Raw genomic sequence first — 68,492 nt, forward strand, 5'->3', positions numbered from 1 at the left:
TTTTATTCGCTCTTCGTGTTTCTCTCTCCATCTCTTGTGCCACTTTATTTTTGACGATGTATATACAACATGGAGTGGTAACCCGTTCGCTGTAACTGATTTACTATTTAGAGCAATAATTGTTATTAGTATTGCGTCATTATACAAATGTAATTATACGTGATTATTATCAGCGATAACAATTTCATGGTTGATAGTTCAGTGAGTTGCGTGTGCTAATGTGTGTGTGTGTGTGTGTTTATGAATATAAATTTTTGACGGGGTGGCTTTGGATGAACGGATACCGCCTTCGCCGACGACAACAACAACGACGGCCACGACGACGAACATCTCTAATGGCACAATTAATATGAGAATCATGCAAGTGTGTAATGTACGCACGATGTGTAATAATGTGAACAGTGCATACTGTAAAATGTAAATATCATATAAAATACATAAGTTTAACACGTGAAATTATCAGTCTGTAAATTGTTTTATTATTTTAAAAAGAAATGAGCAAAAATCGGTTGGCCCATGTTGTCTGCGATGCTGTTTGTTATTTTATTTGTTGCGCACTTGAGATAGGTGAATGCATCATACGCTCCCATAAATTTACCATTTAAACGGACAGAAAAATTATGTCGCATTCACATAAATGAAAATAAAAAAAGCAAAATACACGTATTAAGCTTGGGTACAGCTTCCGTGCGGACGTGTACGCGCATGATGATCGTTTCACGTTTACCGTATGGTGCACAGCCATAAATATTCATTTTATCAGTTTCTGGTTACGACAACATTCACACGACGTGAATCGAGCAACATTTGTTTCACTTTTTCCATGAAGAAAATGCCATAATTTCTCTTATTAAAAAATCTTTAACGACATTTGTTTAGCGGTTAGGTGTGTTTGTATTTTGTTGGAAAATTTTGTCGGAGGCGTCACAACGAGAGGAAAAAAGGGACAAAGAGACAAAGAGAGAGAGGAAAGGGCAGGATGTCATATGCGTAGATTGTTCAAAATTGACATATTTAATTTTTCATGATTAACGATAATTACGGACAATATACGTATTGTATGTCGAATGCCTCCGTGAACGATACTTAATCCCTTTTTATTTTCCAAAAGAAAATCTTAGCTCCTTTCACCGCCTGTGATTAATGTATGTGTATTATATTAGAAGGTTCAATTTTTGGAATACGAAACAGTGAACGGTAATTAGATTCTCATCTGTTTAGCGTGCATTGCCAAAAAAATGGCGTGTGTGTATGGCATTGAATGTTAGCAAGAGAGATTGCAAAAGAGAAAATATATAAGACAAATTCAAGCTCATTAAGTTATGAGCAATTTGGTTTTTTTTCGTAAATGCCATCTTCCTCTTGCTCCTTTTTTCTATGCTTATGCTGTATATTGAAAATTGTCCATACAAACTAACCAAGTAAGAGCTATATGAAACGATTGCGGCCAAGCGGACCATGTTTGAAACGCGAAGTACCGCGTAAAAATAAAATTATCATTAATAAATTAAAATAGAGCGCCCATTTATGAGTGGCTATGAAAATTCGCAGAGAAAAAATGCCAACTTCGCATTAAAGTATTGAGAGATAGAATGAGGGGGACAATAAATATATGGAAAGCGAAAAAAAAAAATTTAATGGCAATGAAAATGATACTTTTGTTTTATTTCGTCTGCATACGAAGCGTAATGTTGTACGGTCACATACACAGAGAGAAGCCGAAATTACGAGCTCGCGAGAACAGAATGTAGCGGATAAAACTAGAAGAGACTGAATTTAAGGCGAGGCCCTCATTGCAAGACGAATGTGAAATAAAACGATGCCAACAAAATAAACGGCTAAAAAGTGAAAACTGGCAAAATGAAAATTTATTGCATGACCGTATGTGAATTTGTAGCGTACAGGCCAGCAAATGAATGAAATCGCTTGCTTTCGTTCTCACACGTAGACGCAAAAGCATGTTTGGTAATCATGCTTTGTGTTTATGTGTGCATCATGCTAGTATCAACTTCCATACATATTCTTACACAATACTTACGGATTTGTGCAATTGTTCTGAGGCTTACTAATTTTTTCATGCCACTCGCTCTCTCTCACACACACACACACTGACTGCGTGTTTTGGCCATCTCAACAATGGAAATATTCACGGGAGTTGAATTGAAATTCACGAAAAGGAGAAAAACCAAGCGGTCGATGCGCCACGAATATTAAAGAAAATGCTGCCAGTCGGAAAAATTGAACAACACCAAAAAGAAAAAAATGAAACACAGAAGAGAGAAAAAAGAGAGTAAGAGAGCATCACACAGACACATATGAACCAAACGAGAAAGCGGACTCAATACAGTACAAAAGGATAGTGTAAAAAAAAGCGCAACATAGAAAATAAATAAATAAAAAAACGTGAATAACTACAAAACACGATAGAGTCAGAGAATAGAAAGAGAACATAACGGCAACACCAGCATGAGTTTGTTGTATTCGCCAGCAAGCAATCTATCGAGCAGACACATGTATTTTTGTCGTCTGCATACGCGCTCGTATTTGATACTTTGTATTTAACACTATCACCTTGGTCGATGTTGCCGTCGCAGATACCACCATCGACACTGCCACACATCGGGTTTGCATTCAAGCGAAATATACAACAGCATGTATCGCTATTCACGTCACTTACATTTTTTGAGTCGCTTGTATAACATTCAGAGCGGACTAGATGCGGGCGAGAGAAAAAAAATGTGTGCGCGAGACCTCTCCCATTGTGTACGATATATGAGATTGTAATTTCAATATTTTTTCTCCCATTTATTTGAATGTCTAAAATAAGCGCTCGACACACACGCCAAGCCAAGTGAAATATACAAACACACTAACCGAACGAAAGGACAGACCGGAAAAAAAAAACACACACACACACATTGCTAGCAACAACATAAATCTATTTTAACCGAATATACACAATTATATCCATTTTAACCATAAAATGTTGAGATTTTATGAGAGCTTTTCGTTTTGTTTCCCTCGTCTTTTGTCTCTTTTTCGTCCATGGTTTGGCTCATTCTCTCTTTCTATCTCATTTTTTCTCTTCTGTTGTGTGGCGAAAATATATTCTTAATATTTTCGTGATTTCGTCAGAGAGTGCCATTTTTTGTGTTATAATTTTTTCTCTCGCTATTTGAGTCTTTATTGTTGTTTAGTACTACTGCACATACATTGACGACGATTATATTCTAGATTTTGGTTTTGTGCTTCACGCAACGACTTTATTTCGAAATAATAAAAACACAAAATATTAACGACAATAGCAAAATCAGAGAGAAAGAGCACACACAAAAGATGAATAAAATAAATACAAATTGGAGAGCTTTTCAAGCAACAGCACACACACACACACACACAATAGCTGCGATACGAGAAAAAAGAAGAGCACAGCCACCACCAACAGGAACAAAAACAAATCAAATGTGCTCAATGTAACGTTGAATTGAACATTTGCTGAACTCCTTAAACCTACAAGCCCTTCGCTCTTTCTGTATGCTTGCGAACAAGCACCAGAGCTCAATTTCTGCATTCGCCATACAAATTCGTTTATGCCCGAAAGAACAATAGCAACACTGACTGCCACGAAAAATGCCTTACACTTAAGCCTACGTTTGGTATTATTTTCTAGTTACAATAAGTTTCAGTATGTGGTTTCTTTTATTTTTTTTTCTTTCTTCAATCGAACTTTTTTTTTCCACTTTTTGCTCTGTTCATATTATTGTTAAAGAGATTTTCTTATATCTATGTCATACGATTACTGTTTTTGTTCGAACTATTTCTTCATTTTTCTTTTTTTGTTAAATTTTAGTCAAGTTTATCCTATACAGTATACACACACAATATTATCATCATCTTTATTATTAATTCTTATACTTATAATAATAATATTCAGCAAAACTAATTGTAGCTTTAGGATTTAATTTTTGTTAAAAGAGTCTGTATTTTATTTGGGAATTGGTTTTCTGTTCAGGTCTTTCACGTATTTACAAATTTGTGTGTGATTTCTTTTCTTTCTTTATGTGTATTGGAGCGAAAATTCATTGATGCGCTTTGGATTATAATTCGGTCATCCCATAAGAAATGTCATTATTACTTCTTCATTTTGTTTTCGCTCCTTCTGCACTATTCAACATTATTTTCGATCATTTAATCAACTGCAATTCAATTTGGTGATCAATTTCGTATGTTGTTTTTTTTTTGTTTTTTTTTTTTTTTTTTTTTTTTTGTAATTTTCTCGGTATTCAAATATTTATCTGTTGGTATATGTGTGGTTTCTATTGTTTGGATTTATTTTGTATGTGTTTTACCTTTTGCAATCTCCGGTATCGACGTCGATGATATTGTGTTGGCTTGGTTGCTGTTGTTGTTTTCTTCATCGAATGGTGATTGTGGCGGTGGAATAGTATATGGTTGTGCACAGTTTGGTCGTTTTGAAATCATCATGTGGCTTGATTTGACTGCAATCCATTCGTTGCGCGATGCATCAAACCACGTTAGGCCCAAATTGTATCGACCATTTAAATTAGCATGTTGACAATGCGAAAACCACCAGCCACCTTCGTAATTACCTAGGACAAATTAAAAATCGGTATAAAATTTCGAAAAATCGTGATACAAAAAGGAAGAGTACAAAATTCATCATGAAAATTACCTGCACAATGCGTGTTCGAAATGTCTCGGTCAACATCGATTGCCGAAAATTGCATGTCATTTTGGTATTGGAATGCATCCGATGCGTTGCCACTGTAACCTGATATACTCAAACGGTATCCATCTTCACGTGTGGCCACATAAAATGTACTGTAAACTGCTTCCCAGGTATTATCATAAATATCTTGCATAATTATTTTTAACGTGGTACAATTGTCGGCGGTCAAATGATTCAATATCGTATTACCAATCCAATACTCGCCAGATGGTGTACCGAAACCTAAAATTGAACAAATGAAGAACAACAAATGTAATGTATACGCTGGAATGCTATCCGATTTAACTCCTAGACTGACAACCACGAGAAAAAAAAAATCACAACAAAAATGAATGAAAAAGTTTGAATTCGCTTCTTACCTTGGCTGTATTCATCCCATGAGCGATTGAAATCGACACTGCCGTCGTGTCGCCGTTGAATTGTTGTCCATTGATTTTCACAATTCGCCAAAATTGGATGTTGTTGGCCACCAGGTGCAATCATGAATAAACCCGTTGAATTTTGTTCGATTTGCGAACAATCTGACGGCAATTTATTAATAATTGATTCGTATTGCTGTTCAACCGTTTCCAATTGTTTTACCAATTTTGATGCCATCTGAATTTCACTAATTACATTTTGCTGTGGCGTTTTTGAGTCCAATTCAATCTGTGTAGGTGTGTGTTTGTTGTTTATAATTTTGACAAACGAGCATGTAAAACAAAGATGACCTCAATTAGTCATATGATGGAATAGGAAATTTGTTCTTTTGTTGTTTAATTGAATGCGTTGCATTTGTTTTAATTGAAATAAATATGTATATATGGAAAATTCCAATCAATAAGCAAATAACAGAGTACAAAAAGTGGGCTATTTGTTATGAAACAAAAAAAAAATCTCTCGTTACCTTTTCAATACGTTTATGGAACATATGTCGATGTGCATTGGCACCGCTGCGTAATTTTGTAAAATTGTACTTCAAATCGTTGACAGTTTGTTCCAGTTGTTTGATTACATCGCGATCATCTTGCAATGTGCTGACGCTGACAGCCAATGCCTGAATACTTTTCGCTGCATTGTGACCCTCTTCGCGCAATAAACCATATTCGGAGGCAACTTGGGCAAAATCAAATTCAACTTTCGATATTTCACGTTTGATATCGGGAACTGTCTTGTCAAATTTATTTTGAATGCCTTCAATATCCTCAAGCAATTCCAACATTGAACCATGCAAACGATCCAAACTGGCCACTTGACGGCTCATATTGAAATTAGCATTAGCCAAACGTTTTTGTTCCGTTTCCAAATTGTGTAAACGTTCGCCGATATGATGATGATGCAATTCGTTCAATTGACGTTTCATCGCTTTTTGTACCACATCTAAATCATGCAAATGCTGACGAATAAAACGACGATGGCGCAAACGATGATCGGCTTCAGGCTTTACATAATCAATAGTTCCAGCTGCCTTTGGATTCTAAAGAAATGATGAAGAGAAAAACAAAATATGAATAAATTAAAACAAATATAAAAACAATTGGATTTATTAAAAGGTGAAAATACTCATTAAAATCAAAACGGAGAATGTTGAATGAAACATTAAAAAAACCGTCCAGAAACAATGTACATTTATCCCTTTCTACTCCCTTTCACCCTATCAATACCAACCATGATAAATTAGTCATAATAATCATAATAAAATCGGTTGTACATATTGTCGTTGCATTTTTAGTCGCGCTCGAATATTTTGTTTGATTTGATTTCGATGTGATTTCATTTGTACAATATGTGTTTCGGTTTATGTTTTTGTTTTCAAACGTTTTCAAACGGGTCGGAGGGAAATTTGTTTTGCAATATCACTTCACATTTACACAATCGGAAAAAACAATCGAACAATTTACTGACACGCAAACTAATAAATTATTTAAGAGACTCTTCATCCCCATTTCTTTCTCCCCAATCCACCCCCCCCTCCCCCGCTCTCTCTCTGTCTCTCTGCAGAGTTTTGTTATTATTGGCCTATTACAACTACCTATATATGAATTAATGAGCGATATGTGTGCCGTAGCTTTTGCCCGCCTCGCTTTCAACGGCACCGACAGAGGCGACGACAGTAACAGCGCTTGATACGTTGGAACAACATATATAAAATATACGTATGGCATGACAATTGTATGGTATTTTAAACGAAAATATCAAGTCAATTCAATATCGTTTTGCGAGCCATAATAAATAAAGCATATGAGTATTTGTATGTTGGCAAAAAGCTTAAAATGTGATATGTAAACTATGTGGTTTGATATTTTATATGAAGTCAGTCATTGTCGTCGAAGTCTCGAATAAATGTAAAAGCTCATTTTTAAGTCGTAAAACAAATATTCAAATGCATCATCATTGTGTGTATGGTTGTTGTTATACACAGTTATTAGCCATATCCATATCTCGATACAACGTTTTAGTAATTGTAAGCTATTCAAATTCACCACATACACAGACACATATTCGCAACTGCCACATATTTATTCGTGAAGGAAATTTATTTACCATTCTGAACTTTGTTATTGCTATTGTTTTTTTTTTTGTGCCATCGTGTAGTTGTCGGTTTCTTTGTTCATTTCGGAGTGAGAAAGCGAGCACGATTCGCTTTTTATTTCTTCTATTATTTTTTTTTCTTGTGCCACCCATTCCGTATATTCGTGTGCTAAGTGTTGATGGTAGTGCGCTCGGCATGCATTTTCCAACGAAAAACTATCGTGATCTCGTATTTGGTCGTTAAGATTTTGGTACGGTAATAAATTATATTCAAAAAGTCTATTTCGACTCTTTACCACGCGTAAACATGACATACATTATATTTAATGGCAACACGAAATGAAAATGAAAATGGAAATACTGAAAATGACGGTGATACACAGATGAAAAGCTTTTTCTGTATGTATATATGTTGTACATTTTGTGATTAATCAAAAGTAAACGGAGGGGTGGCAAATTATGGCAAAGATTCGTGCTCTTCATTTCTCTATCTCTCGCTTTTCACTTCTCGTTTCCAATAAATTATGAAGAAACACACATTTACGCTCATTTGCTCAATTTAACATACACTTAGCGTACCATATCGAACAAGGAATTGACAATTTAAATAATATTGTTTTCAAATGGTTAATTTTTCGTGATTATAAATATTAATATTTAATGAGTCATCGCTTATAATATCATCAAATGTGATGACGATAAAGTTTATTCAGTAAATGAAAATTAAACCGATGATGGAGATTATTCTTCATGACCGCGATTCCTTTTTGATATACAAATAAACGAAATGTATTCTTTTATTATTTGATCGAAATCGATTGATGACAATGACGATGATAATGATAAGGGAAGGGGTTCTTTTCACCATTCTATATGCTATGAAATTACCGAAAATATTGGATATTCAATTTCTTTATTAACTATTAAATGAAACGGTGTCACTTAACTTATTATTTAATCATGGAATGATACTTGTACGGTTGGGCACTTGTTAGTTGAAAGTTGTTTCAATCTATTTCTGTTTGAATTGACGACAAATTGAAAAAAGAGTGAAAGTGAAATAGAGCGAGATATATTCGATGGTTGTATGTGTGATGGCCAAAAATTGAAGTGATTGACACGCCGTCTCAACATGTCGATTTAAATTACTATCCAATTTCAATCGTGATGGAAAATTCGTTGGAATTCGTTGCGTTTCAACATTTTGACTGGTGTGTTTGTAATTCACTTGATGCAGTAAATGTTTACTCAGACATCGAACGATCGAATAGTCGACGTATAGTATTTCCTCGAATCAATATTATTTCGGTCGATTTTCAAATGCCATTCGTTGATTTTAATTTATTGTTTACACTTTGTCGTTTAGCTTTTTTTCTCTTTCTCTCTCTCTCTCTCTCTCTCTCTCTCTCTCTCTCTCTCAAGAGATAGATAGATAGAATGGGGAGAGTTTTGACAACGAAACCAAACATTCAAATATGCACATACGTGTACGAGTGTCACAACAAAAATCGATACGGCGTTCATTTGAAAGTGGTGCACCGTTGCCGCAACCCGAGATGCCGACCTGATAAATGATGTATATGCTTGATGATGATGATGATGTTAAATTCGAAATGTTTTGATTCAATTTCAGTACACCATTCATTCCACTTGAAGTGTTTGGCTATGGTAAATGCGTGCACATATTTGGTGCGTATATGTGAATTTAAAGTCTCATTTCACTGCCTAGTGTGCCATACCTCGTTATGACATTCTTGACATCGTTGAGCATTTTACTTTCATGCATATACCGAACCCAACTTCGATATAAATGTTCAATGCGAAAAACCATTTCATTTTTACTGTTTTAATTTTTTATCTATTCATTTTACTAAATATAAATAATTGAAATATTTCCAATAAGTGAGTCTTCTCAAAATCGAAACGCTTCAGAATTTCACTTCATGCTTCGCCCACTTGTTAAACTCTCATCCGATTTTCATGTGGTTCTACGACCATATACGGGGCATACACCCTATGTATTCGAAGAATTTCCATCATAAATGCTTTGGAATCAAATAAAAATCATTTCAATATCCCATATAAATACGTATCGAAATACAAATCGAATAAAATGGATGAAGAGTGATCAACCGATGTAGTGATATGAAGAAACAAAAAAAAACATATATGCATAATTTTATAGCTCATATAGATAAAATCGTTTAAATATACCATTATTCATTGAGATATTGACCCGTTTTTTTCTTGTTGTTGCTTGTTTGATATATATGTTGGGCCCATATATATTGATCGTGCGCATCCTTGAATTTAATGGTCTGTATCTTGAATTTCCAAAGCATTTGGCTCAATTCTTTTTTTTTTGCTTTCAACTCTTCTGCTTCTCTTTCATTCACTCAATCTCACTCAAGGTACTGGCCTCAAAAAACAATCGACGAAAATCAACTCGACTCGAAATCGAATATAGATTGAGAGAAGCAAAAGTAGAAAAAAAAAATAACGGAACATAATCCAAATCACGATAAAAACACAAACGATACACGAACAAAGAACGAAAATGGTTTTCGGACATCGTAAAATGGAACGAAAAAAAAGTATGGAAAAATATATGGTTCTTTTTCGGTTTTCAGATATCAGAATACAATTTATATATGCAAATATGATCGTTTATTGTCCTTTTATTTCAGACAAATATCTATACCCAGTGAAAAAAAGAGAAGAGCATCAATCGAAAACCCGATGATTCACTGAAGCAAACGTGAAAGAAATGGTCATCTGATCGGATGGGCACCGGATGAATGGGCGCACATACACACCTTTTCAAATATTTTCCGAATGTAGGTGTTTATGTGGTGCATGTGTTGCCAACTGAAAATCAGCCAACATGAATAATTCGACGTTGCCGATTTTTTGTACTTATTTTCTTACTCGAAATTCACATCTAATCATGAATAAGAAATTATTCCATTGAAATTCATGTTCACCGTTCTTCATGAACTCGATGTTTCTCTCGTTTTTTTTTTTGCTTATTTTTCTATGGTTTAGTTCCGAATTTATTTACTTTCAACTGTTTTTGTTGGTTTTCTTTGAAAGAGTTGAATTTTTTTTCTGGATAAAAAAACGATGGCACAGTGTGACACACTCAGTGTGCAAAGTGTCACTTGATATAGATATATATAAATAAAGAGAAAAGAAGGGGGTAGGTAGATGTGAAGAGTGGATGATATTTTTTTTGTTGAAAAATGTGTGATTTTTTTGTTATTGAGCTTGATTTTTGCGTGGAAAATGGCGCACACACAATAAAACGAATATTGTCCATTCATATATACCTTACAAGTCTGATTTGATTTTTCGTCGACTATTCACATACATTCTGTAGAAAAAATATTGTGTGTTTATGAGCGTGTGAGTATTTGCTTCTTCTAGTTTAATCATTGGTTGCCTTGAATGCGTGCTTAAATTTAAATTCAACACGCTTCATAAAATATGTACGTGCATTAGAGCCATTTGAGGATTCGTTTCATTGGTGCAGGCGCATATTTGACGTTCGATTGACGGGCAATCATTCAATGTACTGGCCTGTTTACGATGTGCTAACGCGTTAGCTTCGTCCGAAGGTATTTTCGTTTACACTACTTCACGCTTTCTCTCACCTCACCCCCCTTTCTCTCTTTGGTATCCGCTAGAAAAATAGTGGTCATTTGAAATAAAAGAAGAGAAGGGTAGAGAAAGAAAAAATTCCATTTGCTGCCATTTAAAAATGATTTCCTAGACTCATGCAAATATGCTAGCAATTGTGGGTTTATAAATTAAAATAAATTGCAGTATGTGCTGTCGATGTCATGTTTCAATGTGTAAAATGAGTGCGGCTGCAATATATTCAGAAATGAAACGAATGAAAGCTAGAATGAGTGGTAAACGAAAATGACCGAAAACTAAATGACACATTCAATACATATTTTATAAGACACATACACTCGCATACACTGCCGTTCAAAATTTTGAATCTAGTGCATGGCCGATTTTATCAAATGATTTTTGTTATTCGATCGTTTCTGTACCATTTGTAAACTAAATTGAATAAGAGTAACACACACAGGTTACAAGATGGTTAGTGCATGTGTTTGAGATGCTGTCATTTTTATACGAAATACGAAAATTCGTTACCTTCTTTTTGTAATCTACAATGGACGTATCTTTCTACATAGAAACAACGAAGTGTATATTTTCAAACACAGTAGAAAATGTTGAATTATTATTTTCAAATGTGGTGGTCCCAAAGTTTTGGCCCGCAGTGTATATGGAGTGCATACTTAGAAAGTGAATATATTTTACGTGTAATAAGGATATGGAAATTGACTGTTTTTCAAAATGCACGCTTGACACATAAATCAATAAGCTTCGAAATACGGCCCTTAATTAAACGCCAAACGACAGTCAAAATGAAGAAACAAATCACCGTTTCAATGAGAACGGTAAAAAATTGACATGATTCTGTTAACATTGGTGAACGACATAAAAATAAATAAACAGAATGGCAACAACCACAGATGACAAGAGATATAAACGAGAAAAAAAATATTAATAGCCACCATTGTACCAGATTTTTGTTGTTGTTGTGCATGTGTTTTGTGTCTGCTTCGAATCTATAAAACCGCTAGCAAATATATCACACGCGGAATTTGTACAAGAAACGTAAAAAAAAACTAAATATATTGCCATCGAAAAAATAAGAAATGCATGGTAACCATGATGCAAGAGCAACATAAAATGCATCCAACACACAAGCTGAACATCAACGCCAACTTTCCGTGTGATGTGCATTCAATCCATTTGTTGGCAAGTAATGCATTCAGGATCAACGTGTTATGTACAATCGCCGATTACATTTTTTCTCTCTTTCACACACTCATTTTGCTGTATATGTACAATATCCTGAATTAATCGTACACATCCGTGGCTGTGAAAATGCTATTGCATGCAAAAGTGCGAAGAAAGCTTAGTTGTTCGAATGGGGGGATGTGGTAAAAACTGCGTTCTAATGATTGGACAAGCTCAACAACAACAACAACAAAAAAGCGCGCGGTAAAAATATAGCCAATGTGTGCACGTGAGTGAACACGTAACATCACAGTGACAAGCGCTTTTTTCACTTTAGTTCGGGATTCTTTTTATGCATAAAGCGAGAATAAACGAAACAAGATGTAGATATACAGATGAACAAAAATGTAAACAGAATTATGCTAGTGCAAAATTCTTTGCACAAATAAAATGTGTGTATATAGCTATCACTTCGGTATATTGAGCATGATTGCGTATTGTGTCGCTCTTTTTTTCATTTTTTTTTTAACTATTTTCACGATGAACGTTGATGATGATGATAAATTTTATTTCCACCATTTTATGACAGCAGCTTCTTCTTCATGTCAGAGCAGCCCAAATTTAGATGTTGTAGACACGCGATAGAAAAATTCTATAAGTCTTTTATTTCGTGTGTGTGCGTGTATATTATGCGATCAAGGCACAAAGTGCAACCTAAGTGTGCATTGTAAATACAAAAAAAAATATGCTAAAATATTTCCACGAGCCAAACAAATTCGAATGAAATCGTTGTGCATTCTCTCGTACTCGCTTGACAACAAAGGGCACAAAAATTACTTTGTACTTTTACGTTACTTGGTTTTAGTTTTTCACTTTGGGGGATTTTCAATCGATGTCGCTCAAAAAAAAATTGCTTTGAGTAACAAACAACTGATGTGTCTTTTGTTCTGAAAATAAAATCGAAGGAGAAAAAAAGAGTAGCAGTAACTGTTTGCAACTGTGTGTCCTTGTGTCGTTGATATTTCGTAAAGAGCTGAATCACGGCTGTCGTGACACAGCAACGCTGTACAATATTTCGGTCAATATATCCGAGTCAGATTTTAAAATATGGTTAACTAAAATTGCAAAAAGCTTGAGAACGAGTGAAAGAATGAAAGAACGAACGGGGTAAGTGTAACCAAGATGGGAAAAAAGCACACAAAATGTCTAATGCAAATAAATTTGATAAGAATACCTCTGTCGCATAGACACGTTTTTCCATTTGATTTCCATGTATTTACTTTGTTTGCATACAATAAATAACTTGACTGTGTATAATGGACTTTTGGAAAGCTCGACAATACTAAAATACACAAATCAGATCAAAACCAAGTGAGAGATAGAGATGGAGACAGGCACAAAAAGAAATGCAAACAAACAACTCAGTTAAAAGGATCGCATTCTTTTTCGGAATTCAAATGTTGTTGTTGGTGCTACTGATGTAATCCTCCCCCGCCTCTCTCCATACACACTATTCAAATAATACACAAAACAACTTATCACCAAATGCAAAAGTTGCTTTTTTGAGAAGTTCTCAAGAAGAGAAGAAAAAAAAACTTCCACAAAACGACGAAAGTGTTAGCGTAAAAGAGAGAAAGACAAGCAAATAAATAAACAACAGTGTTTATCGTGCGTTTGAAAATTGAGTATCTGCCCTTATTCACATTCAATCTGTGTGTGTTTTTCTATTTTTGCTTCTCTTTTGAATTCACAATTGAATTTCAACATACTGTATGCATACACACTCCAACTATATGCATTATAAAAATTGGCGAAAAAAAGTTCAAAAGTTCAGTCATCATTATGTAAATGCAACTGATCATATATATAAATACGTGCACATTTTGCTATGTTTAAAACAAGATTAACAATTTATTTTTCCTTCCTTATGAATTTCGATAGTCCGTTCCACACATATAGATCAAAAAGACTACACGTATTATCTCGTGTTAAATGAATATATATATTTTTTTTGGTTGTTGTTATCGTTGCTTGTGAAAATGTGTCCACTTAATTCTTTCTTTTTTTTCGTTCATATTGAAAATAGCTTTTTTAAAACACAAAACTATTCACTGAATCGAAAACATCCAAATTACTACAGCATATCTTCTACTTGATGTTATTCGTATAAACTGGAAAAAAATAAAAACTTTCGAAAAAGCAACTAAAAATGTCGCGACAAGTTTTCGTAGAACAATTTGGCGACAATTTTTGAATTCAACATCTTTTTTTGCAATCCAACACTTCAAAAATTTAAGCGGTTTACTTCATGTTAGGAATTCATGACCCCTTGGGAATGGATTTGATTGTACAGAGATTGGTCTTTATAGAAATGCTCGCGTATTTAAAGCCGAACATTATGGCTATCTTATGGCAGCATGCGCCACAATATCTGTCTACGCATGCTTGATGTATAATGAGAACATCGTACATAAATACATGCCATGCAAGCATACAAGCGGACAAATTAACATGCGTAAAAAGAAATTGCCGCAAGGCAACAATAATGCTCGACGTTAAATAAGAAAGCATTGCCACGAAATTTAAGTATCCATCGTTGGATTGCACGATTGAAACTGAAATGACTATATATAAATTCGGTTCGGGTTTCTCAAAGAGAAATGTGGTTGTATTTTTGCAGAAAACTGAGCTTTTGGCAAAGTTTTTCTTTGTAAATATGCTTCTCTATCACTTGTAATACGGTTTCTTCATTAAATTTTACTTTTTACACCGTGCATTTTTTTTGCTATTGTTAAGCAAAAGCTTGTTCATTGTTTCTTTCGCTTTATTCATTCACTATTTGACTTGCAAACGTAATCAGTTTTTCGCATGGAATTTGTCATGTAACTGCTTCTTTACGCCAAAATATTTGCCACATTACTTCTTCCACTAAAAGGATGTTTGACGCTTTTTTCTCTCTTGGTTTTCATTCAAGAGTATGGAAATAAATTGCTAAGAGGTGCAGAATAAATGCAATCATGCTGTATGACATGCAAAGGATCGTGACAGTGGCTTTCAATAATGTCGATGTGGTTGTCGGCATCATCATGGCAAATGCAATGATGTGTGCCTCGGAAGCATAGTGTTGAAAATGAACGCACGTAAAATATTCAAAATATCATCATCAATTGTAATGTCATTGTCAAATCGGGAAGATGTGTCGTTGTGGCTGGCTTCTTGTGATTTTCTTCTATTTCTTTTTTTTTGGAATTGCGTATGTGGTTGATGCTATTCACAATTCGAACACACTGTCATTTACATAAACTTATGCAATCGAAACACACATAAGTACATGTATTCGATGTGTGTGCACACCAACTGAGGCGAGCTTGGCAAGAAAGAATAGAGAAAAAAGATACCCATCAAGTATAGTGAGAGAGATGGAGGGAATAGAATGCTACATTAAAATCTTATCACGTCGTTTTGATCAAAGATGAGAACATCTAGTAAAAACATGGAAGGAAATAAGAAAAATTGTTTCCAATTCATACATGTCGTTGCTGTCGTCGTTGTTGTTGTTGTAGTTGTTGTTACAATGATGCGGAGCAAGCAGACGACAACCACAGCAGAACCATTGTCGTTGATTTTCGTCTGTGCAATATCCAAATGGCAAATATACAGTCAATTCCTTAACGCCTCATCATCGTGTTTACTTCGCTTGACATTTGATTTTTACAAGCCACAAACTAGCAGCCAACACGCACAGATTTAACTATTCCAAACGAATTCAAATAAATGTTATGGGTGCAAATTGGAGGAAAACCACAAACATCGATGACGGGCACAAAGAAGGGTTGCATTGAAAATGGGATGGGGGCTAAGCAGACGAATAGCGCATGAAACGAAAATCAAAACTCTTTTTTTCTTCTCTTCTCTCAGTATTATCCGCTCTTTTTCTCTCTAATACGAATCTCTTATACATTTTCAATCGTAAATGTTTACGTTGTCATCGTCATCGGCAGCCAGAGGCTATAGTATATATATAGTTACCGTTCACATTTTTTTGTGTGTTAAAAATCGAAACATTTGATTGCATTGACGAAACTATACCGCATAAAAAGGGAGCCATAGGAGGAAATGTATGAAAGAACACCATGATATATATTATATATTTAAGAAATGTTTAAATCTCAAACCCGATCTTTTAAGGTTTGATAAAGTTTTGCTTAAATTGTATAAAACCATTTTGTGAATGGATCCGAATTATGGATTGGTAGTGATTTACCCTTGCGAATGAAAGGGTACGTACATGTGTGCTTCACTTGATTGTTATATGGATTTTGATTTACAATCAACTAATGCCGAATGAAGACCGACTTCAATCACCGGTACACGGTGCAATCGAAATCAGCATTATATGCCACCATTTCATCCAAGTCAAGACTCAAGAGAATATATAAAAAACAATCAAATGAACATGTCATTATAAGTTACATATTTGTTACCCTCACTTTTTTTCTCTTCTACATTCAGCTATTTTATGTTCTATTTGACATCGTTGCAGACTCTTTTATTCTATCTTCAAATGTGAAGATCTTCTCGAGTGTACTTTGATTTATATTCGTACAGAACAAAAACAAGACATTTTAACTATTAGCTACATGGCCTTTATCTACCAAACACGTTGTTCAATTCATCTGAATAACATTCCATTCTATATTTGTTGCAAACGAAATAAATATAAGCACAATGGTTGTTGTGGCACATGAATCCGAAATGATATGACATTTGGTGGGCAAGACTGCATGATCCGTTTGAATTTCATTAATTTAACACAAACATTTTTCAAATTTTGACCTCTGCATGGGCCGATTAACACCCATACCAGAAACGCGTGCACACACACACATACACAGTCGAATAATGTCCAATTTCAAGACCATCGTATTATTCGGCTTATTCGCTGTGTTGTTATGTTGCCGATAATTTCAGCAACAATAAAAACAATAAAACGTAACAAGGCAACACAAGGCAACATGAAGCAAGTATACGATAAGAGAAAAACCATTGCCGTAAGAAAACCCAAACAATAAAACAAATAAAAGACGCGCACATTTACTGTTTTTATACCATTACCAGTGAAACAGTGGTGGGTGGGAGGGGAATGATGGTAAAAGAGAGTGAATGTGAAAGAATAAGTACCAAGTTAGACAAACAAAAAAATTGATTGAGCCACTTCCCAGTTCGTTCTTTGAATGTAAATGAAGTTTTTTTCTCTCTCTTCACTTTTACTCGAACTGTGCCATTTGACGGCAGACAACACTCGACATTTATTTTCGGTTGCTCTTCACTTTCATACACTTGTTTGCATCCGTCTATCTCTATCTCAATAGGATTTGTTCAACATTTAACGCTAATTGAAATAAAAAACATGAGAAACAATGTAGAAAATATTCAGATTTTTGCCAGAGTCGTTCTTTGTACAATTTAAAATGACAATGGCAGAATAGAGAATTAAGCGGTTTCATTTATTTGACATGATGAGAATGATTGTGCGGGATAAAAGAAGGAAATGCCACTGTACAGTGTTTCTTACTGGTTTATTCATCGCCTCAATTGCCATAATAATTCTTCGTTCACTCGTTGTGGTAATATTGTTCATACTTTGAGGCTGTCATATCAATATCAATTCATATCACAAATGGCTGCAAACATTACTGTATTATTTTGTGTGAATGAATGCGAACCAAATCGTTCAAATGGTTTTCGGTATGAATATCATTTGGATCTCCCCAAAAAAATGAGGCGTGTGAAAAACTGAAGAAGAAAAAATTAATGTGCATAGAATCGATGGTAGTGGGAAAAAAGTCATACCAATTTTGGTGAAATGATTGCTATTTGCGTTAAATGAAAATGCGTAAGCATATCGTGTTTTGTCGTTTTTTTTATGATTTGTTGTGTATTACATTTCGTCCGTTCAGCAAAACGATGCTGATAATGATATATTCATTTCGTTGTGAATATCAACAACAACAACAACAAAAAATAATGCAACATCATGCATTACATAAAATGCTCGTTCGCTCATTTTATTTATTGTCATTGTTTGTTCTTGAATTTCCGGAGATAGTACATCATTTCAATGTCTAAATACGCCAAATGTCATTGCGAATTATGATGAAAATGCGAAGGAAATATTGTAATCGCACAGCTCTTAAATAATCACATAAGGCTGCCGTTAAACATCATTGGAATGAATAGCATTATGTAATATCAAATAACAGACGAATGAGAACAAGAAAAAAAGAACATATTTTGTTCGAAAGGTAATGCTGATTTGAAAACACTGATAACATGATGATAAAATACCATCACTTTGCAATGCCCAAAAATAAGTGTGTTCGTTTCGATTCTAGGCATTTCCCTTTTCATCGTCATAAGAAGCTTTCTTTTAAGCATCGTCTTTTTACCAACTTTACATCTATTTTCGCTCCATATCTTTTTTATTGAAGCAGAAGCATGTCTGCATTGAAGGTAAACGAGCACCTGTTTTGCTGAATTCTTTTTCCGACCTACGAATACACATAGACTTTCTCCCTCTCTCTCTTTACTTTATTGTTATGATTCAACATATCAATGTTAATTTTCATTAATACAATTTCAACGAACTGATTGTCATCGGATTTACCGTGTGCTTGTATTTCTAGCTTCAATTTAAATGTGGTTTGTTCATCGATCAGATATTGAATAATTGCTACAATGTCAATGTTGAGAAATGGAATCGTTTTCGGGCCAAATCGAACAAACACAAATAGGAATCAAAATTCACGTTTTCAACACAATCAATGTGGATTTCTTTTCTCTTCATTTTTTCTATGGCAAAATGTAGATAACGGTACACGACGAACGCACCAAAGTCGAACGTATTGCATTTTCGACTTTTGTTATTGTTATTGGTATATCTGATGGCTGATGCTGTTGCTTCGACAATGTAGAAAGTGATTTTATAGAAGACAGAAGGGAAAAATAATGCCCTTGGGATATGTTAAAAGAACATCACCAAAGCAAACTTTGATTGTACAAATTGATTGTCATCGAAAATTTGTATTCGATGACATTGTGGAATGCACTTAAGTCGAACGGATACTGAATTTACTGAATTTATACGAACATTTCAACCACTTCAAATGAATATCTTCATTCTCCATCAAATGTGAGATGATTGAAACGAAACGAGAGCAAAAGAAAACACGGACGAAATTTCCAGTACACACAGTGTGTGTGTGCACTGTGCACATCATAGCATCATCACAGAACTAATAATGGTTGGAATATTTATAGCTGAAACGAAGCAGAAAAACAAACTAAAGTGTGTAGTTGTGAATACGTGCTTGTTATGATGAGATTTGTGTGTTTCGGTGTGTTCAAAATAGGAAGAAATGGTGAATGATGTCATCGGTTGTTACCACACCAATAGCAATCAACAGTAAAAACAAAAGTGAAATGGAAAAGCAAAAGCATCAAACTGTAAGAATTGCTCAACACAAATCGGTACTTCTGTTGCATACTGTAATTTGCCTACTGATTAAAATCGATGGCCGAGGCAAAAGCGGAAGCAACAATACAAACACCAACACAAAATCTATGATGATGACTGCTGGTGTGAAAATTGATGTATGAAAACGCCTGTTGTCATATATGTGCTCGACATTTTTGCACCCGTTCGCATTATTTACACTGACAAAGAGGCTGGCGACAACAAAAACACATACACAAAAAGGGAACATTTCACGACTGAGAATCTAAACACATGATTATTTTTCGCTTTGTGATTTCAGACAAACAGAAATCACCGCCAGATATAAACTGAGCAAATACAATACACACACACTGACTGAGAAACAAAAGAAGAAAATTATGTCCACTTCACCTTTTGCTGGATTACGCTCAATTATGTACTTAATGATAATGTGAAAGTAACACAAAGCACATAGCGGCTGCGTCCACCACCATAACAATAATGGAATTATGGATAATAGAAAATGTGGTGATTGCTTGAATGTAATTTAATGTGTGTGTGTGCGAAGTTGGAGATGTGTAAACGTGCATATTTGCTGGTTGGTGGCAATGAGAATAAAAACTAACTCAACTCAACAAACTGAATTGTCAACACAATCTATGTGCGCGAAAACATGTATGAAGGGGCGGCAAATGAATAGCAACAACATTAAGCCATTTTAACTGGTAAAGTGCCAACAGAATGGGTGCACTGGTTCTGCCATTCAGGGAGAATCGAGCGCAAAGATAGATACAGAGAGCTTAAAAGACATAAAGGAAATGAGCGTTATTGTTATGCAAACATGTCGTTGTGTGTGTGTGTGTGTGTGTTTGAATGTCTCGTGGTGAGAATTTCCATTTTTTTCTTCGAATATTCTTTTTTTTTTAATTTTCATTTCAGTTTGCGTACTGTTGCTTCATTTTTATTCTATTTCATTTTATTTGGTTGGTTGCCACCGATTCTTGCATACCGTAATTTACACAATTTCGTTTCTCATACTCGAACTAGACACTCTTTCTGACACACACACACATACTTTTTGTCTATGTTTAGTTGGATATTTTATAAATGTGCTGTTGGTTGTAGCAATGTAATAATCGTAAGCTGGTGGTGATTCATTCTGATACACTTCATGTACCACATGCTACTGAGTTAATACATTGAACAGACGCGACCAAATTATAAGCACATGCATAATGAAATGTGATAAGTATAGTAAATATGAAGAGCGTTGCAAGCACAAACACCGACCAACCGAACAATGACTCCATGAACATATGCAACGATGCCAAAAAAATTAGTTGAATAAATACTCATTTTTGTACTCCTTACTTGCGAGGCATGAACCTCTTTATCTACATTCCTCATCAATTTGTAGCTGATGGTTTTGCAAGCCAATTTACAACTCTTCTTCGCTTTATTCTGTCTCTCTTCTTCACTTGCTTGGCAAGTCGCAGCGTTTTGACTGAAAAAAATGCAAAAGGAGAACATATTGCCTCATCACCATCGAGCAATGAGGACGAGAACAATTACTGTTTTGTTAAAACAAAAAAAAAAAATTTGAATAAATCTTGACAAATCTAAAATTGTATTGATAATGAGCTTAAAGGTGCACGCATCATTTTTCTGTTTGCTTTTCTTCATGGAGACCAAATGTGGGAGTTATGACATTGTACATTTTAAAGATCACAAAGTTTGCTTGATTTTCAGATGTACAACATATATACACTGTGTACACAGAGCACATGCCATGAATGTATATTTCGTAGAAAAGTTTGCAAGTATTATCATTTGAACTTGTTGTTTGAATGATACGTTCATTCGCACAGGTGGATATGCTTCACAGAAGGAAGGAATTATGTTTCGCGCCCATTATGTTGATTTATATGGGTTTAAAAATGTAAAGTAAAAACATAACGAAGGAAATGGATTCAGATAATTGTCAATGGTGTTTTGAAGTCGAATTGAATTACCATTGTAATGAGCGCGAGTATCAAATAGCAACAATTTCAATAGATTAAACCTACTGAGTAGAGAAAGAAAAGCATAATTTCACACGCACCCATACACATAATATCGACTGTAAAACATTTAAAAACGGTGTATTTTGTTGAAAGAGAGAAATTCCTTTTTTTTAATATTTTGGCAAAAATACAGGAAAAGGAAGAATACATGAGAAAAATTGCAAATAAAAGCTTTTTTGGTGGAAAACATTTCATTCCGGATGTTCGTGAATTATATTAAATGTCACAAATGGTATCATGTGTGACCTGGATGGATTGTACGCGTTTTTACCATGTCTCTCGTCTGTACCATCACTCTGTGTGTCGCTATTTCGTTCACCGTTCTCGCGCGCTGTGCGAATGTGAAAATCCATCAAAACCATTTACAATCACATAAAAGCGAATAATATTCAATTTACTTAATTTCGCTTTGGATTTCCATATGGTTCCATTTTATCCTGTAACTTCGTGTATTTCATTCCCGGTTGGCTATAAATATACCAACACAGACAACACAAGCACATGTTTATTGTTTGAATATGTGTATGTGTGTTTTTGTGTTATTCATTGACAAGAATCATAATGCCAGCCAGTTGTATTCTGTTTTTGCTTGTCGACGACGACGACGACGACGACGACGACCAGCAACAGTAAAATAAATATCACTACGGTTTACGTGATTGAATTGCGTGCATTTTCATAGTCGAAACAAGTGAAAAGACTTCTGGTCTATTTTGTACGAGTTTCTCGTTACCATTTGTATTTGATGTCATTGTTGTTGGCAAAATGATGAATATAGTATATGCTCATGCGAATATAATTTTTTTGCATATAAAACATGTAGCCAAAAATATTGCGTTGTGTGTAGAGTTTGTATATTGTACACATTATTTGTGATGTTTGCACGATGAATTGTTGTTATCTTCTGGCAAAAGCGTGATATTTGCCGTTACTTTAGATGTGTGCCATATAGGATGGAGTGGGCGTATGTGATGTGACAAAACAGTTGAATTCGTGTGCAACGAAACGAACAGTGCGTACATTTGTAATTTTTCTGAATTTCTCTAGCAATGAAAGTTCCTGTCTTATTGTGTATATTGTGTACCACCATTTCGTTAGAAATATAACAGGCTATGAATTAGGCAAAAGTCAATAAAAAGTGAAAATAAAACGACAACGATTTTTACTGTGCATGCCAAACATAACCGAAACATCGTTAAAGGTTTATATGTATAAGGTGGATGGTTTGCTTTGTACCAAATTGTGTCAATGTGTATGTGAATTGTTTGGCATCAACACAGAGTCAAACAAGAATGAGCCGAACAAGTGAAAGCACCGAAATAAATCATAAATTGATAGCTCAATGGCAACACACAAATATTCGTGTGTGCTCAAACAAGCCTTTTTGATTTATTCCTTTATGACTTAATAAAATTGTTTCGACAACGATGACGACGACGGAAATTTTTTTCACCTCCCTGACGTTTATTCTGTCTCGCTTGCGTTTATCAGCGTTCCCTTGACTTTTTATAACATTTTACTTTCATTCTTTTGAAGCTTTTTATATATCAAACAATCTAAAGAGCGAAAAAAAACGTACAGCGTGCTTATTTTGATTCTTTTGGTACGAAACTAAGCTTACGAATATGAATGTAGTAAATATTTCCATTTTTTTCATGCGTATGGCCTCGTCGAAGCGACCATATATATATCTGTCTTGTTTTGTTTCTGCATTAATTTTTAATGCGTTTCCATGTGTATATATATTTATTTTGAATCCGTTGATGAGACACATAAACAACAAACGTACAACAAAAAAGAGAAATAAAAAGTGAAAAAAGTAGTGAAAAAACTGCTTGATAAACACACAAAATGAATTCAAACAAAAGCTGTTGGCACAATGAGCGGGAGTGAATTTCAGATTGGTTTGGCGCAAGATCAAGAGGGAACGAACGAACACACGTAAGTGTATGTAGAAATTGTGTTGCTTAATTGGCGTGTATACATAAATCCATGTAAATTCATACCGAAAAGTCTTTGTCGCATTTGCACATAAGCCACTCATGCCCGATGTCAAATGAATTTGTGTTCGTTTACCCTATTCCATGCTCGGCACTGTTCTGCTCTAACCCGAATAGGTTATAGCGTCTTTTTTTCTCTCTCTCGTTTTCATTCCATTCATTTATTTCCATCCGTTTGCACGATTATGTGTGTATTGATGCTCTTATCGGATTTTTGCGACATCTTTAGCTATACTATGTAGATTTTAAAATGTATCTAGATAGTATTTCGTTATGTTGTTTCCTCGTTGACAAAACGTTCGTCTTCGCAACGTAACGGCGAAAAATATGTATGAATATTTTAAATACGATAATTCGAGAGGAACGCAGAGAGCAACAGAGTGCAAGCTATTGATTTAACGATGTGAAAATCCAACTTTCAAGCCCTACAACTTCGTAATCGCCCATTTACTTGCTCATTCGCTTCTTCGTTTACTCGAATTGTTCTACTTGTTGTTCTTTCGTTCATATTTCTTTTTCTTTTTCATGAAAAAAAATATGTCAAACTTTTCTAATTACTTGTAAATCTTTTGTCGTGTCATAACAATAATACAATAATAATATGCACACGAATCTCTTAATTTGCGGAACACATCGTGTAATCTACGTACTTTTCGATGAAATGGTTTACGGCAGGCTCACATATTCCTACATTCAAAAATGATTGAAGCGCCTGTCTTTTGCACACATTCAAAACATCCATGCATTACTTAACCACAATATTTTACCGTTTCCAATGAAAGACAAGAAAGAAATTGAAGCTTTTTTAATTTACATTTAATACAATTATTGTTCGGATATGTATTCAATGAATTTTCACATTGTCGCTTATGTGTATGAATGGTATATTGTGTTGATGAGGGAACACAACAAAACGAATCATTACAAATTCATAATTCACAGTACAGCAACAGTTATGAAAATGTTGGCACGAGCAGAAAGATAGACGCAGAAAAAACAACAGAAAAAGTAAATTGATCGTAAATATTATGAAGGTTTTAACTCCAATATTTGTGTTTGTCTTTTTTATACATAGATATGTTGTGTCAAGGCTATGTCGCCTAAATTTAGACATTGTCTTAATCTGATACACAGCCTGTCTGATTCGCTCGAAGCTTTTCCATTTTACCGTCGATTATTAGAAAAAGAAGAAAAAAAAAGATTTGAAATATCGCCGAATTTTTCGTCACGAAAAGTGGTATTTTCGTGTATGTATATTTTAAATATGAAAAAAAATACACAAAAAACATCTTCTCCATTTCACCGATTTTCTCCATTTCAGCTCGCATTCTCTTTCAATCTCTCTTATTCTGTATGCAAAGAAACAGCCAACAGCTTTAATCTACTTAGAAGGAATATTAAAGTGATACCATCTATTGTTAGCGTCCGGCAAATATTTTGATGTCAGTCGGTTATTTTTTGGAGTCGCAGATTCTAATGATAACACCGGGGCCAACGGTATCGAATCGAATGAGCATGCCAAACAAAATGAAAAAAAGCTCTTCAATAAAAATAAATGTGAGCAGCTAAAATGCAATTCGGTTAGAAATGACGTTGAAATAGAGAGAATTGCATAAAATAGCAGACACAATGCAATAAAAGTAGACAAAGAGTGTAAACGAAACTACAGAATACTGTAATCACAAAAATCGGATCCTTTTCTGCTTACTCTCTCCTGCATTTTCCACCATTGTATTGTGAGATTCTTTAGAATCAACAGTAACAGCAATCGGACAGAAAAATGCCATTGCAAAAGAAAGAAAACCGTCAGTCCGTAAAAAAAGCTATACGAGCACAATATTTGGTTTGTTTTGCTCTCATTCAAATCACTCTATTGCACAAATGCCAAGAGAGGCGAATATATCAGACCAAAGTGTGCACTGGAAAAACTTGGATGGGTATTCAAATTTCGATCGATGCCAAATGTTGAAAAACCATTACCAACGATTTTTTCTTCAAAATTTGACTTTGAAAAAAATAAAATCATCCAAATATGCACTATTTTTTTGCCGACATTTTCTGTAATTTGATTTGAAAAATTTCAAATGGACAGTGTTTGTGTCAGCAAATTTCCAATCACTGTAACTGTAACTGAGTCGGCAAATTTCATCACCGTTTAGAATTACCAAAACTGCCAAACTTTTTAATTACTTTACTTGAGTACCCATCCGAAAACCAAGCAACCTCCAAAGCTTATTACTTAACGTTACCTTTCTTTTGGTTATTTTCTTAGTTTCAATTTCATTCTTGATCACCGTTTGCAAAATAGTAGCAACACAAACAAAGAACATACATCTACTGGATTAAAGGAGTTTTGTTTATCATTTTCATTGTATTTTGTTTTGTTGTAACACTGAAAACCACAGCTGAAAAATGTAGTTGCCATTCATTGCATGAGAAAAATTGAATTTGGAACAATCAACGGCAAAATGGCATCAAAACGTCATGAGAAATATATCCGAAAAAATATCATTTCAAATATAACTGCAATTGCAAACTAAATGATAATGACAATAATTTTTCACAATCCACCATCCAAATGGCCGTTCATAAATTCATCTCAGGTTGTCATTTCGATTGTGTGTCTGTATTATTTTAACATTTTTCATATAGCTGCGTTGCTTTTTTTTTCTTTTCGCCCTTTCATCGCGTCATCTTCTTTTCAATGAGAGTTGAGGGGTTAAAGCGCAAATGTCAGTCGAATGTAATAAGGAACATGGGCCCATATAATTTATACAAAATGTTGCATGTGTGAAAATTACCAAGTTTTCCCTGAGATCATGTGTTCACGCTGTTTCTCTCTCTCCCTCATTCTCTTTCGTATAAAGCATTTTTTCTCATTTTGCAATGAGATTTTGAAAGCCACTGTGGAATGGTGCCTGCAAAGCTATTTATTTCACTTTTATTTTGTACGCTCACTTGCACCATTACATCTCATTTTCGCAAAAATTCGGTGTGCTTTTGTTGTTGTTTTCCCTAAGCTTCGGAAAACGGAATGGACATGAACGCAAATTATATTCAAGTGTCAAAACTGAAGTCTGAAAGGATAGAAAGAAAGAAATATAAAGTGAGAGAAAAGAGCTATCTCTTGTTTTTAGCTTGACGTTGTTTCCGCTTTATACTAGAATTACGAGCAACACACAATAACAGCAATATCCAGGAAACTACCATATTCCAGTTGATGTATTTTTTAAGGAGACATGAGCGCGCGTATACTCCATTATCTACTATTTTTCGTTAGATTTTTGAATTAAACAAGTGCTCACATTATACAAACGTACTCTCATCTTCAATTTATATTTCGAAAATATGTAAATGATGTTTGCTGAATACTTTTCTCTGTGTCACTCTTTCTCTCTCTCTCGCAAAAACACTTCTAGTACTATGTATAAACATGATGTACTCAATGCATTTCACATGCAAATTTTTACCGGTTGCAATATGTATTGACACATAGCACACATTACCAGTCTGAAGCCGGATGTCATAGAAAAGTGCTACTATTTTTGCATGGTTCAGGTTCCGCTTATTTAGTCTTGGTTTTGTTGAAATGAAAAGATTCTAGAAGGTATATATATAAATACGTGAGAGTCAACTTGGATTGTTTGATTCTTTGAATATAATAATATGAGTTCAAGGTAAATATGAACAGAGAGAAAGCGAAAGGAAGAAAATTCAAAATAAAAACAGTGAACAAATTTAGTTGAAATCTATTTTCATCCGTTTCAAACATCAAATAGATTTTTTTTTTGTGAATGAAAAAATAAGAAGAATGCTGAAAGTAACCTGATATATTTTATATGGGCGACATGGAATGATGGCCAAAATAGACAACTTCAACGAAAAATGTAACTTTTCCATGTAAAAATTCCATCGAAAATGGTGGGGAAATTCAATCATTCATGTATTTTTTTATTGATTCCCTTATCACTGAAACCCGATAGGTATATTCGATTCTTGATTTTTTGTAACTTGTACATAAAAAATAGTGTAATTTAAATTTTTTTGACGTAATGACATACATTCCTTTTCGAACAATTAGTACTTTCAACCTGGTGTCCCAAAGTAAAAAAAATATATTAAAAATAGAGATGCATGTTTGCTATGCTCATCGATGCAATTATTGAAGAAAAAAAATGTGCATCGAAATGTACAATTTCAAATTGAATGACAAAGCTTTGAGCGATTTTTACTGGCATATTAACACCGATAGCAAAAACAACCACTGTCAATTTATAACATTCAAATGTGTGTTCTAGAGTGTTATTTTGAGTAACAGCAGCCGCCGAAGCAGAAGCGTAGTAATTAAAAATGCGCAAAAATATGCACGTCATGCAATCGTTGAAATGATGACGATTTGTTTTCTCTCATTTCATCGATTGTTCAGTAGTTTTCGCACGTCGCGCCCGATATATAACAATTGAGTTGATTTCAACTATATGGTACATACACAACAATTGGAATTCAGATGAACGTTCAACGAATCATAGCACTATCATTGGACACAAATTGAATGGGTTTTGGAAATAGCGAATATTTTTTATTTGCTTTTGTTATGCTTTTTTCCATTTGGCCAACGATAAAAACCGAATAAACTGGATTTTATTGGCAAAGTTGATTTTATTGACGGATGAAATACCGAAAATAGTAAATAAAAATGCCATTTTCTCTCTCTCTCTCGCTCGCTCTCTTTTCTCTCTGAATGCTTTGTTCGTACTTGCGTTCAAATCGTCTGAGTGCGAGCGAAATACAGAGATAAACAGCGAACGAACAAGCGAACAAATGAATGAAGTGGAGAGAAGCGAACATTCGATTCCAATAGATCCATTGAATGCTAGATTAAACTGTTGATCGACAACTCAATTTTCTATTGCTATAAGTAGGATACAATTTGTGCTTATGCGATTTTCGTTTTTGTTTTATGCGTTTTATTTGTGTCCCTTTTTTGTGGGCAAAATCTCTCCATTTATTCATTTTATGTGATTTTGATATGTTTTGTCGTGCGCGCAATGCAGCACATTACATCTTGTTGCTGTTGCTGTCGCTGCTTCCACCATTTCTTTCGGTCGCTTTTCTTTTCCCACGCCTCTGTTCATCTCAAACTTTTCTCGTTCCCTATCTATCTAGTTATTGTTGTTTATCATTCCGTATTTGTCATTCAGTTGATTGTTATTTTGCTTTTCGAATTTTACTGTTCGGGATGTTTTCATCTCCTTGCTTTTATGAACACACAAGTATTTTAATCTATTGTACTTTCGACAGGCAATCGCAATACTTTGCATAGCCACTGCTGCTGCTGCATGTTTGTGGCATCTAGATTGCGTACGGTTGTGTGTGTGTTGCTTCACCTTTTTTCACTTTGGTTTTGGTTTAGTTTTTGTTGCTTAACTAGAGCAATGGGAAATTTTATATCATTCATTCATTTTAGTTTTCTCGTCTCTCATATGCTCGACTCTTTGCGGTTTCTCTCCGTCTCTCCCTCCCTTCTGAACTTTGTTCAAGTGACAGTGATGCTGAAAGATTTCAATGTACGATTAGCTGAAGTCAACCTTTATAATTTGCTTTCGGTCAAATTGAACACATGTGCAAACTAATGCTGGCACGAATTTTGATCTCTTCATTCCGATTTCATCGTAAATAATGACATACTCACAAGCATCAAAATTCCGAATGTTTGGTACAAACATGAAGCTATGATTCAAAATACACATTCAAATACGCACACACACACACACACATTTTCCAAACGAACTGAACCGAAACGTACGATTGAACGACAGAAATCTTTCATCTTGTATACTTACTTGATAGAAATCACGTTTTGTCAGCTGTAAATAAGCGTTATCCGAGCTAAATAAAGGATTTTTCAATGCAAAGTTTATCTGGCATGAATTAACAACGGAAAACATGTCACGTTGAGCAAAAGTTTGAATTGTAAATGTCATGAGTGCTGTGTGTTTTTTTTAAATGTGCGCTCATTTCATACAGAAATCAAAAGACTGCTGGCGATGGCAGTGATGGTTTTTACTTTTGTTTTATTTAAGAATGTCAACAGGAATTTGTCAATACTTTCACTACTTCATCACAATGAAAATGTTGTGTGATAAAAATTGATGGCAATTGTGCACATACGAGAGTGCAGTGAAAAGAGAGTGTGTTAAAGTGTTCGATCAAAATCTTATACAAAATTTAACATTGTAAGCATTTAAAATGATTGAAAATGGACTTAAGTTGAATAACCGAAATTCCATTTGAATCTCGCCCATTTTCGAAATGAATAAAACGAACAACAAACGACTCCGCGATTTACGAAGCTGTGTACGCGCAAGCTGTATAATTTTCGGTTTGAAATCAAGATAAAAAAAATGCTGGTGTTACTGTGGCATCGTCTTGAAATTAATTATGAAAATTGCTGATGAAAGAGAAATGCGCTCCAAAAAAAATACTTTATATAAATGAGACTTTCAGCGCGCGTAATCAATGCACAGCAAAAGTGAGAGAAGACGAGATGAAAAAAATAAAGCAGGTGCAACACAAAATCGGTCAAAACGTAGCATTGTTATTATCATATATGTATGTATGTGTAATGTGTATACATGTATGCGAGATCAATATTCTCGGTTAAAAAAATTGGCCCGATGAACGGCATCTCTTCTTTGCTTTAACGATAAATCAATAACGATGAAAACCAAAGAATCGGAAATTCGTTAGTTTTGAAGAGTGGAAGAAACATATCGAGAATTGACGAAGAAGCACGAAAATATGTGCACCAAACGTATCCGTTGAATATAATTCCGTCAGTTTTGCGTTATCAGTTTGTATCATACAATCCATTTCCACACACATCAACAATTTGATATTCGAATTTTTCCGCTGGCTATGCATTAATTTCATACGAAATACGATTTCGATCTACATTCACATTTAATTTCGTTTCTGTACAATAAACGATGTACAATTTTCGATTTTTTTTTTTTTGCAATGTATGTTAACTGAAATACGATAAAGTAATTTTATGTGTTTCAAATTCAGTTCACGATGAAACAAATTCTGACTCACAAAGATTTTTATTTTTGACTCGCAATAAATGTTGTTAGCCACGAGAGAAAACTACAAAATCACCAATTTGTAATAACTTTCCTAAGCGAAACTATGAGTGCCTGAATTTTAATGGAAACCATTCTTAGTAAACCTTGGAAAACTTTTGTTTTCGTGTCATCCACAGCCATTCTAAAAAAAAGAAACACTGTGAAATCTGGTGATCACGTAAATGTGTTTCAAAATTCAAGTGTTTATTTATCCATTTCGGTGAACATATCTTTGATGAATGTTATTCTTCTATTGAACATTATTAAACTAATGGCAAAGCCATCGATCACTGAACTTTTGATTCGTATATTTATTTTCCAAAATGCCAACAAACATTTCGATCCTGTAGGCATGTATTCAAGTGAACCTTTAAAAAAATTGCTGATCAAAGAGAATGTACCGAAATTTAAATGGGAAAAAAGGTTGTTGCTTCGCTTTGTGATTGGCAAGGAAAGGTGAAAAGAATGGGATAGCTGACAATATCAGTTTGGTCATTGAATTTGCATGTGTCTGTGTAAGAGAATGCGTGTCCAACAACATGGTTCTAAGTTCAACTGAAATTAAAACTACCTGTGTTAGTAGACGGCATCCAAACATTTGTTTGAATTGATATTTTGTACGTGAATAAAATTAAAGACGATGCTAAGACATCAAAGGCACATATAACATATACTTTTTTTTTCTCTCGAAGACACATACAAACAGCAGAGACTATGTGTGGACGAAAGATGAAACGACAATTTCGATGAGAATGATGCAAAAAGAACCCAAAAAAAAGAAAGAAAAAAATGCGAACACCTTGGTGGTCAGTTCAATCAAATTCACCAGGGCAATAGTTCATTCGACGAGAAACACATTGAAATACTTTTCATTTCGGTTCGCATGGTTTCGATTCATTCGGGTCCATAATTAAAGGTAGGACATTATCAAACATTGAAAACACATCTTTATGAACCGATATACGCAATTCTTAACAACAACAAAAACATTGATGATGGCGAGAAGGATGAGGACGACGACGACGACGAAAAAGGTGCTAAATAACATATTTAATTTGGATTCAGTTGTTGAAAATACGACAAATTATCAAATGCAGTGTGATTGGATAATTGATAGAAATAAGGTAAAAACTATTCGATGTCGAAGGTGAGAGTGTAATTTAACATTTGAAATGTGCTTACAAACACCCATATCTTTATCATTCACCTCGAAAAGTTATTTTGTTTTGTACGCTGTCCAAAAAAGGTTCGTAATCAAATTACAAACGAGAGCAGCAAAAAAAAAAAAGAAGCGCTAAAGTACACAATAAGCTATACGAGCTCACTGGACCGTTACAGTGAGTGCACATGTCTAGAGCCACACATGCACACATTGATGGCGATCGATATACAAAGAAATACCGACCGACGAAAGTAACGAAAACGAAATAAAAACAAACCAGAATCGATCCAGCGAATAACAACAAATGCGACGATGAAAAAAAAAGAGCGATGCAAAACATCTGCTTTTTTGACTGACCAGTTGTGATTGGCCAGAAATAAAAGAAACCAAAATGCATTATCAGTGATTTTTTTTTGGTTTACCTTTTTCGATCAAGCACACATACAAACGATTAAATTCATCACCATCGACGATAAATTTGTATAAAAATCTTTCGTTATATATTTAGAGATCGTTTCCTTGTCCGAGAGATGTTGATTTTTGTTTTGTTCGTCTTTTAAATATCAACGCATATGGTGTACCATTTTTGCCATTGGCTATTTCCTCTTTCTCTCTCTCTCTGTCGTTTTACCAGTTATGTTAATATTACTTGTTGCAAGAATATAACGAATTTTCGCCAGGTGTTTATGGATTTCGATTTTATTTTTATTAGGATCAATGTTTGATGTCGTTTTTGTTTCTCTCTCTCTCTCTTCTGAACAGTTTGATTGCATTGAAAATTCATCGGTGTCGCCGATAATCACATGACGCATCTACATATATACATATGTTGAGATCAACTAAATAACATAAAATAATCCAATAGGTTTTTATTACTTACTTGAATTTGACTGCGTCGAAAATCATCGTCACGTTGAATTGCTTCGGCTTGTAGTTCTTTAACAGCTTGTTCAAGATTCTCTTGTCGCAATCGAATTGAATTCCATTCCAATTTCAATTTGTCAAAATCGTCACGCAGTTCGACCAAATCTTCAGCACAATTACTGCGTTGTTGCAAACGACGTGTCGTATTATTTTGCACATCCTGTAATTCCGTCAATTCAGCACGAAATTCGGCAATAACCTTCGAAAACCAATCAACTGTCAAACGCTCCTTATTGCTTACCGTATTCGATTCACTATGTATCGAACCCATTGTTGACGATTGATTGTTGCGCATTTTTTTCAAAGACTTTACTTCGTGTCTGAAAAGAAAATATAAAAAAGACGTATACACGGTTATGAATATGTTTAACACACAGAGAAAAGGTAAAAAGTATTTGAAAAAAAAAAAAAAAATGAGGGGACTGAAAATGAAAACACTGATAAAAGTTGTATAAAATAGTAATTCACTTCATATTAAAATTCTTTGTTGAAGGAGATAATGCCATAAAGAAATTGAACCCATCGGAATATACATTAAATAAAGTTTACGGCTGAAGTAGCATGTATGTGAGAATATTTGGAAGAAACTTTTCTTATACACGCATTTTTATTTCATGGCAATAAGAATTGACGTATACGGTGGATGCCAAAAGTTGTTTGTTTATTCATGGTCGTATAACACTAGCCTCCATACGCAGGCGGAAATATAGAACATTTTAAATAAATCATTCAAATTATATAGAAAATCAATGGATTGCTTTGGTTGACATTGTTTTGTGAGTTCAGTCCATTTTCCGTTTAATATCCGAGTGAATGTTATCTTATATTCGATATAAAGTCGGTACATATAAATCATGATATATCAAAATTCCTGTTCAACTGTTTTGCCGGTGCTCAGTGGTACCGTAAACTGTCATCGAATCCAATGTTAAACTGAACTGTATAATTGACACAGTTTGAATATTGTCGTATTCGTATGTTATGTGTATAAGTATATGCAACAATTATCAACGCTACTGTCATTTACTAAACCATTATGACTCCCTTTTACATGCATGTATAAGTGAATGTATGCATATGTTTTATTTGGATGCGATAAAGTCATGCGGTGTTAACATAAAGTTTGACAGTTAATATAATTGGCATGGGCATATGGTTGTGCAAATAGACAATGTACACACAACGTCATTTAAACAAATATATGCTTATTGTGTGTATAGTGGGTATGTGGTGACACGGATGGAGAACGAGTTGAAATTGAATTAAAAAAAATGTTACAGAGAATAAGTCCACATATATCGTGAGGATAATACAATCCAAAAATCAACTAGTGTTTGCTCTTCGGATGTATTCCGAGAATGGGAAAATATTTTCGATACACAGTTTTCTGGCTGTATTCATAGCAATTACCCAAGTTTTGGCCTTCTCATGTCTATGTATACTGGTTTTTCCACCCGGCCCTTTTTTAGCACTTAACTCAAACTATGTATGCGTAATGTACCGTTGTTTTAGCTTTCTAGTTATTAAACTCGACAAAAATTTGAGTAAAGTTCTTTTACTCCGTATTTTGATTATTATGGGTGCGACGAATTAGCAAACAAACCGAAAACCAAAAAAAGTATTGTTTCATTTTCATACACACAATCTCAACGTAATGTTCAGGATTTTCATTTCAAATGGTTGGGCGAGTGTGTCTGTTTTGTAACTAGATTTGTTATGTGAGTTTTATGCATGCTTCACATACACATTTTTCCCTTTTCCATTTACAAAAGCATTCGGTCTTGTATTGCGAAATGTGTAAATTAGTCACTAAATGCAATCAGGCGTCGAAATTTCTTTAGGCCATACACACACGCGCCAATTTATTCCAAGATTTTTACTTCAAATGAATTGCTAACAAAAACATCACAACGAAAAACAAAAAATAATGACCATTTATGCACATGTGCACGAGCATCATGTATATATTCTTCAAATTTGCAATTCGAATCGCTTTTGCTGTAGCAAAATAGATGTATCTTCATTGGTTTGGGCTAAAAATCTTTCGTTCGTAAATTCAAGCACTGAAAGTATTTCATGAACTTAACGTTAATGATAATTAGTCTTAATTTCCTTTTTTTTTTCCTTTCTTTGTCCACTTTCTCTCGCGCCTTCTTGAAGAATGTTTTGGTTGGTAGAGACACAAAGGGATACCAAAGACCAAAGATTCATTAAATGGATCGCACATTGAATTTGTTGGCCATTTTCATCACATGTGAAATTAGGAGACCATCACCACGACCAGCACCATATTCTCATTTGATTATTATGTTGTGCTGTTGCTATAACCTTCAAGTTTTACGCCATATTCGTTACATATTCTTTTAGATGATTATAATTAGCTTTTACTCTATTTGTAGTAATGCTCGCATATCATTCTCTCTCTCTGCCTCTTTATTTTAACTTTATTCATTTTTTGCTTTCTTCTCGTTAAACTTCTCGGCCATTCTCTGGGGTATTTTTTTCTTCTTACATCGTATGATTCTAATGTTTCAGGCAGATTATGTTGACCGAATCCAAATGCCTAAATGAACAAACTGGCTGCAAACCGAACCGAAAAAGCGAGAAAAACGCGCGCATATATGTATGGTAACTTTTTTTGGGTGTCTATGCTATTCTGTCTATTAAATTATATCTAATCTGAAGGGGCCGGTTTTTTTTGCTCCTCTGTGGTTTTGTTGGATTTAAGTCCTGACGCAGTAATGAATAAATTTCATTTTAAAGTGAATCATCCATATGGCCTCGGTTTTTGTTAGCTTTGAAATTGCTAGACATTTAAAAAAAAGCCTCTACACCAATTATCTTCAACCTCAAATAAGGTTATATTGGTTATAAAAATTAAACAAGTTCTTTTTTTCAATATTGTTCGGAGAGTTTTTTTTTCAATATTGATTCACTTTTTTACACAATTCGAATTTATCCTGTGATTAATTTCTCGATTAAACGATATTGATCAATGAAAAACGCATAAAAATATAAATTGATATTTTGTAGTCCATTGTGCTTATTTTATTAATTAAGTGATCATTTTTTTTTAATGGAGATAGAAAACGCATTGCTATTACCTATAAATGGGCTAGCATATCAACAATATATAATTGATTATCCAAAATGTTTGCCTCGTTCATGCATTAATTGGAAACGATGAAAAGAAGATGGAAAAAAGTGAACATTTTTCACATAGCAGTATAAACTGTTGAACCCTATGGAACTGTTGAAGAATGTAATGGCAATAGATGTTGTTAGCGAAATGTACAATGTTTACTGCCCAGTTAGTGTTGTTTACGGTTCAATTCTAATTTTAGCAAATGTTCGTCATATCCACAGTTTTTTCAATGAACATTGGTACACAAAACACGTATAGACACACAGTGTATGTGTGTGTGTGAGAGAGAAAGAGAGAGAGAGTGGCATCCATACATAATTAGTAAATGAGGCCGACTTTGAGGGCAAGTAATAACGTGGCCAAGGTGTATAGAAAGAATGCATCAATTTTAATTAAAAGGAGGCAACTATGTGCTGAAAGTGTACCGAAGTGTATATTTGATGCGTATTCGCCGTGAAAGCAGGTGGTGCATGATGATGAACAACGAGCACTAAGTGAATACGTCGGTGCGGTTATGTTCAAAACAACATTCTAATATTGAAATGACGTCTTTTTTTTCATGCCTTTTCTTATACTTGCCGTTGTTTCACCAAATGATTGCGTATATGTGTTGTTTTTTTTCTTATGCACATTGTTCTTTTCTTCTGTTTTCTTTTTTGGATTCTTTTTTTTTGTACAACGAATGGCATTTTATGCTGATGTCGCGAAAAAAAACTGATTTCTTTCTTTGGGGTGGAGAAAACAATGCACAAATATATGTGCAATGCATGCATTTCGATATAATGACTGTTAACGAATGCTGAATATGAGTAAATACAGTGTACTATACACATACTGAAACATAGGATTGATATATGCGAAGCAAATGGTTCACTTTCGATGTACGATTTCTTTGCACATAGTATCGACTGGTTAATATAGGATCCTTGCCTTCGTCGTTGATGATGCAGATAACCATGGCAATCCATCTTCATATGTACATATATTTACACACACACATACACATACACTAACTAGCAAGCGAGAATAAAAAAAAAACAAGAGCCAGGAAACTCATCGTACACATTTGCACATTTCACATCTCCACGGATTAATTCACATTTGACCTGAATTTGTATGTTTGCGCGCATCCCATCTCATCGACATCGTTGAAAAGTTGATGTTCGGCAATGCTGCCACTTCTTTTTGTCTTTGTTACTTTTTATTCTTTTTTTCTCCAACATCCTCTCTCTCTCTTTCATTCTGAAGCACTCCCGTTCGAATTTTTCTATTCGTTATTTGCTCACTTCATCTTCGTTCTTTGCGATATCTTTTTTTTGTTCTTGGTGTGTGTTTTTTTGCCTCCAATGAATGCTGTTGCTGTCACTATCGTGAATTCATTCATCGATGTGAATGAATGTAAAACGCACTCGGATGTGTTTGTGGTGAAAGTACCGCTGAAGATGCATCGATATAAGGAGGACATTGAGAAATTTGTCGTAACTGAATATAACTAACTGTTTTCGACTGTTGTTGATGGCAGTGGGGTTGGTAGAAAAAGCAAACGAAAGAGAGAGAGAGAGAGAGAGAGAGAGAGAGAGAGAGAGAAGTAGATAGAAAAAAACAATGTCGAACGGTATGGAAATGTGGAATCGGAAAGAGAGCACATTACTTATGCATCCTTTGCATACCGTTCGGTTTATTTTTTCTTGATTCTGATTTTCTTTTTTCGTTTTAAAAGTTTCATTTTAGTTTGGATAGTGTGTGCCTGTGCATGGCACGAATCCAGTGAAATTTGTATTTTACTTCTGAATAAAAAGAAGTTCTAAACGGGGATTTTTTAGAGCGTAAAAATCTTCAATGGCAATTATTGAGATTACAACCAATAACACACGTAAATAGAGCTTTTTACCTTTCTTCTGGCATTCTTTACAATAATCTTCATTTCCATTTTACCAATTGATTCCCTTCCACATAAACATTATGTCCCGCATTCTTCTTGTAATACATTTTCCTTCCCTCTCAAACTCATTTCATCAAGCATTCAGTAATGAATTCATACAGGCACCGCAACCATGTATGGTTGCATAAGATTACATCAGTAGTGCAATACAATCAAGCCACTGTACGGATATAAATCAGAGACTCCATTCAGTACTGTTGTCCAGAAGTTGACTGAATATTCAGGCATGCGGCAATGTATTATTGTTTCTTCGTTGTTTTTGTGTGCGAGTAAAAAAAATGGAATTTGCAGCCAAAAATACATAGTTGGACGCGATGCATATGTATATTCATTTATGAATTCATGTTCACTCTTCTCATCCAATCGTTGGCATTTGCACGAATGCCATTAGGTGGCCGAGTTTATTACAGCATTGCCAGATTTTTCATTAATTGAATGTTTAACAGAAATAGTAATTTTTACTAGTTTATTCCTGGAATATCTTCAATGATGGGAGCGAACGGGGAAGTGATGGAGAAGACAGTGTTTTTAAAACCAAATAGGATAATTCCATGTGAAGGCATACCATTTCATCGCTTTAAATCTATCTACTTGCCTTCTTTCTTTCTCTTTTCATCGCTGATCTTTTGCCATCGCACATGGACTTCACAGCAAATAGTTCAAACAATTCGATTCAAAAAGCAAAAATTCGAATGTGAGAATATTTTGGAGTTTTTTTTTCGCCTCATAAAGGTCGTACAGAATGCGGATGTGTATATATATAGCTGGGGGGTTTTACTTTAATTCAACAATTTGAGAAAGTATGTAAACGACTTCATTTAAAATGCATACTGAATAGGAATTGAGCCTTGAATGGGGAAATTCTTTAAACTTCTTCATCTCAAGCTTTTGATCCATTGCATACTTGGCGCAAATATATCATGCACGAATAAAGCGAAGAAATAGGGGAGAGACATGTGGGAAAATGCAGTAGTTTTATTGCAGTATTTTGCAGTTAGTTTATTTGTTTGGCTTCGTTGATGCACTTTATACCCGATTCTCTCTCCCCCTCCTCTCTCTCGCACAACACACATACTTGTCTTACCTCTTCATTTCTCTCTCTCTTTCTCTTTCTCGTCATATCCATTCATTTTTGCTTTGAGTTGTCATCGTTCCAAGGAATTGAGCCCAATCATTGAAATTTGATCGAAACTTTAGATAGTTTGCAAGAAACTTATAAGTAACCAACTTCGTATATTCAATAACAAACTGACTTTTTGCATTCTTCTTCGTCGTTATCATCATCCGTATACTATATACATATTTATATGAAAATGTAGTGTATGTGTGTGTGTGTGCGTAAATAAGTTGCGACATTTTGTTTGTATATGCTGTAATCAAACTATATTTCCAACTTAATCAAGTGAAATGCGATTGTGAAGATGGTTTCGCATATTTTCTGTGAAATAATTGAAATTTGTCGTTTTTTACTGTACACAAAATATTCCACACCAGATTGTGAGTATATGTGGATGCATATTTTTGAATCGCCTTAGAGGATGAACAAACAACATGTAAGTTCGAAAAGAATTTTTTGTAATTTCGAAAAGATGAAGAATCCAATATTATTGATGGATAATTTAAATTTCTATTTTCTCGTCAAAATTTCATCTCAATAATTATTGTAGACTTTGAGATTTTCCAAGCCTGCTAATAAGCTTTTATGGGAAAGTTGAGAATGCACTTCAACGACTTCGGGGTGGAAAATCCACTCAAATTAAAAGACAATTTAATAAATAGAATTTAGTTGTTTTTGCTATTTGGATCGTAATTTATATACAGAATAAAATGGAACAATGGCTCATAATATAAAATACACCCGTTCGATCGTTGTTTTATTAATTAAGATGCAATATGCGTTGTAAGTGCATGCAGGTGCAATATTAAATTTTGTATTGTATGCCAACCAATTGACTCGCTATGGCAATTAGAATTCAGATTGGTATTGTTAGTGTTTATCGAAATAGCAATTTATAGGGAAAATTCAATATTTCGTGGTGTCGAAACTCGGCTGAAGATGGGAGCAAATCGCTCGGTTATATTTGGTCTCATTTAGAGTTCTGACATCATCATCTTGTTCGACAGCAAAAGTTTGTAATTTTTCAAAAGCAAACTTTATATCAAATATGCACTTACATGAATGCAATCCAATGTAAAATATACGGGTTTCAAACGTTCACAGAGAGAACAAGAGAGAGAGAGAGAGAGAGAGAGAGAGAGAGAGAGAGAGAGATAGAAAGATATAGAAGGCGAAACACTAAAACAAGAGACGGCAGTCACAGCAACAACGCTCACTATCTACCCATGCTAATGGTGGCAAGAGCCAAGCGGGGTCCGATAAATTACGTGAAATTCGATAAAATTGAATTGCTCGGATCGTATTTTGCTATGGCTACGTACAGGCGAATTGGTCAAATACAAACAAATTTTCTCGAGAGAATTAGAGAAAATGGGAGAGAGAGATGAAGAAAGAGAGAGAGAGAGAGAGAGAGAGAGAGAGAGAATGGCAATATAGAGAAAGAAAAATGACAAAAGTGTGTCTAAATAAATAAATACACAGAAACAAATATTCGAGTACGGTTACTCGCACTTGCGGTGTTAGCAGAGAGTCTACCCTTCAAAATGAGTTACGCACTCTTTTTTACTCTATATTTGGTGTTAATTTCATCCAAGTGAACACATCATAGTGAAAGAAGAAATACATGTGTAGTGTAGTCATAGCCGCATGCGTTCAACGTACATATTTTATTTCTTTTTCTATCTGTTTTAGATGCCATTCCTGTTAACACCGCAAGTGCGAGTAAGCGTACTCAAATATTTGTTTCTGTGTATGCAACGCAAAATTCAACAAACACTTTACGCAAGATACCACCGTACACAAACGTGAAACTTGAGATTGAAATGTGTATAATTGATTTTTCATGATAGAAAATATGATGCACTTGCCGCTCCGTAATATACTATAAACATTTTATCTAAGCGCTTTTCATGGAAATTAAATAAATCTAAATATTCTAAATATTCCCCCAATGCGCGTTTAAAATTGTATGCATGTAAATGATAACACCGGATTTATGAGCGATAGAAAGTTACATACAGTGGTGGAAGCAAAAGAGGATGAGAAAAGGATACGAGATATGCGAGAGAATGTTGTTGAAAGCATGTTAACCGGACACAGTGTGGAGTGTGAGAAAATGAGAGACGGCCGGCAAATGATTCGATGTACAAAATTGCGATAAATAAACGAACTTACTTTAACTGGCTAATGAATTGCTTAATACGGAAAATTCACTTGAAGTCGAGAAACGACTGAAAGATAAGCGTTATTTGTTTCATACCAGTCAACATCGAAGCAGCTCAGCCATTTATCATTTTATCTTTGCGCTCTAAAATATGCATCGCATCGCAAAGCTTTCAGCCGTTATTTTTTTCTTTCGTTCATTCTATTGCTTGCTTGCTTTTGCTTTGCAATTATCCTGATGCAATATTACTGCATAAATGATTTTTTAGTGGCTTTATGTTCGTTTTGGTTCATTTTCTCTTTGCTTTTCTGATGGAATCGGGCGACATGTTTCTATTTATTTATATGTTTTCAAGTTGTACCATGTAACAACGTCTTTGACTTGATTTTACAAAACTTTGATAACTTTCACAAAATAACGAACAGATTCACAAATTGATCACTGGATTGGATATTATTCAAGAAAAGTCCGTTAAAATGTCTGGAATTGAGTGGTGGAAGAGTGAAAGAATTCCTGTGGACGGAGGTGAGAGCGAGCTGTAGAATGAGAAATGATATAGACAAGCGAAAAGTTTGTGCATTGTGTTACTTTGACTTAATTCGAAGGAAATGCCATTCAATTCGAGTGTATAGTTGGGAGCAGCGCAAATACTGTGACTTATATGCCATTACGGCAAATAAGTTTCACATTTATGTGCTAATGAGAAATTCTATGTAGATATTTCGCATCGTTAATAATGTGCGTCCGTTGAACTAGATGCATTGCCATAATTGGGTCATGAAATAATTGATAATGAAAAAATACACTCGTAACGTTGACAATGTGTGGTGTAGGCGTAAAAGTGGTCAGGGGGAAATCGAAGCATATTCCTATTAAATATATATTAATAACTGATTCAAATGAGCCCGTTTACTGGACAGCATAGATAAAGCAATACATGAACCAATGCAGAATTCACCCAATAATCAGAATCAATCAAGAATTAAAGTTAAAAGAGGGATTGTGTGTCATGTTCAGGTTTTGTCTGTTGAATATTGTCAGCATTGTATCTTGATGGTTTGGCGCACATATCGTTTCCATTTTCGAATAAATTATTCGAAAATATTTATGCAAATTGCACGACGTAATTTTATATACAGTTTTTCTTTAGTGTTTTAGTTGTGACAATATTTATTGTGAACGAATATGAAATATCATTTCTGCTTGTGTTGGTTTTATGGTTTTGTGGATTTGCGATAACAGCAATAATAACTTTGAATGAGTTATTCAAAATGTGTATGTGTGTGCATAATTTTCTATGAATTTCATTGCTTTGTCATTCATCACTCAAAACACACAAATTTCATGAATTTCTCTAATTAATTTTATTTCCTTTTCTATCTGTTTTAGATGCCATTTTGTGTATGACCAAATGACCAACTGCCTGCTGCTGATTTAAGAGAAATTTCTTTTTGCTTTGCACGATTTCCATTTTTATTCTCAATATGTTTTTATTTTTATTTTGAGCGATTCGTTTGCGCCACCGTTTTATAAAAATGCTCTTAATCAACATCGTACATTTTATGGTTTAATAGACAAGTAAAAACGACTGCATGCGAAGATGGCGATAAAATCAAAATAATTAGACGACCCACGAGCACAGATGAATTTCACAAAAGGACGGATTTTTCATGTGCTTCGGTTTTTTTGCTTCGTCGTCAAATTTCGAAATTAAACTTACTAAATCCGGGCGGATAGTTCGAACGAGTGCAAGCAACTTGGAGTATGAGTAAAATGGAGAATGAAGACGAGAAAAAATTTAAAGAAAAAGCGTTTCTGTTTTTTTCCAATGGACGTTAGAGTAAAAAATGACAAGAAACATAAAAGGAATTCAATTATAGGGCGAAAAACTTTAGCTTTATCAAACTTTTTTTTTTTTCCGCGCTGAAATGTTGTTTATGGTTTACGTATGGAGCAGGTTTTGCGTATTCTTTTATGCTCGCGATTCAACTTAATTCACAGGGCTGTCCACATATAATGAAGCCGATGAAAGAAAAGATATAGAAATAATATAAGGAATGGGTGATTTCGAGCTACCATCAAGTATATAGCGTATTCTATGTGCGCGCCAGTATATAATTAAAACGTTTAAGTAAATTCTGACTTTGAACTTCCTCTAGCCACACGACAAATATGAAAACGACGACGACGACGACGACGACGACGATGAAAATGAAAAAACCGACGAAACAGCCCTTTTTTACTTCACTCATTTTGGTAACCACTAAAACACAGTTCGTTCCATTACATGAGTTCGCCCACTTCATAAATTTGATGTATGAGATATGTGTCTATACAGCGTAACCATAATCAAGCCATCATGAGAAGTGAGTGAGACTTAAAATTGAAGCCGTGTGCCACAATTTGCCCGAACTTTTTTTGTTGTGTTTTTCCTTCTCTTTTCACCCGGTTTTATGTTATTTTTTTCCCTCTTCCTTCGCCACCGTTTTCTTTCGTCTCAACGCAATTGTATAAATCAAGATGATTCGATGGCGGTTTTTCAAAGTCGTCTCTTTAAGAGTAAAAACGAAAGAAGTTGAAGTTTTTCGTTTGCGATATCTGTCTATATTGTTTTCATATACCTATTTTCGTTCGATCCATTAATAATCAAAGAAAGCCGCAAGGTGAAAGTGAGATGTTTTCATTCGAAGAAAAGAGATTTCCTCTTTCTGAGAGAAAAGAAGACATTAATGGAAAGTGTATCGATTCACTATAGACATAGAAGAGACCACAACACAAATTCCTGGTATAATTGTGGCTGTCAAACGAAATTCCACAATTTCTTCAATCGGCTTCTATCACTTCACAACTAATAGCTCTAAAAATATTTTTTGTAAACGTAAACTTAAGCTCAACTTTTATTTCAGAAGCTATAATCGTGTTAGGTTTTCTCCCCTTCAAGGAAAACCAATTTTTTCTCACACTTTCATGATAAGTCTTTCGTTTTATATTTATTTCTGAAATCATCACAGAGAATTTGTAGAAGTACAAAACACTTCTTAACACTGTGACGCAATACTGCTAAACATGTTTTGATATTAATTTTTTGTGACGCGTTCGTATACAAAATGTTAAGATTGCATTTTCGGTGGTTTTAAAATGCCACAAAATATTAAAATTTTAAAAAATGGATTCTTAATTTAGTACTGCAAGCGCTACAGAGCCACTTCTTAAAAGTCATTTTGTCCTGATTTCTTCAACGTCTATATATGTAGAGTGACGCAATATACATATGGTATTGCGTCACTTGGGGAACTGCCGTACCCCGCGATTCTTTTTTTATACTTTGACAAGCAAACATTTCAATAGTACTGTAGGACACACACATGCAACAACAACAAAAAAAAAATAAACAAACCCACATCAATACGGTCCAGTCAACCGACGCACGGGAATTAATGTCAAACAAAACGGATGCCACTTACTTGATTGAAATCGATTTTCAATTTGTATAATCATTTTCACTGAAGCATATACATCAAATATCATTTGCCTGTCTTTAACTCTATTTCTATTTACCAAATTCGATTCGATAGAATGATGGCCCGTCAAATATATTTTAACCTATTCAAAATTGTGTTGGCTTCAATTCTATTGAATATCTACGCGTAAAAAAAAAATTATATTAAAGAATATTGAAAATGGAATCCGTACTTCATCCATTGACACACTTTGAAATCGGTGAATATTGAATTGATTTTATTTAAAATTCACCACACGATCTGCACATACAAAAGCATCCTCTAGGAAGGAAAGACCTTCGCTATGATTATGATGTTTATTGTGAAAAATCGCGGATGTATGCAACAACAGCCAGACATCATCAATCTCAATTCAGTCAAATTTTCTTGGATTTATGCGCGGAAAATCCCCAGGGGTTAGACACATGACACTGGAATTCAACGATAATAAAATATTCATCATTTTTTGACAAAATTTATCCAGATTGACATGTTTTATGTTCCATATTCAATATTCTATGTTTAATTTGAATGGGAATCGTACTCGTATTTTTATATAATCTCGAGAATCGAAAGGAAATGTAAAATGTAAGTAAATAAAATTGATGTTCGAATGGATTTTCTTTCTAAGAAACTATTTGCTGCCTTCATTTCCAATTAAAGTAATTGTCGTTTGACGTCGATTATTACCGCATCATTATGTCTAATTCATTGCGAGAAAAAATTTGAATTTAAAAAAAGATGTTTCAGAAAAGACAAAAAAATACAATCGGATTCCGAAAATTCGAACGATTTTTTTTCAGACCATCAATTTTGTACAAAGTTGAACACATTTTTTGAATGAGATGATAATTCAAATTTCAATTCGATTTTCGGATTTTCACCTATATATAATGCCGATAAAAAGAAAACGTGTAGCATGATCACAACTCAAATTCTTGAAGTTTAACTGTGAATGTAGCGCCGTGAATAAATTTAGTAACGTCAACATTTATATGAGGAACAAAATGTTCCATTATGATTAATAGTTGAAGGATGTCATATGAATGAAACTGTCTGTCCATTGGACAATGTCGACAACGACTATGATGGTGAATACGAAAAATACGCATTAATGCAAAGCACAGGGGAAAAAATGGTATCTCTCTTGTATTTAAACATTGAATAAAAGCATGCCAACTTTTATTACAGCAAATCTGTTTTATTCTTGTCATTTAGCTGCTGATAAATGGATCTCAAATTCCATTTGACCGAATTCTCTGTGGGTATTTTGTTTGTCTACATATACCTGTGAAATAGTACAAAAAGCATCTTTTCGAAAAATCGAGAAAAATCTGTGTTTGGTTCTGTATAATAATACGTTTTGCATTTCAGTCACTACCGTTGAAGAAAACAACAGATTCTTCAAAAAAAAAAAAAATTATACACTGAAGATATGCAAAATCGTTCCAACATCCAACACCGACTTTTGATCACGATTCGACTATCATCTGTTTGTAACTTAAAACCAAAACCACACATTGTACATTTATTAATGGTGAAAATGAAATGAAAAAAAGAAAGCAACTGTTTTTAGTGAGAAAACCAGAGAAGAATCGAAGGCATAACGGAAGTTTCTGTAATACATTTTACACATTTTTGAACGAAATGCGGCCAAAAATGAAGAGTATCAAGAAGTAGTGTGTGTGTATGTATAACATTGAGAGAGTCTTCTATCATGCTGTTACGCCATTGCTTTTTACAATCATCTAAAATGGCAAACGAAGCTGTTAAATCACTTTGCCAACACGATTTTCAATCACATATAAATACACAGAGTAAATTTTCCACGCGGAAAAAGCGCAGTAAAATGTAGTAACAAACATCAATACAGGCATAAAAACGGCATGTAATGACACAAACGATGAAATAAGTAAAAGCAAAATTTTTGTTATTTTACAATGTGACAATGTCAATATTTAATATCCGCTGTGAAGACCGGGGCCTGTCGTTGAGATAAGACGACTGTGCTTATGGTAGTTTCTTTTGTTCCATCAAAAATAGCAAACAACTCCAAAAATAAAAATGTGCTCAAAGAAATGAGAGAGAGGGAGAGAGAGAGCCTATACAAGGTGGGCGAAATATGAAGAAGGTACAAGTAACAACACCATCAAGAAATGAATCATTTCACACGATGTATAAATCGCAATTTTAAGTAATACATGTTTGTTGGTAAACATTCTTTCGCGTGAAATGTTCCATACAAATAACCGAAAAAAAAAGATTTGAGCAGGCAGTATAAAAATGGGATAGTGAGAGTGAAAAAGAAATCCACATAAAAGGCAAAAGTGAAAAATTCAAATGTAACATAACAAAATTCCATTTTCATTGAAGAGCAGGAATTTGAAAAGAAAAAAATTGCGCGTGGTTTGTCTGGATCTTTATTGTGCACGAAGTTTTTCTTCTCTCTTTTTTTCTTGCTACTATGGAACTTTCTTTGATATCTACTTTGCTCCATGTGCTACTCTTCGCACTCTATACACTTCGTGGTATGGCACGTATATGACATGAGCGCAATTGTTTTTATTTCTTGAAAACACTTGCTCACTTTTGCAGACACTTTCTGTACTATGTACGTTGTTATTATTTTCCCTTTCGTTTCGTTAAACATCAAACATATTTTGCACATATTTTGTCTTTTTAGTCGTGAATATTCTTTTCTTCTTGTATACACATTTTTGGCTTCTTTGTGCGTATGTGAACATGTTTGTTTGATTTTAAAATGGCTTTGTTTTATTTTTTGTGTGTGTCTCTTTTTAGGTAACACTGTACGCAACATAATAAATTGTTGATTGTTTTAGTATGCTGTGGCCTTTATGGGAGGTATACAAAAAATAACCGACGCCAAAGGATGCCGTAAATGTGTGAATGAAAAAAATGTCATGAAAATCGGTGAAACATCCACATTATATATATGGTATGGGTGAAATCTTTTCTGTCTCTCAGTGTGTTTCTCGTTCTCTGTATTGCGATAATTCCAACCGAGAAAGTACCGCGAGAAGAATAACCCAATGAAAGAAACATTGTCGATGACACCAACCCGAAGCACATAGGTAACAAATTTATTTCATTCTTTATGACATGAATTATTTATAATATGCGAAATTTACATGCATATATATTTAAAAAAAAAGAGTAAACGCAAGAACTAACTACTACAAAGAAGAAAAACAAAACGCACAAAAGCTGCGATTGCGATAAATCTGTGCATAGACCGCATTGTGTTCTTTAGACTGTGCAAATCGAATCGAAAGAAAAGCTTTTTTTTCGATGGAATTTTCGCCATACCTTATACACTCTTTTGCGCGCGCTTAACAACGATACTGATAAAGTCAAGCACATTTTCAATGACTTCGAGCGATTGTATGTAGCTGTATCGTTATTATTGCTGCTTATCTACGATGGCATAAAATAAAATCAAGTGCGAACGCGTTTAACTCGATCTTTCTCACCGTTGTAATTGCGCGTGCAGAAAAAAAAACGAGATCGCATCTTCTGCATTTAGTTTGTTCGACACGTGTTCGCATAACAATCATTCGCATTTTTGTCTCTACTCACACCTGTTTTTCATTGCATGTGATTTATTGCATTATTTAGCCGAGAAGGATTGTCATTCAAGGATTTCGCACAATTTATTTTTTATTCCTACGCAATCTGAAATAAATCACACAATTTTTAGAGGGAGCTCAAACTTTATACAAAATGCAATTTCATCAAGCGCCAAAAACTCGTTGCAAAATTAAAGAGCGAACTTTAACTCTCTGCCTCTCTACAAAAAATGTGGTTTTTTTTTTCTTTTCAATAAAAATGAAGTAGACATTCATTGTATTTTCACATTTTATGTTCGGCTGCATTTTAATTTATTAAGTCCACTGTTTTATTCATGAGTTCATTTGCCTTTTCAACACATTTTTATTTACGTTTAAGACGATCAAATGAAAAAATGAGGTACCATTTTTTTTTGTTGCATCATTCAAAAACAACATAGTGACCAAAACTTTCTTATCAAAAAATGAAGTGCGCATTTCTTTTCTCTTTTTTTTGCAGCACATCCGAAGGGATTAGCGAAAATTATTTTTCATGTGCAAATAGTAAACAAGACGCTCTCGAAGAAAATTAATGAAAAAAGAGCAGCATTGGAGAGGAAAAAAAGTGATGGAAAAATAAACACCGAAGTTTTCAGCGATTGAAATTTCCATAAAAAATAATGAAAAAGAATAATGAAAACGAAAAACGGTAGACGTTGAAAATTCAACATTTAACAACAATGGTTTCTTTCGTCACAATCAAACTATACAAATGAAGAGTTTTAGCACAAAAGGAAGAGAGGGGAGGAGAGAAAGCGAAAAAAAAAAAATCGAAAAATGAGGCGAAGAAATAAAGAACAAAATAAAAAAAATGTGCATATATAACATTTAAGGAAAAAATTGTTAGCGGAGGAAAATGTTATGAAATATTGAAAATTATATAAGACAGAAAAATTGAAAAGAATTGGAGATCAGTACATTAAAATAAAATATTCAACGGTGACAATGATATGCTAAGCATTTTTTTTTTACGTTTTCATCCAGTGATTATGGAGTTATGTGTGCGCTTGGTACATAGCACTTTCGGGCAGATCGAGACAGAAATATGTGAGATTGAAGTTTTTTGTGACGTAGAGAGTTATTGCTGTCATTTGAAACAAATAGAACAATAGACAAACCTTTCTAAGCTCTCCATCTCACACTCACTTACTCTCACTCATCCTTCTCTGATATTATATTAAATCGCAGGTATCGTGGTCGAATAATTGCATCGATTATAAGTTAAGTCAGAGCATGAATATGTCACTCACGAAGAGCGCGCTCCTAGCTAAGAATGTGTTAGTGTGACTAACATTGTTTTATTAGTGTGTGATGTATACCAATACGAACTCAGGAGCGGCTCCTGACAAGTACACCACGTTCTTCTGAGGCGCTGCACTCGCTAAGCAGGCGCGTTCTTCACAAGTGCGATTTCATAATCTGAGTTAAGTTTCAAATCATCTGCAAAAAAATATAACCTTCACACATTTACACATCATCAATGTTGGAATTTAATTTCTTTTTGGTGTTGGATTTTTCATGGCATGAAAGTTCATATGAAGCTATCTTTATCCTCTTATAAGTAATTCAATCGAATTTAATTCAAAAGTTTATCTGTGTGTGACTCACACTCTGTGAGTGGGATTATCTATCTTAAAAAGGAAATGGCGATAAAATGATTGCATATATATATATTTCGATACCAAAGAATATGGTGTTGGCAAGATTAATGGACTCAAGACCTACGCAAAAATGGCACGAATGAAAGAAAAATCGAAAATTATTAATGTGTATAAAAATTGATAGGAACAGAGATAGCGGAAAATCCAACATCATCGGATGCAGACCGAAACATTCTCTGAAAAATTCCAAATGGCAAAATTCAAACGAAAAAAAAAAATCAGCGTAAAATGGACCAGGGTGAAATGACATTTTACTATTTTTAACATTCCGTTTATTCTGTTCAATATCTCTGAGCATGGGTCATTGTTAGCAGTGTGTGTGGGGTGTGGGCGCTGATCTAAGGAAGTAATAGAAAATTGTATCAACTAAATGGGACGTGACTTTAAACTTGGACGAATATCAAAATCACTTGAATATACATTTGGATCAATTCCAATTTTCCCAATCGTATCGTTTTATTGAAATTATGTGGCTTGATGTGTGTGTGTGTGTGTGTGTGAATATGTTGCTGTATTTGAAATTGCTTTTGATTAAATTGAGGAATGAGATTTTAAATGCCAGCCGGAAAACTGATAAAAGCATATAAATGGTGTGTAAAACCTGTGTGGGAGCCCCTGTGTCTATCTGAATTTTATGTCATAGAGATTTGCAACAGCATAACCCATCGACAAAAGTTTAAAGTAATTAGAAATCAATTATGTACTTTCCCTTTCCCGCAATTTAAATATTCACTTACCTCAATTGCTCCAATTGGGCTTGAAAATCGGCTTTAAAGAGATCTTTTGCTGTTTTTCGAACGGCTGCTTTTAATTCATGTTGAAAGCGTTTGGTCATCTGTTGGGTAAGCATACGCATTTGATCCTTTAACGATAGTTGATCATCAATTTCGATCGATAGAAAATCACTTGACTCATCATCATCTGCCGTATCATCGTCATTGAATGCATTCATTTTAATGGCATCGTTGGCTTTATTCGGTGAATAGGCATCATTACCATTTTGGTTATTCGCATTAAAGTCATCATTGTCATTTATTTGCTTTTTATGAGTTTTTACCGCTGCTGCAAAGCCAATATCTTGGTTGCCATCACCGTCGCGCAATATGCCATTTCCGTTGAAATTCGTTTTGCTGCTGCTTGTATGACTACTACTACTACTGATGCTGCCGCTGCTGATGCTGCCGCTGATGATTCGATTTGATGCACTAATTACAGTCGTTGTCAAACATCCGACTACAATTAAAGTTATACAGCAGATCATTTCTTTGGTATGGATTTTTGATGACAACATTTTTACTAAATTTCCGCTCAATTCGTACTACTCTCAAATGAAAATTCAATTATTGAGCTGAGTGTGTTGGTGTTAACTCTGTTCTTCTTGAAACAATTCTTCGGTTATTCTCAAACTAATTATTTAAATTTGTTCTCTATGTTTTTTAGCACTGGCGAGCGCTTGCATTAAAAACAGTTTAAATTCTTTAATTTAATTATGCTCAATATTTTCCTAGGCGTTTTGCAAAGGATATTCGTTTGTATTCGTTTTTATTGTCGGGGAAGTTTCTTTTTTTGTACGTTTCTTTGCTATGACAATATGCGAATTGAAAATTACACACTCACAATTAAATCGCTTATGATCGTGCGTTAACATAAAACGTTTGTAATTCAACACTACTATATACTAGCTAAATATCGTTTGAGCATACAATTGCGAATAAAAGGTAATTTCTTTATTTGGTCCACTTTTCAACATTGAGACCATTGATTAAATTTCTTTGGCCAGCGCAATAACATTTAACAACTACCCATGCAATTTGATCACAAACTCCATGTAATTTACTATTCAAACAAAAGAGCGTGTCATCGATGCTTAGTTGTTGGTGTTTTAGGTCTTTGTCGTTGCGATTGTTTGTCTTGTTCGAATGGACTTTTGCAAGAAGGTTTCACGTCTGTACAAATCCGATTATGTAATGTGCGCACATGTAATCGCGTAAACAAAACGAAATTACAGAAATAATATCAAGTGCTATGAAGATTGTAGAAGAGAGAATAATATGTGTAAGCTTCAACCGCGTTTTGCTTCAGAGATCTCTTTGGCTCTTCTCAGTTTCTTTTCGTTTCTTTCTTTTGAAATTGTATATTTTGTGTCTTTTATTCAATCTCTTCCTTGTTTTTTGTGTTTATTTATTCGGCAATATTCAGTTCACTACTGTTCACTTCTTGGCCAAATGAAAAAAAAAACAAAACGAAAACAAAAATAGAAACGAACGTGCAACAACGAAATTGCTCGTTATGAATGAAGTGAATAAAATTGATGAGTTTGATGATTGTTTGCTTTTATGGCCCGCAAAATGGTTATCAAAATACGAATTGTTTCTTTGCAATTTGTTTCATTCGCACGAAGCATGAACATTTACAATTCACCCAAATAGCATGGCAATACGAATTCAAAAAGCACACCAATACCGACGATATTTTCAACGTTTAAAAAAATGTCTATATCTTCACATTCACGCGATTTTCACCATAGAACACTCGTATACACTGTCATTGAGTATCGTTCTTTCTCACTCAAACACACTTACGATGAACAATCACGAGTTATTTTCTCACGTCCGTTCAATTGTTTAACCGTTTCAACGGACATAACAAGAGAGCAATACACACGTATTATTATCCGTCCTTTGGTTCAATTATTTTCTTGTTCGTTAGCCCCGTTCCCTGACTCGATTCGGTTTATTTATTTATATATTTATTTATTTATTTTTATGTTCAACTTTTTCGCTGTCCGTTTTATTTGCAACTTTTGTTGTTGTTGTTGTTGTTGTTGTTCTCGGTTTTCCTTCGTTGTATTATACACTTGTATTTTATTTGTTCTCGATTTTTTGTTGTTTTCTTCTTCCTGTGTTCTGTTTTTAGTTTTGCTCTTATTTAACAATTTTTTTTTCTTTTCTACAATACTCGACTCATTTCAATATGCACTACAACTCTGGCGCTTAAGAATCACCAACGCCGCACATGTCAATAAATATATACGAAACAATTCTATTCGATTTATGTGAAGAGAATTCATCGATTTGTGTTGTGTTGCGACAAAAAACATGCGAATTCGAACAATGAGTATGCTCAAAACGGAAATACATACACGAAATTGCCATACACAAATCAGAGAGAATGAACTTATAATAAACAATGTCAAAACATAGTTATCGAAATGAATAGGTGTACAGGACAGAAAACCATCGACCGGAGAAAATAAAAGTTTCGTTATATTTTGCTGAGATCGAAAAAAAAAACGGTTTAAATTCAGTTGATACACATTTGTCACAGACACTATTCTGTCAACTGCCAATAATTGCGAATTGTTTTGTGGCCGACATGGATCATTCACAAGACCACTTGATCACTGAATTGCGTTGATCTTTGACCAAATTGATTATATTCGTGTTTTTGATATGAATTTTTTCGATTGACAAGGTAAACTTCTTTTAATTTCTTCCGCTTATTTGGATTCAGTTCAAGTTTTTTTTTCTGTAATTATGATCAATTGAAAATATTCAGTTGAAGTTGAATTTCTCGCGTGTCACTTTGTTCACAAAATTATTTCTGTTATTTTTTTTCGGAAAACAAAATTAATTTTTATCGAAAATAAAAATGAACAAAATTCGTTCGATGACACAGATTGCAGGTTACGTTTCAAATTTACGTATCGTACGTTTCGCTTGATATAACGAACATTTGTGGATTGAATTGTATGGTATAAATGACATCCGTCACTGTTGGCAGATCATTCTAAACTAACTGAATTGTAACGACTGCATAAATATTTTATACAGACACTAGGCTCTCCGTATATTTGGTGGATTGAAGCCGTGAACAACAACAGAGTGAATGAGAAGCGGCAAATGAACGAAACATACACGCATCATACTCGCTGGAGTTTGGTGTATATATGGCCAAAAGAGACACATGCATGTATAGACGTACCGAAATATATATGGAGCAAAGGGAAACTGGTGTACGGCGAACAGCAGTGCTGAAGAATAGCACAACGACAACGAACGAGTGGATGAAATGAGTGAAAATCAACAGAAGTAACGCAACCGATGAGAAACGCAAACACCGATACTGACGACTCAAAACAGGATGACAACAACAGTAACAAACGCTGCGTCAGTAAAAGGAGAAGAAGTAAAAAAAGAAGAAGTAGAAATATTGAAAAACACACGAAACAAAGTTTAGAGTCGAAACGTGTGGCACTGTGAACTCAGTGCACGGAATTGGTCTACCATCGGTAGTTGTTGTTCGGTTGTGTTCTACATACGCATGTGCTTACATTGAATGAAGAAACGAATTGGCGATTCGGCACGGCGGAAGCACATTGAGTGTGGCACAAGCAAAAGGCAACAAGAGGGCATCAAAAGTAATCGAAATACGTTGTAACCGCATTGGCTACCGTCAAACTCAATCACTCACTATGTAATCGGCAATATTTATCGAATATGCGTAATCGCCTGCATTGCACAGGTCTTGTTGTCGTTGTAGCTCTGTCTTTCGCTATTATAACGAGGAAAACAACAATTGAACAACCAAATAACCACTTACCAAACGATAATATAAACGATGAAGAGGGGCACAATTGCACGCGGCATCACACAACAAATGTACATACATATGATGCATTGTGTGCACGCTGCTCCAGCTACATCCATTTTCGCTCATTTTGGCATTGCCTTCGATGCACACGTAACCGCAATACAACAAATAATGCATTTATTACCCATAAGATTTGTTTTATTTATAAATTTCTATATGGATGTTGGTGTTGTCGGTGTTGCTTGCTTGTTTTCTATTTTTTTTTGTGTGTGTCTCAAATGCTAGATGAAGTTGCGTGGGCCAACAAATGCTGATGGTGATTCAACCCTTTTGCATATTTCATCCAGTGTTGAAAATGTTGTTGCTGTGTTTTGGTAATTTGCACACGGTTTTCATAGATGAACTTAGCAAACAATCTCATTTGTTGCACAACAATTGGAATATTAGTGTACAATGTACATGGATAAGGTGCAAAGAGAACGAAGAAAGAAAGAAAGAGAACCGGCACAGGTTTTGTTTTTCACATATTTCCTCTTTGTAGTTGGGAATTGCCGTCGCTTTTGATTCCTTGCCACCAAACCACGTACCACGCACAATGCAAACAACTATTATAATGACAAACAACATAACAAATGTTGTACTTCAGTCCACTCTAGATCTCTTTCTCTCTCTCTCTCTCTCTCTCTCTCTCTCTCTCTCTCTCTTTCTCTCGCAAATTATTGAGCCAAACAAACATTCAAATACACTCCAGACTGGAGCATATTTCATCTCTCTTTCCTCATTTCGCTTTTCTCGATTGCCAAGTCTCAATTTGGTTGGGGCCGTTTTAAATTACTCATCGACAATGATTGAGCGACATCTGCACATTTTCAAGCATTCAGCACGATTTACAAACACACACACACACACACTACGTACCCAAAGCGAACGCATTTCTAAGCTCCGCACACGCCAGATTCACATGCTGTCATATACAACGCATTCGCATCCATATAAATATATATTTGACTAAGGTAAATCCAAATTCTATAGAAGCAATATTGAAGGTAAACAAAACGAACGAACAAAAAAAAATGCAAGAGTTAAATGAATGCAAAAATGCGGCACGCAATCGAAATCATGAAATTTTCTTGTTAACATCATCCCTGGACAACATGTAACAATGCACAATGTCAAATGTTTAGTCATTAAAACTTTTTCCACACATGGCTCGCCACCCTTCACAAACATAAGTAAAAGGGAAACACTCAGGAGACGAAGCTGATGTGACAACAACATATATTGATGCAGGAGTCCTGCAACAGGAGAGTTAACCAACAGGAAAAAATGTGACAACTAATAAGAAGATATATTTGCACATGCCATGAAAAAATAGAAAAAAAAAAACACACACAATGCAAAATGGATAGAGAGAGAGAGCAAGAAAAAAAAAACGGAAAACCATCTAACCTACCAACGAGTGTCTGAAATCCCATTCGAAGCAACGAAAGAACTTGTTAATGAGCCAAGCAATGTGCGTTTTGTCATGTTTGATATTCACTTTTGTAATACGCACGGTTCATTAAGATATTTCAATGTGTTTATTTTTCTCTTCTCAAACATAATTCGTTCGTTTTTCTTTCAGCATTTTTTTTACAATTGTTACGCGAATCATGCAGGACGATTTGAGCATGGTTTTATTTTATTGCGTGCAAAAAATCATCGAACAGATGCACACAGAATAGTGTGTAGTGAATGCGCGCTTACGAATTTATTTATACAACATAAACGTAAAAAAAGGTGCCTTGAACTTGGATCATATTTGAGCATATGTTTGCATGCAATTTTAAAATATAATTTTGCTTTAAACATCACAACAAACCTGCAATTTAATCCATGTGATTAATCAAATCACATCGGTTTACACAGTCGATGCTTTTTCATTCTTTTTCTGCACAATTTTTTCAGCACTTGCATTCGAAGTTCGAACCAAAAAAAAAAAATAAAAATAAATAAATGTGTATTCAGCATACGGATTCAGTGCATATCGCTTGACAAAAGCGCTCAGATTAAAGGCTTCACATTTTAACAAAATATTCTCGTACGCACCACGCATCATAAATGCATCGAATGTACACCGTTCATTAAATTCTGTATTTCATCATTTGGCGGTATTGTTTGCGTTTTTAATTGTAGCACGGCTTCAATTTTGGTCTTTGGAAAAATCGGAACAGCACGCACCATGACTGCATTGTTTATTTAAACAATTGATCGTCCAATGAACAATCATTGTTTTGGATTCTTTTTTTCATGTGCACGTGTGAAATACGATCTTTATCCACTCTGGTATACAATATCAGACTATATTATATTGATATATTTTCAGCCAATCAGCTCAGCCAGATATCGTCAGGTGCTGAAATTGAGTGAAAACAATAGAATCGATTGGTATGGTTATGATTACACTTACATTGCTACAATCACTATAACAATCACTTGATGATGTCTGGCTGAACTGATTCATCTGGCTGGAAATATCTCAATATAATGTCTGTACAATATACGGATATGCATTGGGTTTTGGTTATATTTGATGGATAGTTGATTTTATGAATTACGAAGCGAATTGCATTCAATACAAAAATTGATTTGGACACTGGAATATGTTGAGCGCGGTCTCATTTTCACGCCCATTTCACATGATATTTTGGATCAATACCGCAAATATCCCATACAATACGATGCAAAATATTTACATTACCAAAACGCGATAATGTTATTTTTCAACACATTTCTATCTATTTTTTATGTTTATTTGCATATAATGGTGGGCAGAGTGGCTACTGCGGCACTATTCGATCACTGAAGTTATCAGCTGCATAGGTTGTGGTCAATATTTGAATGGGTAACCCATAGAACATCGTATCTAGTCGTAAGTTACTGTGTTCACCGTGCTTCGGAAGGCACGCTAAACAGTCGGTACCGTACGGGTGTGTGTGCACAACGAAGGTATGGCTTTCAGCACAGACACGTAAAATGGTAACCCATTGTCATATAAATTATGGAGAAAATCATAATGTTGGATACAATCGACTAATCTGCAAAACCAAACTGATTAACAGAAACCTGAATGATAAAAATCCTTATCTGAAGGCCCCACTAAGAGTTCAAGGAAAATAAAAAATAAAAAAATTTGTTTTGCATATGATATGAAACCATTTTATTCCAGAATTTGCAAAAAAATACAGTCTACGGAAGTAAAAAAAACCATTCTACCTTTCGCCATGTTATGATTTAATCGTCTTTGTCACTTTAATGTACCTGAACGTGGCGAACGTACATGATTTATTATATTTGCTACGTCTGTATATTTTACGCTTCGTTTAATTATTTTCTATTTTTTATTTTCTTATTCCATATTCGTTTTATGTATTTGCCGGTATCAGGGGGAAAAATATTATTTATACTTAACTTGATTTTATTCGTTTTTGATCATAGTGAGTGTCCCCTTGGTATGATTATTCTAAGTGCAATTTTATTTGTGCACAAATATAAAAATGCAAAAAAAAAACGAATTAAAAATACATAATGTGCTGAGAAATATGTGAGCAAAATAGTATACATCACAAAAATTGTGAAAAAAAACATTCAAGCCGAATAATAGCAAGAAAACGTAAGAAATTACGAGATGAAAGAAAGGAAATGCATAGAGTGAGCAAACGAGCGAACAATAACAATGTAAACGCATTCAAACGAATGGCAGGTGTTACGGCAGCCAGCCGTTTCATTCCATAATTTTCGACTAAAATACGCACGAAAAAGAGCAAGGCATCAGCGGCAATATCTTACTTATGTATCTTTATCTTTTACACTGTTTTCGTTGGTTTTCATACCATTTCTTCCGTTGTGATATTTCGTTCGTATTCTTCGATCATAGTTTTTGATTTGGGTGCTCGCTTTCGTACCCATTTATTTTTTCATTCTATGTTTGGCACATTTTTTCTCGTTCGTTTTCTCTGTGTGTGTTTTTTGGGCAATTTTTCTTTGTATACACTTTTATTTATGCGTTGAGATTCCGGCATGCAGTCAGTTTGGCTTGCATGGCTAATATCGATAGAACACTACCACTTGCAATTCATATGTTGTTGTTTTTTTTAATGTCCTTTTGATTTTAAGGTACAACTGACAAAAGTCGGATCATCTCATTTGGTCAACATGTTCTTGCGGACGGATAACACGCGTTGATTTTTTTACGCTCAAGCACTCATTTTTGACACTGTGTTCAATGTCCATTGTTTATGTGTGTGTTTTCTGTCCATTTTCTTTGTTAAAATAACATTAATTAAATTTGATTGGTTTTATTTTCGTTCGACAATAATTAAAGACATTTTTTTTTTTTGTTCTGTCAAAGCAATGCCGGAAAAGAAACCAATTTTAAAATATTGACATTTACTTAATACGTGTTCACATAATTGAAAAATAAATAAACAAATCACGCAATATCCAATAATTAGTTAAGAAACATTCATAAACAGAAGGACATGTGACAATTATCACGAAAGGAGCACAAAGAGAGCCAGACAAAAAGAGAACTTTAGATAAAACGCACAAGGAGTAACAAAACGAAATAAAAAAACGTGTTTTTTTTTGTTTTCTTCGTCAAGTGCCAATAATAATTTAAATCATTCATGCGAACAACATCTGTTTGATTCTTTAAACTACTAAAACTTTGTCAATTTATATTAAACGTGTTGGCGAATGCTTGTGCTCCCGTTACGATGATGATGATGATGATGCTCGCAGCGGTATATATGATTTTCAAAAATGAGTGAAAATGTGTGTTCATTTTGAATATTGTTCGCCCGAACAAGCCAGCAAACGAATGAGTTGCGGTGATGGAATTTTATTGTTTGTGCGCCACGGCACACGTCTATTAAAATGGGAATGTCATAACATCTGACATCGTGTCGAATGCATATCCTTGTTTTTCGTTAAGAAAATAGCAAAACAACATAGCAACCGAATGGAGATGAAAACAAAACAAAAATGGTGCAAAGAAAGAATTGTTTGTGGTTTTTAGCTTAATTTAATGCAATATGGTTGTTATTTTGTTCACCGTAAAACGTCTGTTGTTCCTCTTCTGTCAGCAATATCGAATGAAAGAGATCATCATCTTTTATCGAACACATGCATAATCTAAAATTGAATGAAATCGACAGTAAAGAAGTTGAACGAGAAACATCAAGTAAAAACAGTTGCTTTAGAGATACTTTACAAAACTTTAATGCGTTAAATTGTTGCGTTTAGTTCCAATTTTCCAGTTGTCACTGGAAGCAAAACTACCGTAAAAAAGGAGGAAAAATAAAAAAAGAGACTCAGCACCGATAATATAATTTTAACATTCAAATTGGTTGCATGGAAGGAGAAATTTCGGATGTGTCATCTGTTGAAAGTCAGCTCATAACCAATCCGCTCACTTTTAACGTTTTTTTTTTCAACTGAAAAATTCTTTGATGATAAAATGGCACATTACGGACGATAATCTTTAAACTGTTCGTCTTGTATGTTGTGCAAGTGCGTAGGTTGTGTGAGCTGGAATGAAGATAATTCTTAAATATAAGTGACTTGATCCATTAAATTAAAAGCTTATTCACTTTGACAATTTTTTTTTCCACTTTTACATATTTTCTCTTGGTTTATGCATATATACAAAATAGTCGTTGCTATTAGTTTCAATAGAGAAAATTGATTGTATCGTATAAAACATATATAATAATAGTTCGCTTATATTGAAAATATCGTTGCACATGTGTTAAGAAATAAGAGCAAATAAAAGAGTGTTTTAACGCTCGATTGGTACAAAACGAAATGGTCGTATTAGATAAAGGATGTCTAATAAAACTCTTCGCGTCTGAATACACAATGTAAATGCTCAATGATTGCATTCATTTTGCCGAGTGACTATACAATGTCGATTTTCAAGAGGTACGCTTATACACAACAATAGACGGAGAAAATAAATAAATATATAAATAAAAAAAAACGGAAAAATGTAGACCAATGCGGTGGTTGAATTCCCTAATCTCAAACTTTTCATGCTGATTCTTGTATTAGTTGGCATTTGTTGGCCAAATGGTTGTTCGGTCAGTGGATAGAGAATAAATCTTATTTTGTTTGTCCATTGTGTGTGCACTGTGATCGCATGGTAGAGTGAGAGATGACTACAAAATAAAATGTCACTTTTCTACTGTGCGGTCGTATGTTGTATCTGTTCGTTTCGTATCGCAAACAACACAACTCCGATGCAATGAATAAAGAAAATGTTGTCAAATGATTGAGAACGGCATTATGTAGAGCGATTCAATTCAAACATTTAATTTAGAGATATAAACTCAAAATAGCTTCCCTTCTCTGGTTCTTTAGCTCCTTCGTCTGGACGTCGGCATACATGTTGTCTTTTGTCCCTGGCGAATGGTAATATTCATTTGTTGCATCTGCACAAGATAAATCCGGTGGTCTACATCGCATCATTCGGCAAATAAATAAAACGGTCAAAATGTTGCACTACTACCACCACGCCACCGCCGCCGCCACCACCACCAGCAGCAGCAGTATCACAGCTCAAAAATGCGAAAGCCGTTTAAAATAAGATTGGAGGATTCGGGCGAACCGGAAAACTACAAGCTATTCAATTGATGATGTTGAAAATGGTTTTAATGCATTCTTTTCTTCTGTATATATTTTCTCAATGGACAACCGTGTGTGAGTAACTTGAGTGCAAGCTGCATATATATATCGTTTTTTTTCTTCGTGAAACATCTGTAAATATGGATTGGAATCAAACATACTTGCACATATGCATCCATCTAAAGTTTTCAAAATGCGAGCCAAATATGTATAGGACAAACTCAAAAGCATCATTATTCTATTTAAAAAAGAACCATTTTTCGAAGCGAAAAGTTTAACTTCCAGTTTAGTTATCAATAATTGTGTATATACGTTTGTGTGCCAAAATGTTTTTGGGTTATTTTTTGTTGACTCTTCAGAAATATTGCGTTATCCTAGTTTCATATTCAATTCTCATTGCCGAGGCAGCAATTTCTTTTTTCTCATTTAATATAGCGCCAATAGTTTTCCATTTCAACAGCTCTGAAATTGGCATTCAATTGTTTCGAAGTTCGTGCACTCAATTGATTTCGCATTTTTGTATGCACTTGCCGCTGTGTGTTCTCAATTGTCAGCTGCTTTTTTATCTTGTTTTTTGCGATTTCTGTCACACTTTCTTTCTTTCTGTTGTGATACAGACTCTGTGATTTTTTGTTGTTGTTCATTTCATTCTCATCTCCCGTCTTTACAAAGAAAAGCAAATGAACGATTTTGAACTGTGAATCATCTCATTGAAAATGATGACAATAACAAACAATTCACCATAATAGATCCGTCGTAGAACTTTCGTCTTTTGCAAACTATTTTTCTCGAAATGTGTGTTTATGTGCATGTGTGTCGGGGCGATTGAGTGTGATAATGACAAAATAATGTTGACTTACAGCAAAATCATACAATAGTTTTAAAACATTTACAATTGCAGTTTGCCAAAGACATTTTTGATGGTAATTGTTTTGGTGGTGGAAGTGGTTATTGCCTAAAACCGAAACTCGAATATTGCATGCAAGCAAAAGCCATAAATTGAACAAGACAAGGCAAACGAATACTGAGCACAATGATGGGGATTTAGCTAAGAATCGGATTGCAAACGTAAGTTGACTTGATGTGTTTCTAGCGATGAGGCAATGCTGGTAATGATGTCATAATGTGTATTTCAAGTTAAAAAAAGAAAAAAAACGTGAACCCGAAAGAAAGAGAAAATCCAACTGAACATTTAGAAGGTATATAAAAGTGAAAGAGAAAGAAAATAGCCACATCGAAAGCACAATGAGTGCACAAAATTTTTGTTGCACTTAACTTTCAAGCATTTTCACAACGGAATATGGTCGGTATCTTTTATCGGGATATTTCCCATTTTTATTTTCATTCTCAACTCTTGGTTGTGCTTTGTCCGTTGGTTGATTTAAAACAGAATATTGTATCGTGTTGTGTGTTAGCTTTCTTTCGTGCGAGTCTCTTGAGTTCGCCTGTGAATGTTTATACTACAGCTATTTCTCAATTCCCATTGAAAACATGTCTTTGGCTTTTATTTTTCTCTCCGGTTTTTTCTTTGTTGGCCTTTGTTTTTCACTTCGATTTTCTTGAGTATTGCCTCTCAATCCGACTCTCGGATTCTTTATATGGTCATGATACTTTTAAACTTTTAACTTGTGTGAGACATAAAGCTACACAATGTATACTACAGGTCCGTTTTATTGTCTGATTCAAGAGAATCAACGAAAACCGACAGACAGACATACAGACACACATACTGTGCTCGCCTCTTACTAATCAGAGCACACAAATCAAGCACAAGACGAACAAAAAATGAGTTATTCGCAGAGAAAATATCATTTATTTCTATTATCTCTGCATTTTTGCCCGTTGTGTCTTAATGCTTTCTAGACCAGTGGTTCTTTCTAGATCGTACACAATCCATCATGCCACTGCTTCTATCGTACAATAGCTGTTGAATTGAATTGAGTCGGTTTAATGTTCTTTGTGTGCATTTCGTTCTTCAATTACTTGATTCTTAACACCAAGCCAGTGCATAGTTTTTGCTTTTCATTTTACCGCAAATTTAAAACTATATATTTGCTCTCTGTCACTCACTCGTGCCGCTTTTCTTTTCCATTTTTCTCATTGGATTCCATTTGCCTTTTACCATTCTTTTTATACAGAGATATGTGAGTGTGTGCGTGCGTGAGCGTTCTTTTTTTTCCTCGTTGTTGTGGAAATGCAATTTTCAACTTATAAACACTTTTCTGTTTTGAAAAATTATTTTGGGAAATAATTTTCTCTTCTTATTTCCGGAATTTCACACACAAATACACAACTTTCTATTTGTTGTTATCAAGCTGGTCGTAATCTAGTGGCTGGAGTTTTACATGCGGCTGCAATTTTTCCTCTTATGTTTGCATTCGTCAAGTTTGCATTCACTTTTGCTTGGCTATTGTGTCCATTCTTCAGTGGTAATGTACTTCAAGTTCAACTGTTTCAACTATTTTTTAAAACCGTATTTGGTTCGGTGTGGCTCGAATCTCTCTCTCTCTCTGTATTTCCATTAAAATTTTATTGTATGCTAAGCTTTTTGCTGCTACTGTTTGTTGTGAAGCTCGGTTTTGCTTTTGACCAATTTCTAAAAAACTCTTGAAAATCCATCGTTTAAATAAATCCAAGCGTTGCCACCACTTAAAAATTGTTTCGCATTCCTTTTTGTTGTTGTTCTTGTTCTTCATCTCTATTATTTATTTAAGCAAAATAAAGTTAAATTAATTGAGAATGTTGCTTAGAGAATGAGAAAACGGGGATATCCATACTGTTTAGTTTATACTTTTATGCAGAAGGAAAATTCTATGCCATTTCATTCTCACATTTTCTGCCAAGCCTTCGGATACATGCATCATGGATAAACAAAAATTAAACATGCTCTCACGTTTGCGCGCATCGTCCGTTTTCAATGAAGAATAAAAGAAGAATAAAAAAATTTGAAGCGCGAGATGGAAACAAAAACCAACAACAACAATAAATTATAAAGAAAAGAATAAGAGACCGGTGGTAGATGAGGTTCATAATATGAACTCGCCGTGAGCTCGTCTTGTCGGGTAACACCAAAAATAACACAGCATCCAAATTTCGACCCATATACATATTCATAATTTATGATATTGGGGCTCGACCATCAACAAATATTACACTGGCATTCCTGCCATCATCCAATATTTGCGCGTTTTGCACATTCATTTTTGTCACGCAACTTTTTTTTATCGTTCCATATTTTGACTCTTGCTCGTTCATTTTCTCTCCATGCACTTGCTCGCGTTCTATCCTTTTCGCTGGTTTTGTATTTTTTTTATTTTGTATTTGAACTCAATATATCCGCAATTCTTTTTTCATTCTTTCCAAAGGGCTGCCATTTAACTTTTAATTAGTTTCTACTTAAGGATCTAACGGCTTTGAAATTTATAAAAAAAAATGTATCAACAAAAATACTTACGTAGAGTGTTCTCTGTTCTGCTGTGAACTGGTTTCAGGTAAACGGTACGGAATATTTTATGAATATTTTTCCACTGGTAAAATGGGTGACCAACTGCTGTGTTTTGCATACGTTCTCGCGAACAATTTCATATTAAATTCAATATCGTAGCACGTGGTAGGAGAAAATGCTGACAAAAATCCAAAAAAAAGGAAAACAAAATAAAAGAAGAATGTGCGCTTCATTTAGCTTTACTCATATTGAATCATAAACATTTATTTTTATTTTTTATCAATTTTTATCAGCATGAGATTTTTAACTCATATTTTAATGTTTGTTGTTCTTACGTTCAATGCACCGTTCATGTTGGTGTTTACATATCGCATTTTTCCAATGTGTTTAAATATTTTTTATGGCCGGATGTCATCAAAACAGTTACACAGTTCGTGTTTTATATGAAAAGTTTCGAGGTGGAACGATACCAATTTTGAAATTTCTCAATCCATCGTTTAGTTTAGATTTATTCAAATTACATAGTAAAAGCATCTATTACATCACCATATTAGATTTTCATGGAAAATCAATGGGCCGCTGTTATAACAACTATCAGATTTGACACTTTCGGTGAGAAAAATCAATTATGTGATATATGGATATGACCGGAAAATCTCATGAATAAACAAGGCACATAAAGCACTCAACTCATTTCATTCTCACGCTTTCATTTATTTTGATGTCATAGCCAAAAAGGGTTCTCCGCTCTCGGGTAGATTGTTTACACAGCTCGAGGGAAAAAATGTAAAAACTCATAAGCTATGATTGTTGTTAACTATTCATCTTCAAACCGACGAAATTCTCTGTCTCATAAGACAAAACTATGTGGATAAAAGGGAGGTAGGGTAGAATGACGTATAGAGAGAGTATTATAATATTCCGGAAACCACACGTTATATTATCGAACAATTTTCATATCAAACATGAACTCAATATAAACTTAAGCGAAATAAGGAAGATATGTGTTTAGTTAATGTTTGTTGTGGCATAAATTGTCCGAAATGAATACATATTCATGACCAAATTACAGAACGAACTATCACACATGCATGCACAGTGTTGTTACTCTAATAACGAAATGTCTGCGTTCAAGAAATGGGTAAAAAATGGGCGACTCTGTTCATCTATCTACCGCGAAGCCTTTAATTGGGCTTCAATTCATACAAACGACCTTTGCTATATATTCCTTACGATTTTTTTTTTCTAGAGCTCATTTTGCATTCGACAGTTTCCCTTTCTTGATTGTTAAAAAAATGGCTTGTTATTTCCTGTTCATTTCACAGTTGAATGCCTTACAGTAATTCGCTTTTGATAGTTCATTTACTTTATTTATATGTAAAATTTCGCCCAACTGAATACAGAGTGATCGGGTTTTCTTGACCACTCAAATTCATTCCAAATTTGATCAGGAACAAAAAGCTTAATAGAAAACCTATTTAAAGCACAATTTTTCTCTCTTATTCATTGCAAAAGTTTGTATGCTATCTTTTGGCAGCGAAACGTTCTTATGAAAAATACATGAATGGTTTTTCGTTGTTTGTATTGTACGGAATATTCTGCTGACGTTCTGCAAATTATGAAATAAGTTGAAAATCAACAACTATTTGCTTGAAGCAAGATTAAGCTAAATGAACAAACAGTTTGTTGTTTGAGCGTTCTTTTTCTCTGGCATTCTCTCTGTTTCAAATTAGTTTGATGTCAAAAATGAGCAAATGCTCTGTTTTGCTTTATTTTTAAGTTTTTGCAGCGAAACAAAAAAAAATCTCGCACAAGGAACAACTATCTGAAGCCAATCGCTTGTTATTAAATGGTATAATTTATAATTAATCATTTTTCGCTGCGATAAAATTTGCTTTTAAATAAGCGCATGTGGATTGAAACATTTCGCACACTGTCTAATTACATCCAAATGTAACTAACGATTTTCATAAAAAAGAACACGATATTTATCGAATGCAAAAATGGTATCCATTTATTTTGTGATGGAAAGATTTCAGTTTAAATTGCTTCATTTGATATAAAGTTGATAAATCGGTTCTTATCAATATCAAATGGGATGTCTTCCTTTGTGACCATTGCTCTGTTTCCACATCAATGTATCAAGTTGGATACTATCAAGTCAGATTTGCACAATTGCCATATATGTAAATGGTACACCGTTTTTCCTCTTTCCACCCAGTGTTGCTGTGCACACTGTTGTGTACGAGAAAAAGCTTTTAATTTTTGAATTCTTAATCGAATCCAATCTACTTTGTTTTCCACATGAAAACATCAGAAAGCTCTTACAAAATTGGAAATTTACAAAAATATAGCAACGCTTCCTAATGGTGAGAGAAAGAGAGATTATGACATTATTTTTCGATTGACCTAAATAGTGAATATGGAAAACTAACACTCATTCAAAGTTACATTTGTAGATAAAATATCCCGAATTCATGCACAAAACATTATGCAATGTGAAAAAGATCGAAATTCTGATGATTCCACACATAATGCAAATGTTCCATACAAATTAAAATGAAACGGAACATTTGAAGACGAACGGCGAGCATTTGCTGTAAGTGTGGATCGAAAATCATTTTTAATGTAAAATATGTAAGTTTTCACTCAATTTCGTGCTTAAATATTTTTAAAACGAGTGAGTGGTGGGAGAGAAGCAGAGCTGGTAGAGCGCGCACACAGTAGACTTTGCACTCACAGTCAAACTACTATGTAAATGTGTATGCACATTGAAAATATAGGCATTGTGTGCGTGAAAATACCAGCTCTGGAGAGAATAATAGAAAAGCGAGAAAAAATCTGGCATAGTGCGTCGTTTATTTCGACGTTGATTATGAACCTGTTTTTTTGCTCATCAGTAAATTTGCCCATGGCAAGGATTATGTATATGGGACTCTCTTTTTTTTTGGATAGTTCGAGAAATGTTTTAACGATATTTTTCTCGTTATTTCCATTCAAAATCTCTCTGAATTTTCGGCCCGAGCTCGTCAAATGGATGGTATTTCCATTAAATTTTGGCTATGATAATGGTACGTCATTTCTTCTTTCTCTCCCCTATTTATTGTTGCAAGTAGCATTTTATCAATCAAATTCCATGCACTTTGCGTTGCTTTCATTCCAAATTATATTCGCGAATCAAAATTATATTCGCACATCAATGAACTCTCTAATAAACTATTGATTAACATTAATCGATGAATACATGTTTTTGATATTGCGAAATTAACGAAGTGCGATTGAATTCGTGAGAGCACATTTTACAGTTGCTGGACTCCTTTGTATCGAAACCATTTTCCATTAAAATAATTTCAGCGTATATGTCTAGGGGGGAGACACCAAAGAATAAATTCCGAATCCAGCTATTCCACCAAGCCAAAAACACAAATGTGAAATCGAAACTATTTTTCCTATTCCATGCATTGTTTCCGTCAAAAATGCTAATTCTGCTATTCCGCACTATTCCACCAATCCATCAATCAGCGTTAAAAGAAATGTCAAATGGATTCGAAGTGAAACAATTTTTGCTATTCCACGCGAATCCATTCACAGACGTTGCTTTTTCATTGCAATTTCTCGAATCTTTACACTAAACGTCTAATCCTATTCCACGTGTCTGCCCCCTAGGTATATGTGTTCAGTTCAGTTTGACATTAAATGGCCTACACTCTCCAGCAAGTCACTTTCGAGTATCTTATTGAAACCTATACCATTTTTTTGTGCATAATTTGTGCGAAT

The 68,492-nt window shown here is 34.4% G+C and overlaps 1 protein-coding gene across 1 annotated transcript; it reads right to left on the bottom strand.

Annotated features, from left to right (window-relative positions):
* Positions 1-3,737: 3,737 nt before the first annotated feature.
* LOC116347557 (protein scabrous-like) lies at positions 3,738-53,822 on the bottom strand. The gene is made up of 6 exons (XM_031778197.1): positions 50,749-53,822; positions 32,813-33,176; positions 5,637-6,206; positions 5,110-5,398; positions 4,694-4,972; positions 3,738-4,610 (listed from the first exon to the last, which is right to left on the bottom strand). Exons 1-6 carry the CDS (start codon positions 51,300-51,302, stop codon positions 4,330-4,332), a joined length of 2,337 nt encoding a protein of 778 aa, XP_031634057.1. The 5' UTR covers positions 51,303-53,822; the 3' UTR covers positions 3,738-4,329.
* Positions 53,823-68,492: the final 14,670 nt, after the last annotated feature.

This window comes from Contarinia nasturtii, unplaced genomic scaffold (assembly GCF_009176525.2).
Source record: "Contarinia nasturtii isolate CC-2019 unplaced genomic scaffold, AAFC_CNas_1.1 Cnas_scaffold_129, whole genome shotgun sequence".
NCBI classification, from domain to species: domain Eukaryota; kingdom Metazoa; phylum Arthropoda; class Insecta; order Diptera; family Cecidomyiidae; genus Contarinia; species Contarinia nasturtii.

Excerpts from the sequence above, each read along its gene's own strand:
- LOC116347557 (XM_031778197.1), bottom strand. The coding sequence starts at position 51,302 with ATGTTGTCATCAAAAATCCATACCAAAGAAATGATCTGCTGTATAACT. Across the intron at positions 33,177-50,748 it reads GCCCAATTGGAGCAATTGAG|ACACGAAGTAAAGTCTTTGA; the intron begins GTAAGTGAATAT and ends TTTTCTTTTCAG. Across the intron at positions 4,973-5,109 it reads ATGGGATGAATACAGCCAAG|GTTTCGGTACACCATCTGGC; the intron begins GTAAGAAGCGAA and ends GTTCAATTTTAG.